Here is a 72,089-nt window from a genome sequence, read left to right on the forward strand (position 1 = left end):
GACCTTGCTGAAGGCTGGGGTAAGGCTGATGGGATGGTAGGAGGAGTTGGCGGATGGCGGTCTACAAGGTTTAAGGAACATCAGGATACGGAAGATTTTCCACAGGTCGGGGTAGTAACCGGTGGACAGGACTACATTGTAGAGTCTGGCCAGGGTGGAGAGGAAAGAGACAGGAGAAGGTGACGGTAGGTGACACAATCGTGACCAGGAGGGGTGTTGCATTTCGTGCAGAGTGTATCAATGAGATCCTGTGTAGTGATAGGGGCATTGAGTTCCATGTGTGCAATCTTGTCCAAGTGCTGGAAACCAGGTGTGAGTGGAGGGACAGAGGTGTCAGTTCGATCGCAGATATCCGGGAGGAGAGAGAAATCAAACTGGGGATCTTCGGGGATGGAAAAGACATTGGAGAGATAAGAGGTAAAGAGATTGGCCTTACTAAGGGTGTCAAGGAAGGGGTGATCATCATGGAGAAGAGGATAGTATGGGGAGGGATTACTTCTGGTAAGGCGACGGAGGGCAGACCAGAACTTGGACGAGTTGATAGGCAGGATAGCATTTAAACGAGTGCATGTCTGTTGCTAGTCCCGGCATTTCTTAGCATAGAGCAAATTTCGAATGAGTCGCTGGAGTTACCGGTGGAGTCATAGTGTGTCCGGGTCATGTGTGTGGAGGAAGGCATGGTAGAGACGGCGGGATTCATGGAGGAGCAGGACAGCCTGTGAGGGTAGGGTAAGATGGTGGGGGTGGACGGTGGCAGTAGGGATATGGGCCTCCACGGCCTCAGACTAGGTCTGATGGAGAAAGGCGGCATGGGCTACATCATCAGGGTGGTGATTGGTGAAGGGGTGGCTATCGACCTGGGTGGAGTGGGTATCCCGGTAGGCATTCCAGTTGGCAAGCGAATAGTCAGGACGTACTTTGGGGGAGGGTCATTACGAGGGTCGGGGCGACGACCATCTGAAACTGTGAGCAGGACAAAGAGATGGTCGCTGCCAATAGGTTCCAGGACATCCACCATTATGCGGCCAAGGAGGTTAGGGGAGGAAAGGATAACATCGGGAGTGGAGTTGGATTTGGGATGGGTGTGCTTGGGAATGGGGATGAGGTCGCCTTGAAGGAACCGATGCCACCGCCGTAACTGGGCGGCGGAACGACTATGGATGTTGAGGTCGGCGGTGATCACATAGGAGGAGAAGGTATGGTCAATGTGGGAGAGGAAGTCGGGTTGGAGAAGGAGCAGGGGTGAGTGAAGCGTTGGGGCAAAACGGGTGATGGGGAGGCGGGAGAGGATGTCAGTATGGAGGGTAAGGCTGGGGGAGAAGAAAACGGAATCCCATCTGGGAGTGAGGAGAGAGACAGGGGCACCAGGGAAGTGTTGGCGGAGGAAGAGGAGAGATTCCGGGCCTCGAGAAGGGAAGGATCAGGATGGGAGAGGAGGTATTTGTAGAAGAGGGGGGAGGAGGAGGAGGAGGAGGAGGAGGAGGAGGAGGCGGAGGGAGCAGGGCCTGGTGGGGAGACATCCATGGCGTCCTGGGAATGGGAGGGAGGATGGGGTGGGGCCTTCTTGGGAGTGGAGGAGGTGGTGGTGCCACTAGGGAGTTTAACGGCGGCAGAAGGGTGGGTGGTGATATCAGGGATGGGAGCTATAGGTAGGTGGCGGGAAGAGGCAGGTCCTGGCGTGGACGCAGCAGACAGCGCTGGTGATGGTGATGGCGATGGTGGTGGCGGTGATAGCGAAGGCGATGGGGAGAGTTGGGCATGGGCAGTGGCACGACGGGCCACCACCATAGCTGGAGCTGCAGTGACAGGCTGGGGAAGTGGGGCAAAAGGATCAGAGGTAGAGGAGCAGGAGGAAGAAAGTGAAGAGGGGGCGACAAAGAACGATGGCGAAGGGAGAGTAAGAAGGGGGAGTGTGACTGGGCACACCATGTAATGGTGGTGGTGGCGGCAGAGGTGGAATTATAAACTATGGCTGTGGTGGTAGTGGTCGTAGTGGTGGTGGGGGCTGACATGACGACAAGGATAAACAAAACTGCACATGACAAAAAAAAACTGGGGACAGACGAAGACGAAGACGGACGAAGACAGACGAGGACGGATGAAGACGAAGATGGAAGTGGACCAGAGTCCCACATTGCTGGCGCTGAAGCTGACGCCGACGACGGCTGGCAGGAACGCCGCAGCTGCTGCTGCTGCCGCGGACAGGGCCGAGGCCGCTTCTGCTGCTGCTGCTGCTGCTGCTGAAGGGCGGGCTGGCTGGACCGCTGCTGCTGGAGGGCTGGCTGGCTGCGGCCGGCTGGCCCGCTGCTGCTCGGCTGGCTGATTGGCTGGCTGGCTGTCTGGCTGGTACCTGAAAACCTAGCTCTTCGATTAGTGCTTGAATGGCACAATCGAAGGGCGGTAACCTTGCGGAGTACCGCCGGAGATGAGTGTGCGTTCTAGCTATACAGTGCCCGCTATATTTTGTTCTTACTGTTCCTTGCGTACGTCATTATTTCATAATTTTAAAAGACAGTTCGTTTCATTGGTCACTTGAAGAAGGAGAAGAAAGTTTATTTTAATAGGTTATTGCGGAGGAGGGAGACGTGGCCTCTGTTGTCTGCTGGCTCTTGCGTTACGTGCCATGATTGGTGGTCACCGTCGAATGAGAAGTTGGCTGGTGTTTACCAATTGATGGACGTCGGCAGCGCAGTCTGTTGGGCTCTGATTGCTGGCATCCAAGATGGGGCAAGCCTGAGTCCATCCTCTCTATTCATGTTATTGGGATGTTTAAGTATTTCGATGGCCTCTCTGATTTTGCGTTTCGTCATAACCGGCTGCTTGGCCAACACATAGGCTTCGCTGAATTTTATTTCTTTTCAGCAGTCTTGCTGATGTTCTACCACTGCAGATTTGTTGTGTTGCCCTAGACGAATATAGCGCTCGTGTTCCTGAATGCGCGTTGATAATTTCCTGCCACTCTTGCCGATGTATGTCTCTCCACATCCTCATTCCACCTTGTACACGCCTGTAGTGTATAATGCATCCACCTTGTCTGTAGTGGAACCTAGTACGTCCTGGATCCTGCAACCACTATGGAAGACAAGCTGCACCCCAGCCCGGCGAAGGTGTTTGCCTATTCGGTCAGTAACATTTTTCACATATTGTAAGCGCACTTTTGGTTGCAGTTTGTCTATTTTTTGCTTATCTTTCCTAATCGATTTCGCCGAAAAGACTTTTGGATCAACTTATGGCTGTAGCCATTGGCTAGAAACGCTGTGCGTAGCCTTTTAAGCTCAAGTGTTATGTTTGGGGCATCACTTGGGCGCTGCGCACGGATTTCCAAAGAAAGGGTGACCGAGTTCTTCTGCGATGGGTGGTGGTTGGATTGGGAGTGCAGATGCCTGTCTGTATGTGTAGGCGTGCAAATATTCTGTGCCCCAGTGTGCCCTCCATTGTCCTGCATACTTACGACTAGAAATGGAACTGCACCATTCGTCTCTATTTCGAGCGTGAACTGTATTTTAACGTGCATGTTGTTCAAATATTCATGAAACTTGCCTATCTCCATTTCACCATGAGGTCGTATAGCGAACGTATCGTCCACGTATCTGAATCAGCAACGTCGGCTTATAGGAGCTGAACCAAGAGCCGTTGCTTCCAAGACTTTCATGAATATGTCGGCTGCCAGCGGAGACAGGGGTGACCCCATCGCTACGCCGTCTGTCTGCTGCTTATCATTTGAAGAATTTTGAAGTCAGGCAAAACTCAACCAGGTCGCATATATCTAGCGGGACATGCTCCTGAAGGATGCGGATAGTTTCACCTACTGGCACGTTCGTAAATAGTGAGTTCACGTCAAAGGTGACCATGATGTCCGTATGCAAAATTGTTTCTCCCTTTAGGTGTCCTATAAAGTGCGCCGAGTTCTTCACGCAGGAGTCCATCTTACCAACTAGACGTCTTAATTTGCAGGCAACATACTTTGCCAGATTGTAAGTAGGCGAATAAATCCCACTCACTATTGGCCTCAAAGGATAACTTTCCTTATACGTCTTTGGAGCACCGTAACTTTTAGGAGAGACCAGTCCTCGAATCCTTAATCGAGGCATGCATCTTTCGAATTATCTTCGCCGTAGGTTCCGCCCTTCATTCTTTGTGAATGCGATCATTTAGTAATTATTTGATCTTGTCTTCGTACTGCTCGGTGTATAAGATGACAGCACCATTGCCTTTGTCTGCTGTTAATATCACAATTTCATTGTTGTTCTTCAGTTGCTTAATAGCTACCCTTTCCTCTCGGCTAAGGTTGCGTTTCGGTAGTAGCAGAACTCGAACGGTTTCCTGCCTTATTTTCTCAGCTTCTATAGCAGATGTGTGCCGGAGTGCTGCTTCCAAGAAATCGATAATTTCATCCTTGGGAATCCGCTCAAGTGGTGCGGCAAAGTTTAGCCCTTTTGCTAGTGCTTCTGTGGCTGCGCTGCTGATGGGATGAGATGAAAGGTTCACCACTCGTCGAGATGTATCCAGTCGAGGCGTAGAGTTCCGTGTCGTCTTTGTTAGCTACTCACACTTTTCCTCTGGCGAATAGCGGCGGTTTCACTAGTTGCATACGCTTGTTTGTGAGTGATTCTGTCTACGTTATTCCAGTCGGTAGGCGATAACCTAGATGATAGCAGAAGATGTATTTTCAGCAACTATTTGTTGTTGAAATCAAGTTATCTTCGCATCGGCTGAATACACTCCTTCAGAAGAAATTTACTGGGTCGCCCATAGGTGCTTCTTGCTTTATGAGTGTCGATGTTAAATTTAAACTTAAGAATTTGGGTACAATGTCATGATCCAGACACCTCTTCAAGTAGATAAGATCGTTGAGAAATTTCCCTTTCTTTCTCCTGGACGTTTCCAGTTTGCTGATGTTACTGTGTATCTCCTGCCCATACAGGTTCTAATATAATTGCGTAGGGTTCCGCGGCCGGAGCATGCCTACAAAAAAAGTAGTATGGGCATGGTATCGCGTTATAATGTATAAAACTATTTCTGCTCGAGAAATAACCCAACGTTTCGGCCACGGTTGCAGCGGCCTTCTTCTGGGTCTACTGGTGCGTTCTAGAAATGCAGTGTCCATAGTATTTTGTTGTTACTACCCACTGTGCATGCCATTACGTCATAATTTTAAAAGCTAGTTCGTTTCATAAATCACAAGAGGATGCCTCATGCATCATGCAAACGCATACCGTTTGGAATACTCGGAAAGTAAGAAAGAACTACGTCTACTAAACGTTGTAGATCTGAAGCGATTAAGAACAAACAATAACTGGATTCTATAGGAAGTCTGCCATTCTTTGGCAGATATAAAATTTGGCGTTTTGTGCGGTCCTAGCTGGTTGAAACCTTATTTCCTTTTCATGTTTCATTCTCTTCTTCTGTCCTATCACAGTGAGTAAGGATTACATGTCTTCATGTTTTATGCTATTAGGTTGTAATGTCTTCCTAGTAAATAAGAGTGATTCCCAAAAATTGCTGTGGCTGAATGAAGACTTACAGGGCAATATTGAGATAATTTGCAGTAGCAAATTGTAAATGTTAAAATAACAGAGGGTAATTCTGAGTAGCAATAATAGAAAAATCATGGCTAAATTAAATAAATAATAAGTAAGACCCATAAAAACGGTCAGTAACTAAGAAATACGGAACACTTTGCATTAAAAGAAGTAACTGAAACATGAAATTCCTAAAATCTGAAGCAATAAACTCTGCACAAATTAGTAAGTTTCAGTTGGGAGTAAGGTGGTCTGAAGGTATGAAAGGGTAACAAGATGTTGCCGCTACAGGCAAGCACAGCATTTTGATACTAAATGAAGGAGATGTGCGAAAGTGTTATGAGGACCACACCAAAACTATAGGTAGATAGTGAGGTCGGTTGCCTGAGAGGATAAAAGAGAAAAAGAAGCGTCGAAATAAAAGGATGATGGGAAAACAGGGAGAAATAGGAGGAATGAAGTCAGTAGGCTGACGTGTATGTTTTAATGGTGGAAAAATAATGAGTAATTCCCTCAAGTCTCGTACGCGATTTAGGAGTGAGACCAATCGCAATTTTGATAGTTCCCGAAACCAGCAACAGATGGCAACACATATTTCTAAGCTTTTGCATTTGAGGTTTAGCCTGTTTTTCTACCCATGCCTTCACTTGTTGCCTATCGAAATTATCAGATGGTTCCAGTAAATATATCGTTTTAAGAAAAAAATTTGTGGTTCTCAAAATTGTTCAGAATTTGCAAATGCGTGTCACAATTAACAGCTATAAGTCTCAACTGGATCGGAGTGATATTTTGGTCAAAATCGCTGTTTTTACGAAAAACTGAGGGCGCTCAATATTAGACTCTAAAATATGAAAATTAGAACGAAGTTTCTGTTTGATACAAAAACATTATATATGTGATCCCCTTAAGCTACCTCTAAGCGTTTTCAAGTAATTTACTAAAAACCAAATTTGGAACAAAATCGTCCATATTTGTAATAGAGTAGATTTCATTTATATTAATGGTAGAAGGTTATGATTACAGCACTTGATTACGTCTGTTAAATGACAAAGCTATAACAAGTTTCAGGACTTTAAAGTAAATAACAAGCAGTACAAGGTCTCCTGAAGATGTAGTTCATAGGTCATGTTCGACTGTCAGTTTCGTTCAAAAATTCTAGCCGGCAATATTTAAATTCTGTCGAGCTGAAACTTTTTCTGAAATTAAAGCCGACTTAATTGCAATCATATAAAATTACGAAGATTGTAAATTGATACACAACAGTGTTATACATCAGAAGTGCCGCAACACCACGTGGCATGGCCTCGACTTAAGCCTGAGTTAGTGCTGGAGGGAACTGACACCATGAATATAGCAGGCTGTCCATAAACTAGTAAGAGTACGAGGGGGTGGAGATGCCTTTCGAACAGCGCGTTGCAAGGCACCAAAGATATGCTCTTTAATGTTCATGTCTGGAGAGTGTGTGGCCAGCGGAAGTGTTGAAACTCAGAAGAGCTTTCCTGGAGCTGCTCTGTATCAATTCTGGACGTGTGGAGGGTCACACTGTCCTGCCGGAATTGTCCAATTCCGTCGGAATGCACAATGGACATGAATGGATGCTGGTAATCAGACAGGATGCTTACGTACATGTCACCTGTCAGAGTCATACTAGACGTATCAGGGGTCAGGCGAGGCGTAAACATTTGCATCGTGCCGTCGTGAAGGGTACGCGAGTGGTCGGTCCTTCGGCTCATAAAGCCCGTATCAATGACGTTTCTGTGAATGGTTCGCTTCCTGACACTTGTTGAGGGCCCAGCATTGAAATCTGCAGCAGTTTGTGGAACGATTGCACTTTTGTCATGTTGAACGATACTCTTGAGTCGTCATTGGTCACGTTCTTGCAGGATTTTTTTACGGTTGCAGCGACGTAGGAGGTTTGATGTTTTAAAGGATTCCTGATATTCACGGCGCAATCGTGAAACGGTCGAACGGGAAAATCAACACTTCACCTCTAGCTCTGAGAAGCGGTGTCTCGCCACTAATGCGCTGACCATAACACGACGTTCAAACTCACTTAAATCTTGATAACCTACCATTGTAGCAGCAGTAACCGATCTAACAACTGCGCCGACGCTTGTTGTCTTTCAAAGGCGTTGGAGACCGCAGTGCCCTGTTCTGCCTGTTTACATATCCCTGAATTTGATTATGATTGCCTATACCAGTTTCTTTGGCGCTTCAGTGTAAAATAATATGTGTCCGAGGATATGACCATTTGGATGCTGCTACCAGGGCATAGAGCAGACGAAGGCTGGTGTTCCGTTCGGCCGTCCGCTGCGCCTATATAATTATGAATACGGCTTGAAAGACAGTGACACACTTCGCACCCAGCTATCAATCGGTCCGTCTCAGTCAATCGCCGGCTTACGCGCTGCCTCGGATGGTCACGGTCATTCTGCTGTTAGACGCATGTTTTCGGTACAAATAGAAAGTGAACTAGTGAGGACTATAAGTCTTGGATCACTTAGATTTCACGGAAGTAACTCTTAGTGAGCCGCCAGTAATGTTGACAAAACCGCGTTGGAAGTGGTGAGATTATTTTCTACTTTTGTGGCGAGCAATTGCCAATGATGAATATAAGTCACGGCGAAACACCATTTAATTGGAACTTACTGTGGAGCTGGCCTCTGAACTGCTCATACTGCTTTTGGGATAGGGACATTATTATTACTATTATCATTATCAGGAATATTACTATGTTTGTGAGTGTGAACTTCTACTGAATATACAAATAAGATAGAATGCAAAAATTGATTTATAATCATAGTTCGTGATCTCGCTGAATAAAAGAAAGTAGAAACCTTTCTTTCAGTATGAACAAGAAGAATGTGGACTTGCAGACTGGAAACTATGGTCAGTATGTTCTCTGTCGCTTTCTGGCTGAGCGCAAAAGCAATTTCCAAGCTCTTGTAAAAGGCAGTGAATATTCTTATTCTTGCACTCAACCCGCCGCCCTGTAGCGAAACAAGCGCTGTATCGTTTGTGAGATACAGAGGCGAACGAGTGTGCCGGGTCTTGGCCTAGTTCACTGCCAGCAGCGCCACGTCACCATAAAGCATTGCATCATAATTACAAATAAAATTAAGAATGAAAACTGCTTTTTCTACTTTTGCCAACATATACTTCAGTGTAACAATGTTTTAAATGCGAAGTCTTAGAGTGATGAGTTCAACAGTTTTCATAAACACATAGTTTTAAGAAGAAAGTTATCGGTGCTAAATAATAAATCTAGAAGCCAGGAAATTGGTCATAATGTGCCAATGTATGTCAAATTTAACTGGTGCTAGTATCAACATGATAATGTAAGAATTGTGGTCAGAACCCACGTTTTTAAGAAAAATTATATGATGTGTCAGTTCAACCTAAAAATATTAACTAAGTGACCAGATTAAGCTACCTCTAATAGTTTTCGAGTAATTTAATGAAAAGTAAATTTGTAACTAAAACATCCCCATTTGTATTAGATCAAGGACCTGTAATTTTAATCCTAGAAAATTTTGGTTACAGCACATGATAAAACCTAGTAAATAATTAACCTATAACAGCTTTTACTGCCGTACTGTTAATAACAACCAATAGAAGGTCTCTTAATGTTATAGTTCAGAGGTAGCTATCTACTGCCAGTTCCACTCTAAAAATTCTAGAAGGCAAACTTTTTATGAAAGCAAGATGAAACTTTTTCTGTGATTTCAACCAACTTACCTACTTGCATGTAAAAATTAAGAACATCCTAAATTAATTCACAACTTTGTTTTTAAATATAGTGTGTACGAGAAAGCGGCCGTTTAAGGACTGCTGCCGTGTGAATAAGGCGGATGACAGCAGGTGTTCCCCTGGCCGTCGGCTGCGCCGCATATATAAATACAGCCCGAGAGGCCAAATGAGGCTTCACTTCACACCCAGCCACTGTTAAGATGCGCGTCTGTCAAACGCCAGAATACGCGCTGCCTCGGATGACGTGAGAGACAGTCTGTGACAAAACGCGCATTTTCATTAATAATAAATAGTGAACTCGCGAGGACTGTACACCGTACTGGATCGCTTATATCTTCGTTTAAGTAACTGTTAATATGCCGTCCGTGATATTTACAAGCCCGATTGGCAGGTGGCGACCATTATTTTCTACTTCTGTGGTCAGAATTTGAGTATCAGTAATCAGGGTGAAAGACAATTTGGTAGGAACTTACCATAGAGATTCCCTCCGAACTGATTGTTGTGATGTTTGGGATAGAGAGACGTAGTGTCAGTATGAACACAGTAAATGCTTCATGTTGTGCGTGAGAAACATTACAAAATATAAGTATGAATTAGAACTCTAAATCTTCATTTACAATCATAGTCTTGATCCCGCTAAGAAAATAGAGAGTAGAAACATTTCTTTAGGTGGGCTGGAGAAGAATGAGGACGTGCAGACTGGAAATTATGGTCACTATGTTCTCCATCGCTTTCTGGCTGGTCTCAAAAATAGTTGCCAGGCTGGCGTGAAAAAGCCATTGCATCATTTCTTATTATTACCAAAAAATTAACCCGCCGCTTTACATACTGCTGCCCGCTCTGGTATCCTTACCAGATAGATTCAAATGGCTCTGAGCGCTATGCGACTTAACTTCTGAGGTCAAGAGTCCCCTAGAACTTAGAACTAATTAAACCTAGCTAACCTAAGGACATCACACACATCCATGCCCGAGGCAGGATTCGAACCTGGGACCGTAGCGGTCCCTCGGGTCCAGACTGTAGCGCCTAGACCCGCACGGCCACTCTGGCCGGCTCCTTACCAGATAGATTTAATGGAGTACCTAGAGAACTTTCAGACAAGAGCAGCACGTTTTGTATTATCGAGAAGTAGGGGATAGAGTGTCACTGACATGATACAGGATTTGGGGTCGACATCGTTAAAACAAAGTCGTATCTCGTTGCAAAGCGAACTTCTCACGCAATATCAATCACCAACATTCTCCTCCAAATTAGAAAATATTTTGTTTACTCTCTCCTCCACAAGCAGAAACGATTATCATAATAAAATAAGGGAAATCAGAGTACGCACTGAAAGATATAAGTGTTCGTTTTTCCGCACGCTGTTCAAAACTGAATAACAGAGAATTATTGTGGTTTGATGAACCCTCTGCCAGGCTCCTACTTGAAATTTGCAGAGCACCCACGTAGATGTAGTTGTAGGTTAGGTATGGAGCAGGCTACTGAATATCTCTTCGAATAGTTGTACATAGTTTATCCAGTAAAATCGTTTATCGGAACAATATCTTCTAACAAAGTGAGACGGCTGCCGTTCTGGCACAGGAGATGTTATACGACAGCTGGCAGACCAACTTTTGTGATACGACGCTGACGTAGTATTGGTATTCCAATATTATACAGTACCTTTCTTGAAACACCTCGGAGAAAACTTAAAATAGTACTTTTTAAGTTTGCCCTTTAGTTATCACTTCATTATATGGACTCTGTTACCTTATTTGCTATTTACTCCTCGAGATTGGTGGCAGTAGCTCTCTCAGGTTTCTGTCAGATTAAATCATGAATCTTCTTGCCTGTAAATCACATTGTCAGTCCCTCACAGCATTTCCCATGAGCAACAGTTGTTTTTTCCAATCGTGTCTCAAACTCAACTCCGTGAGATATTAATTTACGTATTCCCGTGGAGAGGTCAATAATTTCCTTTCATGCACGCAGGAAAACAATTCACAGAATGTACTCTGCAACCAGAGAAATACTGATTAGGAACGAGCCTGAAGATGCTACACTCCCCACTTTAGTTGGCTTATGTGCCTGCCGCTTCATATAATGTACTCTGGTGCTAATTGCTCCCAGATTCCGGCAGTGACTTACGGTCAAGTTAGAAACATCAGTGCGTACACACACCCTGTTTATGTGTCAGTGGAAATCACAGTAACCACAAAACCTTTATATAATATAGTTGTGATGGAATATTCACTATTTAAACACTTATGGGCGACTTTGGCACGGTAATGTGTCGATGTACCGCTACCGCCCAGGTCTGGACACCATGTAAAGTATGCTAACGGCGTCCTCAAAGAATGTGACGAAAAGAGTAAGAAAATATTAACACCTAACTTTATTTATATTTACGCCCGGCTAGAACTTGGATAGAGCACTTATTTAGCGGAGCGGACACAAGAAAGAATGATGATAGTATAGGCGACTGGAATCTATACTCTCGAAACATTGTTCTCTGAGCTCTGATTATTTATCAATACGCGACTCACCGAGTTGTTAATATAGGATTGCATGAGGTGCTTTTAGAATCTGTTTGCAAAACTGATGTCTACGTGAAGCGTCCGTAGAGACAAGAACGTAGACGTAATCTCAAGGATTATATTTCGTGTTATCACATTAAAATATTGCTGCAGGATATCTTTACCCTAGTGAAATTAATTAAAGGAAGCCTTTGAATTAAAGAAAGTATTTTATTTAAACGAAGTAATCTTTGTTTTGCCGTGTAGCGGCCAATGACTATACTGAACTTAAAGTTTTTAGTTATTATGAAATAAATTAATTTATGCACTGTCTTCTATTTACTAATAATGATTGCGAGTCTTTTAAAGATCGTCGATGACGAAGGCAACGAAATTATAATTAAATTATTTCCACGCAATATGTCTGCCAAGAGTGGTCAATTGTCGGCCGTTCTTGTTGTTTATCCGCATACTGAAAAGCTTGAGAATTTAACCTTATTTTAACTTCTGCATGAAGGCGATTATATACATGAAAGAAAATTACTCAGTTTGTAGAAATTACGATATATTTTTTAAAATTCACAAATTATAATGTGTTATAATTTTCCGTTTCTTGCATCAGTGACTAAAATAACAATTACATTGCAACATTGATTATATACAATTATAGCGTCTTTTGATTCTTATTATTTCGTTTTATTACATATTACCGTTCTGACAGCTAATTACAAGCTCATTTTCTGAGTCCCCTCGTGATATTTTCAATAATTTAAAGTTTCACAAATTCCATTTTATTTCGTTTTGTGTCGTCGCACGATTTAATATTTTGTACTGGGTATCGGTACAAGGGCCCCGTGCTGTGAATGAGCCAAAAACATCTGTGGTTTGGGAACAGTGATACCATCTTTATAATAACACGTTACTTCCCACACGTATGTTTTTATAGACACATGACACTTTACGTCTCTTCGTTTTTTTACAAAGATATGAACAGCGGTACAACTTCTTTAAAGGGCACCCTGTGTTTCTTATTCGGTAATTCATTTCCTCTCCTGAACACCTATTAAAAATGTATTACAGTGTACCATTCACTGAAACACAATGTTATTAACTACATAACACAACACTGACGTTGTCGCTACCAGCGCTTAGTGCAGGTGCTCGGAGCAATGGAACACATCCACGTGGTAACGCTGACAGAGGACGAATGTAAACATAAGCAGACCGCACACCCGTCATTCCGTCAACCATCGTCAGTTGAAGAGTTGTGAAAGTAGAATGTACACCAACGAAGTGAAGGTAGGAATGCTACTCACTTATGGGGTATGTAAGTTAGCAGAACAGTAATTGCAATGCTGTTTTCTTTCGTACGTGTACATTTAGTACAGTAATTTAGTCCCTTTAAATACCGTTGTGTAGAGTATGCATACGGTTAAGACTGTCCTTCCTGCAAACTGCATCGACATAACGTTTCTTTTGTTGTTGTTACTGTTGTTGTTGTAGAAGGTCGGCCAAATGCCACACAGGCAACGGAACTGATCAGTGAGCGATATCCTGAAAAGAACCCACCTTCCCGACGGATGTTTTGTCGTCTTGTTGCGACGCTTCAGAAAATGGAAAGTTGAGACCCACGTCAGCGCAATCGTCGTTGCACTCGCACAGTGGAGCTGGCGAAGTTACTGTTCTCTCTTCCGTTGCTTAAACACGACATTGGCTTTCCTAAAACCAGTGTACATCGTATTCTTACACGTCATCGGTTCCATCCTTACCATGTACATTGATATACTTCACTTTACAATTGTTGGTGATTTACATTCATTTTGTTACAAATAACCTTTTCCTTTTTCACAAGGCTTCAACTATTTCTACTATGAGCATTGCTCTATCTTTCGCCCTTACACTACGCGACGAGTGAGAACAGCTTGCTACGATTCAATAATACCGGTAAACAATAGCTTTACTCCCCTATTTAGGTTACGAGCGTCGGGGAAAAACCGGGTTAAAAGAACCCCGCCCGGAGTCTTCAAACTGTTGACACTCCTGCTACTATCAAGTATTGATTGTGAATGATGTTATCATTGGATAACCTTGACCTGCAGACCACCATTTTTACAGTAAAAAGTTTTTAAAATATTTGCAAGTTACATATTTAAATCACTTTATCAGGAATGCAATATGAAAATATGCGATTGATGGTTAATTTTTAAGGTTCGTTCACTTTTCTGGTGCATCAACTTTCAAGGTACGTCCACTTTACATATGCAACATAGTTTTTAGGATATACGTACAGCACAAAAGCTTTTACATTCATGTCTCTCGCAGTCCTGCAGAATATGTATGTACAACTTTTGCTAAGGGATTTCCGCCCACCGTGCTCCGATCAGCTATTGGACAACAGGTCAGCTCCGTAGTTGCACCACCCCGCAGCATGCATGAAACAAATACAGCACGCATCTGCCTTCTTATCATGAAGATATGTACATATACCAGCTGAAAAGATGTTTTGGTTAGTTGACAATCACTCGTCAGCCATATGTGTCACATTATTGTTGTTTGTGCATGTACTTTTTTTCCGATGTCACTAGTCCAGCACTTTACGACATTTATGATTAGACTTCTACCATTTCACTGTTTATTAAAATGCACAACTCACAGCTTGTCAACACCTCCCGTCACACACGCTTCGCATTTTAACTTCCTAGACCGTTCACATAGTCGTCGTGTACCGTTAGGATTTTCTGTTGTATGTTGGTCCACCTGTCACTTTAAACGTTCAGATGTTCCGTGTTTTCATGTTACTCACTGCCGTACGTGGATTTCCCAATGCGACAGTACATCTAACACTTTTATGCATGTGATATTTCAATAGTTTTGCACACTGCACATAACTATTTTGTACATGAAACGTCTACACGCTATGGACTTTAGCCATACATTTATATACTATTTACATACTCACAGTCTTTTATCACATCTACTCCTTACTGTGGTTGTGCACACCGTTTTTTCCATCTACACAGGCCGTGGATTTGTCTTTTGTTTGTCAAAAGTTTTTGATCTTTTACTGTCGCTACTTTAGCGTCCAGATTGTTGACACTTGAACAAGCACTTTTCGCACACACTTAATACATTGTACGTTGAAGATCCCATTATAAGCACTTCTACTTTCACATTATGTTGCACACATGGTAGATACTCTACAATAAAGGGGTTTAGAGTCATGTAGCAAGTGACCCCTCGCGCAGAATGTTTGACCAGTTGGTCCCCCGGACTATTTAGTTCAGCATATTTTACAATTATAGTTGCTCTCAACACTGATTCATTCCCTAGTGTTTACTTTGCTTCCTGACAACAGAATCCGAGCACAGTACTTCCAAGTATCTAACGTGTGAATGATTTATACCTCCAACCGTGATAGAAGTTTAATATCAATGCTTTTGTTTGACAACTCTGTCATTATTGTTATTCTAGAATTCTTTGATATTGATGTATGATTTACAGGCGCACATTAGTCACCTAGGGACCAGGCAAATTGCCTACATTTCCTTACCCACATTGTGATTTTATGAAATATACACTAAGTGCACTGTCCTCATTAGTAACTCACTTTTTGTTGCCATTGTTCATATGCTCTCTCATGTATTCATGCAGACCTCTGCTTTCATACACAGACACATAAATGTACATATACAAAAACATTTAGGTAAATAATTACAATACACACACAAGATAAATACAAGATGAATCTAAGACTAATGAAATAACTTTACACTACTGTAACTACATTTGCTTCGTGATATACATTTTACGGTTAATAGTCTTATTCATTCCTCTGATATATAGGGTTTCAAGTCCTTGTGCGGGTAGAGACCAAGCACCTTTGGGTCTCAGAATTTGCCAAAATATAACATTCCGCATGTCAATAATCCGATGTGAACCTGTGTATAACAGTTGCCATTTCCTGTTACCCTTTCTTTTTTATACTTGATGTTTTTGGATGTGTCCTTAATAATACTAAATCTCCCTCGTGGTACTTGTGTACCTTGCTTAAGCGTTTGTGGTGTTTACACTGTCTTAGGTCATCTTGTTTTTTAGCGTCGCCAAGACTTGTTATAAACTTTTTAGATATGGCTTGATTTTTAGTCCATGGCACACAATACGTGGCGCGGCAAACGTATCATGCGGTTTAAATTGCATGTCATAAGTGTATCCACTTATTACAGCAGGTCCTTCGGAGAATACCTGACTATACTTGTTTAGAACCTGAGTCAGTTCATCCTTTCGGCTACGGTCAGGACAACTGTATTCCGTCACGTTTATTTCTGTAGTTCGTCTTATTTTTTTTGTTTCAGATTCGGTATCATGGACTACCGTATTGTAAGTCTCCCTGCAGAAGTCATTTTCTACATGCAGTACCTTTTGGCCAGAGATGTCAACCTTAACCTACCTACAGTCATTGTTATATGTGGCAGCCAGCAGTCTTTATCAGTGCCAGTTCACTAACCTTATTGTGGTTTTTCAATGGGCATGTCGCACGAGATACTTCTATCTTTGCGTTCCTCTCACGCCACGTATCCGAACCCAGGATACAGGATACCTCTATGTTCCTAACGACCAAGAACGAGCATTTCATCGCTTCTTATTCTTTCTCTATGGCGGCCTGTACCTGCCTTTTAGCGATCTACACCCGGTCACTATGACCTGCACAGTTTTACAGTTTTTCACTGGTCTACGCATTTATGAAGTTCATGATCCATAACTGAAGCAGTTGCTCCTGTATCACTAATGACAGTTACGAATATTCCAGTTGTCTGAGCCTTAAAAGTAGCTTGTACAAACTCAAACTATTGTTGGCTGGCTCCGAGCACTATGGGGCTTAACATTTGAGGTCCTCAGTCCCCTAGAACTGAGAACTACTTAAACCTAACTAAGCTAAGGACATCACAAATATCTTTGCCCGAGGCAGGATTCGAATCTGAGACCGTAGGGTCGCGCAGTTCCAGACTGAAGCGCCTAGAACCGCTCGGCCACACTGGCCGGCTTCAAACATTTGTTGCAGTGTCTGTCTCGGTTCAGCAATTAATTACTCCATGAGCTTTTCCCTTTCATTATATCTCGATATCAATGCTTCCACGCTTCGTCTGCCTTCTCCTTGTGCCATACTGACCGTAAGTTGATGCCGTGCTTACGTCGGTTGGAGTTTACCACCCTCGAACATCCGGCTTGCAGCTCTTTAACCACTTCCACAATGTGTACTGTATCAGTTTGTTACTGTTGTGGCACATATTGCGGTTGTGGTGTCCAATAATGCTGCGTAGGTGGCGGCGGCATCCGTATTACATTTATGTTTTTCACTGCCATGTTCCGGTAGGCGGAAGAGTGCCGTACCTCCCTATTTGCAGGGCCAGATTAGTGCCACTGCTCATTTGCAGTTCTTATATTGTTACCAAAGGAGGCGTTAAAAATTCCTTCGTTCCTTCGTTTCCTATGAAAATGTCCGTTTCCGTTTTTATTCGGGGAGCGGTTAATACTTCCATTGTATTGGTAGCCAGCCTAACCAGTGTAACTGTTTTGTTTGCTTCCTCTGCGGTCGGCGTGGTAATCATTTTCCCTATTCTGTCCACCTTTCTGGGACTGTTTCCATTCGGATTTCTTTGCTTATTGCTACTACTGTTCGATCCTGGCCCACCACTGCCAAATTCGTTTTGACTGGCGGCTTCTTGTATTAAATCCAATGAATCAATGGTGGCCATAAATTATTCGAGGTCCGTATCGAGCACATGAACAAGAATTTCCCTGATTGAAATTGGTAACTGGCCCTTTACTATACGCAGTATATCTCTCGGAAGCATGGGTTCATTCCAGTATCTGTGTTGTTTATATATGTTTCGAAGTAGTTTCGAAGTTTGCCCTGCCGCCGATTAAAAGGTTTGAGTCTAAACACTTGCTTTCTGAGTCGTTCCTGTACACATGACCACCAGAAGCGAGCTAAAAGCATCTTATCAAAGTCTGAGTATACATGACAATTCCCTGCAGCCTCCATTCCCCAGAGAGCTGCATGTCCGTTCATGAAGAGATCACAAATTGTATTTTCTGTTTCTCGGTCCTCGAAGGAGATAAAGCATTTGTAAAACTATTGTTAAATATCACTGGGTGGATTGACTTTCGTTCCTCAGTGAAAATGTGGAACTGCATTTGCTTAATAAGCAAATCCTCATGATTTACCAGTGCGAGAGTTAGCACTGCACACACACCTGTCGCACAACAATATTCTCATAACTGCAAGGGCTATTTTGCTTGGCATTATCGCAAGCCAACCGCTCACCTTTTGATATATTCACAGGCACGATTCCGTACCGGGTACTAATGTGTGGTCGGCTACCTTGTTCCTTACCACCACTACCCCTTTCTAAAGCGGATCAAAATCCAGATATGGTTGGAAGGCTCTGCCGTAATGCTCTAAACTTCCCCAACTGGACGACCTTGATGTACATGATAGGGTTTGCCAACCACGAAGACAAGCAGTAGATACTCTTGCCGTGTGTGGACAGGCATCGTCTTGCTAAAATGTAAGCCTAGAATGGTTTGCCATGAAGAGGTACTGCTATGAAAAATAGCAGAAAAGACCATCGCTCCAGGTTGTCAAGCTGTGTGATGGTTGGTATCATACCTTTGCCCAGAGCGTCTTCAGACAGGTTTTCGATGGTCACTGAGGTTCAGTTCGAAGCGGAACTCATAACTGAAGACAATTCAACTCCAATCAATGAGATTTCAGGTCGAAGACGTGTCTGGAGACCCCTTCTACAGAGGTGAGATAGCAACATGACTGTAGCTCGACATACGGCTCAACAACCAGGATTGCTGGTACAGAGTGTGGTTTATTTTCATATCATGACCCCTTTGATGTCATCCACAGCATCCATATAGCAAAGCGGTACGTCTACGATAGTGTGTGCCCCTTTTTGACCTTCGTTGCAGGCAATCAAGGGTTTACAGTTGAGCAAGATAATGTCCATCTGCAAACGGGGAGAGTTTCTACTGTTAGTCTTCATACATGCCATACTCTGCGTTTGCCCTAAAGGTTACCAGATCGCTCCCTAATTGAGAAGTTTTGTAGCATTTTCCTCAGTTCCTTCCCAGCAGTTCAGGTTTTGACAGTCTCACTCGCCAATTGAACAAAATATCCCAAGATTTTGCTCAGGAGACATCGAACAACTATGTTAATAAATAACAAGTAAAGTAACTTCTTGCACAGGAGCCAGAGTCGAACTATTAAGTTACTGACTTTCTCAATCTGTGAAGCTGTTTCTCTTGAATAGTTGTTCAATTTCTTCTTAAATTGTAGTCATTTGTTTGTTTGTACATGTACGTCGCATCTACCGTTGAAAACATCCAGTCATGAGTTGCTGAAATAATTGCACGCGATCACTTGTCAGCCACTACTACTGCACTGAGATAAAGCAGCATTAAATTATGCACCCGCATTTATCATCAATGCTCTCTTCTGCTAGATGCCAAGACAGCTTAGTCCCACTGGTGATTCTAGATATTTCAGCTCTGCTTCCCACATTTCGTACTCTTTGTAACCCTAAAACACATGTAGATTTAAACGTACTGTACTGTACATGCTGAAAAATCTTTTTTTTTTTTTACTTGCTGGACTTCCTGGTGTTGTAACTTTAGTGCCCTGCAGTGCATGCACATGCACATTAATGACAGCAGACCTTGTTAATAGAACTAACAAAGCACTAATATGTTGCAATCACATTCCTACTCCATTCAACATTTGACCCTAATCATGTATTTGTACTTTGTCGCTGATGTCACATCCACACACCTTTCAATAAATCCCTAAAACAAAATAGAACTGTTCGTTTATCACCATATATCCGTGCAACTAAGTGATTCATACTCAACTAAAAGTTACGTTTGTTTAGGTGGCCATCTTCCGCAGCAGCTGTTAACATCTGTTACTATAGGTTATCTGTCTTGAGCTGAGTACAATCTGATTAAAAAGAGTTAGACCAGACGGGTTTCGTCGTTTCGCTTTTATTTACAACCATCTACTGTGGTTATTCTGTATATTTGATATACACGTTTGTACATCTCTTTTGTTTGTTTTAGGTTAAATACAGCGATTTCTTTTTAAAGTTGATCTGAAAGCTACTTACGGAATGAAAACAGTTAATAAAGTCAGCTTTAAATAGTGCAGCACAAGAAATGACGCAGAAAGCCAAAAACTGCCGAGTGGAGCTGTGAAATGAAGCCTGCCGACACCAATAACTGCTAGAAAGAGGAGAAGCAGCAGATTATGTAAAGAAGCACCGTACGTAGTTTGCAGACCAACTTTATAAAGGAAACGCTGTTTTTCACCAAAAAGGATCAATAAATGTACAAACATCTGCATCCAATTTAAAGACAATGTTTGTAAATGACAGCAAACTCGTCTGGTCTAATTATTTTAAATCAGATTACAGTAAGCTGAACACAGATGACCTATAGTAACCGATATACTACCATTTGTTTCAAACACGAAACTAAGAAAATATGTGGGATGTCCCAGGACGAATGGTCGGTAAGGCGGCCGTTGTGACCGAGTGGTTCTAGGCGCTTCAGTCAGGGACCGCGCTGCTGATACGGTCGCAGGTTCGAGTCCTGCCTCGGGCAAGGATGTGTGTGATGTCCTTAGGTTAGTTGGCTTTAAGTAGTTCTAAGTCTAGGGAATTGATGACGTCAGGTGTTAAATCTCATAGGGCTTAGAGCCATTTGAATGGTCAGTATTCAGGGACATGACAGGAACGGTCATTTGAAACAAAAATGTCTAGTGAGAGTTCAGGGGAATGTTCGTAAAATTAACTGAAAATGTAAATTTTCAATTTATTTTTTATTTATTAGTAGAACTAATGGACAATACGTTCTCAAAGTTTCAACGGAGAAATAGCATCCGAAGTGCTTGAAAATACTTAAATGTGTGACGCGACGTTACAGACCCGGAGGGATAACAACCCATACATTCACAAAGAGAGGTTTCCAGATGATACCCAGGATGTTGTCAAACCAAACTGGAGGTTTATGGCCGATCATAACTTAAAAAAGTGTGCTCATGGTGAGATTCGGAATCCAAATGAGTCTCTAAATTCATTCATGTGGAAACAATATCCTAAAGCCACATTTTCATCTGCTATAACTGTCATATATGAAACTTATGAAGCGGTTCTTGTATTTAATGTTGGTAACGTAGGGATTATAAAGGTATTAGAGAGAATGGGCTTCAAGATATGAACTTTCACTCAAGACATCTTGAGAAAAACACATTTACAACGGCTCTACACAACTGGAGAGTCAGTTGAAGACCTGTTGAAGAGGAGAAGGCAGAAAACATGAAACCAGATGAGAGACCTGAAGGGAAGAGGGCACTGAGTACAAATCTGGGGCCTTCTGAAGAGATGACATAAGAAGAAAACGATAGGTTGAAGTATTGCATTTCCTGAAATTTATGGGTTTTAAAGTTTATGTACCTCTATCTCAGAGTCTATGAAGGGTAAATATGTGAAATTTTTTACACTTATATTCAATAAACCAAACAAATCTTATCTCGAGAGTAAATTTTTAAATTCTGTAGTTTGGGGCAAGTACTTGCAATTTTGCTCAAAGTATATATTACAATTACAGAATTATTAAAATTGTCGTATTCGATAGGTTCAAAAAAGCTCACGAGTGGAGCTTATTATACGCAAAAAACTGAACAGAGATATTCTTGTAGAAATTTCTTGAAAACTTTCTGAAAAATGGATACATATATTATGTTTTAAAAAAATATTAAATTCCATTAATAGTTAATTACAGGGTGTTTCAGGAGGAATGGTCAATATTCATTGATATGTCACGAATGATCATTCGAAACAAAATAATCAGCTAAACATGGGCTCTAAAACACATAATTTAAGAGCTAAGAGCAATCCTGAGCTTCGATACAGTGAAGCAAATCTCTTCTACTGCTAGATCTTTGCTTTCCATATTCTGGGAAGTTGTAGTATGAACGAAAGTAAGAAAAGAATGTCCAGAAAACATGTACTCTAAAATACATAGCTTAAAAGCTATCAGCTACTTTGAAACACAACTCTTCTAATGCGCAAGTGCACATAACTTTTAAGATATCAGTTTTAGAGCACATGTTTACTAGACATTTTTTCTTGTTTTGCTTCATACTACCGCTTCCCGAAATATGGAAAGGAAAGAGCTTGCAGGAGAAAAGATTTGTTTCACTGAATAGTAGATCAAGAATTGCTCATAGCTCTTCAGACTTGTGTTTTAGTGCCCATGTTTACTTGTCATTTTCACAGGAACAGTCAAAAGCTTGATTTTACATTAGACGCAGACAGAATATCGGATGAAAGTAATGTTACATTCATATAGAGGTTCCGAAACATACATTTTCGGAATTATCAACATTAAGAGGAGGTTCTGATAGAGACCGATAAAAAAACTGACATTTTTTACATAATTTGCTCCTCGAAGTGTACAGACTATGTCTGCATACACTGTTTGACTGTCAAAGTATTTTAGTAGTTACAGTGCGCTGAAAGGAAACGTGAGCCGATGTCGATGAATTAGTTCAAGATTAGAGCAGTATACGAAATTCTGTCCAAAGAAGATTTGCTTAAAGGATGCCAAAATGATTACAACAGTGTCATCGCGTGCATTGGGAAACTGGTACCGAAACACCAACATTATGTGGAAAAAAACTGTTAAAATAGCTGCATATGTAGCTCCATGTCTATTAAGCGATGCTTGTTCATCATTATGAAGAACCATCATAGAGGCGAACGGGACAAAGTTGTGGGAGTTTTCTAACGGGAAACGCGTGGCTGTCGTGGAGCAAGGAATGTCTCTGTTTGTTAAAAGAGCCCAGATTAAAAATATATAGCTCCGCAGGATTAGCCGAGCGGTCTAAGGCGCTGCAGTCACAGACTGTACGGCTGGTACCGGTAGAGGTTCGAGTCCTTCCTCGGGCATGGGTGTCTGGCCTTAGGATAATTTAGGTAAAGTAGTGTGTAAGCTTAGGGACTGATGAACTTAGCAGTTCCACAAGATTTCACACACATTTGAATATTTTGTTGAAAATATATAGCACAATGTTGAGACCCAGAGAATGTCTGAGGAGGAAGAAATCTCTCTCCATGGTCCTGGTATAGCAGATTAAGTCTCAATTTTGAAATAACTCTTTTTCGTCTACTCCAGAGTTTAAACGCATTTTCCTCGAAACAGCATTTTTCAATGCGCGGAGCCATCTAGAATCTCGGGAGATTGACTGATCCTTTTGATATGTTTTGAATAATGACAATTTCCCCCCCCACCCCCATGAACCATGGACCTTGCCGTTGATGGGGAGGTTGGTGGGGAGGCTTGCGTGCCTCAGCGATACAGATAGCCGTACCGTAGGTAAAACCACAACGGAGGGGTATCTGTTGAGAGGCCAGACTAACGTGTGGTTCCTGAAGAGGGGCAGCAGCCTTTTCAGAAGTTTCAAGGGCAACAGTCTGAATGATTGACTTATCTGGCCTTGTAACAATAATCAAAACGGCCTTGCTGTGCTGGTACTGCGAACGGTTGAAAGCAAGGGGAAACTACTGCCGTAATTTTTCCCGAGGGCATGCAGCTTTACTGTATGATTAAATGATGATGGCGTCCTTGGGTAAAATATTCCGGAGGTAAAATAGTCCCCCATTCGGATCTCCCGGCGGGGACTATCAAGAGGATGTCGTTATCAGGAGAAATAAAACTGGCGTTCTACGGATCGGAGCGTGGAATGTCAGATCCCTTAATCGGGCAGGTAGATTAGAAAATTTAAAAAGTGAAATGGATAGGTTAAAGATAGATATAGTGGGAATTAGTGAAGTTAGGTGGCAAGAGGAACAATATTTTTGGTCAGGTGGATACAAGGTTGTAAATACAAAATCAAATAGGGGTAATTCAGGAGTAGGTTTAATAATGAATAAAACAATAGGAGTACAGGTAAGATACTACAAACATCATAGTGAACGCATTATTGTGGCCAAGATAGATACGAAGCCCACACCTACTACAGTAGTCCAAGTTTATATGCCAACTAGCTCTGCACATGACGAAGAAATTGAAGAAATGTATGATGAAACAAAAGAAATTATTCAGATAGTGAAGGGAGATGAAAATTTAATAGTCATGGGTGACTGGAATTTGACAGCAGGAAAAGGGAGAGAAGAAAACGTAGTAGGTGGATATAGATTGGGGCTAAGAAATGAAAGAGGAAGCCGCCTGGTAGAATTTTGCACAGAGCACAACTTAGTCATAGCTAACACTTGGTTTAAGAACCATGAAAGAAGGTTGTATACATGGATGAACCCTGGAGATACTAAAAGGTATCAGGTAGTTTATATAACGGTAAGACAGAGATTTAGGAACCAGGTTTTAAATTGTAAGACATTTCCAGGGGCAGATGTGGACTCTGACCACAATCTATTGGTTATGACCTGTAGATTAAAACTGAAGAAAATGCAGAAAGGTGGGAATTTAAGGAGATGAGACCTGGATAAACTGAAAGAACCAGAGGTTGTACAGAGTTTCAGGGAGAGCATAAGGGAACAATTGTCAGGAACGGGGGAAGAAATACAGTACATGAAAAATGGGTAGCTTTGAGGGATGAAGTAGTGAAGGCAGCAGAGGATCAAGTAGGTAAAAAGACGAGGGCTAGAAGAAATCCTTGGGTAACAGAATAAATATTGAATTTAATTGATGAAAGGAGCAAATATAAAAATGCAATAAATGAAGCAGGTAAAAAGGAATACAAAGGTCTCAAAAATTAGATCGACAGGAAGTGCAATATGGCTAAGCAGGGATGTCTAGAGGACAAATGTAAGGATTTAGAGGTTTATCCCACTAGGGGCAAGATAGATATTGCATACAGGAAAATTAAACAGACGTTTGGAGATAAGAGAACCACTTGTATGAACATCAAGAGCTCAGATGGAAACCCAGTTCTAAGCAAAGAAGGGAAAGCAGAAAGTTCGAAGGGGTTTATACAGGGTCTATACAAGGGCGATATTATGGAAATGGTAGAGGATGTAGATGATGATGAAATGGGAGATACGATACTGCGTGAAGAGTTTGACAGAGCACTGAAAGACCTGAGTCGAAATAAGGGCCCCGGAGTAGACAACACGGCGAGTAAATACACACTCGCTGCTCTGTCCCAACCGACCGACTGCCTACTCCAGTACGCAGACAGCATTGATAACTGATAAGTGCAAATCACAGATGCCACACATAGTTCCACGTAAACACTTGCACCAAGAACTGCGACATTCGTAAAACCAATCACTGTAGAACAACAAGGAGAAAACCCGAAGACGACACACACAGAGTTTCCATAAGCGTCGGCGACCAAATACACGTCTTCTGATCAGACGACCGACCGAGCGAACCACCAACGTTCGTTTCCGCTCCAGTCTCCTTCCGTCGGACAGTGCGTGTGTGTCGCCAGCTGTCGGCGATTATTGGCTGTCCGAATCTCACTGACACTACGTCCCAACTCCCTTCGGACGGACGACGTCCCGGAGACACTGGCTCAGATTCAACACCGGCCACCCGACATGTCTGCACGAGGAGGAACCGACCGAAGTCCCGCAAGGTGATCCATTGAAGGGGACCAGAAGTGATCGGAAGACCAAATGCACATATACACGTCGCCCGATTAGACGACTGACCTAACGACCAACCAACGGTCGTCTCCGCTCAAATCTCCTACCGTCGGACGCTGCATGTCTGTGTCCTTAGAAGTCAGGCGAATACTAGCTGTTCCGACCTCACTGGAGTTCCATCCCGACTGACTTACCGCACACCACGACCCGGAAATACCAGCGGTCGCTCCAAAGATAATACGACAGTGTTCTTATCGATAGCGTCGCTGCTGCCACTCACAGGCAGGCAGGCCAGCAACATAGTGACGCCAGTAAATCGAATAAGAAACGGGACGGCGGTACCGCAAATACAGTATGTCAAGTAATAAACGGCACGAACACGAGTTGCGCACAGACACTCGCACTCAACGGTGCACCCGCTTGGTTTCTCGCCAAGTAACAGCAGACCATTAATAGCCACGAAGGACCATTCGTACAGAGTTATTTGCGCTCTACGAAGTTGATGGTCTAACATCGGCAGGATGAAACAGGGATTCATCGCCACGAACCGAAGCGAAACGGTAATCCGTGGAGTGGCAACACATTCCTCGGAAGGAAACGTTCAGAGCCGCTTCCTCAGCAGGTTAAGTTATTGCGACTGTCTTCTAGGACTTTGAAAGGGTTATTCTGTTTGATGTCCTACGTCCTGATGTAATGATAATCTCTAAACTGCATTTTGCTACCCTCAGGCTACTGAAGAAACGATCTGAGCGTGTTCGTCGCCATAAAAATGCACACGGATTTCTCCTTCTCGATGAATACGCAAGGTCTCAGGCTGCGCACCGGAGAGGACCTAACAATACGGTATTGGGCTGTTCTTCCCCGTCCATCTTACAGACCGTAACTTACTCCTACCGACTTTCATCTGTCTGGCCGAACGGAGGATATATTTCACGGCCAGCAGTAATAGGATGTTGGGGAGGCTACTGATGTAGCAAGGCGTTGGCTCCGACATCAACCAGTAGGGTAGTGCGATGCGGGCGTATAGCCCCTCCCCTTGAGGAGGCGAAGGGCGGTCGCATTGAATGAAGAATATGCTCAAAAATAGGGTTTCGCAGCCACAAGAATGGAGCATAATGTGGTGTAATCTTGAACAAAGCGAACCTGTTGTCAGAAAAAAATATGTGCTGCATCAGTTATTGAAGACGCTCCGTACATTACAGGCCTCCAGTAGCGCACATACTCGATAACTTTGGGAGTTGAGTTCTACTGTTGTGTAATCAAGGAGTGTACCATTAGAAACAAGACACTCGAAAAAGTTCTTCCGATCGTCTGACTGGCTCACGTAAGCAGTGGGTTACGTACTTATCTACTTTTGTTGGACGATAGAAGGAGAACGTATTGGAGGACAGTGCTGTAGATGCGACTGAATCACCGTGTATACTCCGCAAGCAACCTGACGATGTTTTGCGGACACTATATTTACCACCACAATCATTTTCTCCGTGTCCTGTTCCATTCATTAATGAATTCTGCGATGGAAGAGCCACTGCAGTGACATTTCTCTACGAATAATTACTGTGATATCGTGTCGTAGAACCAGCGCTCTAGCTTTTAAATTGTGAGCCTCTGCGCAATGCGTCAGACTTCCGTTGTAAACTCTGCTGCTCAAGTTTGAAGGGCAAATCCGTAACACTTTCCCTCCTGCTAAACAAATCCAGGAAGATAAATGTCAGTCCTGCTTCATTCTTTGGTACATTACCTTTTTTAAGGTTCCGGACTGTCTGAAGGTTCGTTCGACTCATTATATCGTGTCGCACGCTCTTTCCTGTATGAATTAATTTCACATAGGGATTTTTGAATGAAATACCACGTCATTTGTTTTCAATACTTACTTCTGTGCCGCTCATCAAATATTGTTAACTCTGGATGGATACCTCTTGATACGTTATGCCACTTACAAATTCCTGTAATTGATTACTAAATGTGCTGTTTGAATGTAATGTGTCCTGTGGTCAACTTACATGCAGTATGTTACATGTACATGGACTGCCTTCCCTTGCACAATATGTTAATTTCACTGGCAATCCGAACTTACTGAAGGGAAATCTCTTCATTATACAGCATTCATTAACTGGTGATGGGTGGTGTGTAAAAGGTACCATGCGAAATTAGAATTTTTGGGTGCAGATTAAATATTCTAGGAGATCTCGTGATTGCTGCCGCTCGTCGTAAACTTCACTCCACGATATTTCGTCTTGACTCCTGCCAGTCATCTTCAGTTGAGCCACCAAAGACTGATGAAGACGTTCTCCGCTCCGCCTCATATAGCGCGCTGACAGCAGAGCATTGTCTCACAGGTGTGAGAGTAGCTGTGAGATAAGGACTACACCATGGGGCGGCAGCACCGTCGCTGATGCAAGTCTTCGGCGTTGTCGCTTGCCGTAGTCGTAGGAGTATTCTGGCGCCTTTGTCTGGATCAAATCTCGGAGATGACGTGATTCCATTACTTATCTAGCTGGTAGCCAATGTCACGATTCATCAGATTTTGCGTGATGCGTATTTCAACGGATTGTTTTGTAATGAAATCCCAAAAAGGTGTTGCTATGGCCAAAGTTAATGTTTTACTTTTATGTCCGTTGAATGTTCCACAGCTGCAGACTTGTTAGCTCGCAGAAGGCGAGTGCTACGTTTATGTTCTGTGCAGGACTGTTCCACTGTGCTTGTTGTTTGTCCTATATAGGCCATACCACGCTGGCCAGGTAATTTGCAAATTCCCGTCTTCTGCAATAACAAACTGTTCTTCACTGAACCCAAAAGGTCCTAAATCTATTATGCTGGGCGGAGAGTGTTACTTTGAAGTAAATGTTTCCAACGAAGGGAAGAAAAGCTCGGGACTTAGCTAGTGCGTTCTCCTCGTTACCCACTTTCCGCTTCTTCGTTCTATATGAGAAAGCCCTTTTAATATTCCGGGCAGAGCACTCACCGGCTTTGAACACTATCTTTAAATTTGCAATCACCTTGGGAGTTTATCTGCATCCGACACTGTATGGGATCTGTGTAAAAGGGTTTTAAGGGCACTAATGGTCTGGCTGATGGCAACCTGGGAGAGTGTAAGTACAAATCAGTGTGAGTGAGCTTAAGATAAAAAGGATGTCCCAGAAAACCGCCACTCTTCCGTCTAACCAAAACGTCCAAGAATGAGAGACAACCCTCTTTCTCTAATTCTATAGTAAAAAGATTGTTGTCATGCATGGAGCTGCGATGATGCAAAAACTCCGTTGAGTTATTTTCTTCATAGGGCCACACTGTGACTGTATTAACCACGAACATCCAAAACACAGTCGGTTTAAGAACCGGCGATTCAAGCGGTCTTTCCTCAAAAACCTCCATAAAAAAGTTAGCCACTATGGGAGACAAAGAGCTGCTCATCGTGATGTCATCGACTAGTTCGAGGAGACAGTGTGCCAAAACAAAGCAGTGATGCCCGTATGAAACTGTTTACTAATTAGTGACAAAGAATCAGCGAAAGGTACCTTTGTAGAAAGAGATACTACATCAAAACTCAATAAAAGGTCCGCACCTCTTAGGTGGAGAGCCTCCAGTCTGTTGGTAAAATAGGCTGAGTTCCGTATACGATGTGGACATTTACCAACCTCTGGCCTCAGTGAAGAAGCAAGATGTTTGTCTAAATTATATGTGGATGCTTCAGTATTACTCACTATAGGTCGAAAAGGAAGAAGAGATTTTTTCACCTAGGGAAGACCATGCAGTCTAAGTGGTAAGTTGCCATGTTGTCTTCACCCCTTGATGATTAAGGAGAGTACACGTCTCGATGTAGGGTCGTGATCAATCTTTCTGTACACAGTGTCGCCTAGTAGGCCATACGTCTACTACAAATATAAACTAAGAGGTAAAAAAAAAAGTTGAATTACCTATATCAGCATTCAGCACCACCATGTCCTTATATATCCATTCAATCTTGGCCGAAATCACTCCATTAATTCAGTCCCATGATACGGGAGAGGGAAGTGCTGCAACCGTCAGAAGTAGGAGGAGCAGTTCTTTTGAAATGGCATCCAACCTTCGTCTCGTATAACATGTTCTCCCCTTAAGAACAATTTGAATGACAGTTCCGTTATTTTTCGTGCGGTGGCAGTCTTTATAAAGTGTACCACTCAGACGAATTTTGGTATCATTTCATGATCCCAACACCTCATTACAAAACTTAAAGGACTAGTAAAAACTTTTGCTCTCTTATCTAAATTTCTTACATGAGAGACCATCTCCTCCCCATGAGGGCGTTTAATGTGAAATTTAAAATTCAACGGAGTATGACAAGAAAAATAATTTTTGCCACAGCAACAACTTTCTGGGACTCCATTACAAAAGAATCCGTTAAAATAGGCATGCGGAAAAACTAATGAACCATGACAGCTGCTGTCAGCTTGATGATACGTTGGATCCTGTCATCTCCGACATTTGCTCCAGACGAAGACGCCAGAATACTCTGATGACTATGGCGAACGAAAACGCCGAAGATAGCTGATCTTAGCAGCTTCACCAGCGACGGCGCTGCCGCCGGCCTGTGTGGTCCTTCTGTTACCGTGACTCTCACGCATGCGCGGCAACGTTGGGCTACATAGCGTGGAGGGGAGAACGTCTTCGTCATTCTTCGATGGCTCTTCTGAACATGACTGGCAGGTGTACTGTCGATACATCGTGGAAGGAACTTCACGACTACCTTCAATATTACCGAAAATTTTTCGAACGAATGCTACCTTGTTTGTCCCTCCGTTAATTTGTATATCCATCCAGATTAAAACTTCGTTTTACCACAGCAGATAATTTCGCATTCCTTTGCGTCATAAAAAAGGCCCAATAATTAGTGTCTAAGATGCCCAAGCTTTACGTATTCCTACTTGAATTCGAGATTATGTAATGGTTCCATTAGTTTCACCTCTTGGTTCATCATCGCACATTGGCATCCCTTATGATTTAACCGTGAGATGGATTTTTCTAAATTTTTACTGTACATCCGGAAGTAGTCATTCTACAGGTTATATTAGTTACTGAGACATGAAAGTTTTCCTGTTAAATATGTACAGACAGCAACGGCAACTGAAAAAAGCATGACATCAGTGATTTAATTAAATTTTAACGCCCCTTCTCCCCTACCCTCCCCCTGAACGGAAGAACGATTACACAGTTCGATTCCTATCACTAAAATTCCAGTCGTCCTTGCCAGTTTTTCGGTCTTGCCTGCTCCCAGACATGCTCAGTGAAACTAGTACCATTATTGAAACTTCCTGGCAGATTAAAACTGTGTGCCCGACCGAGACTCGAACTCGGGACCTTTGCCTTTCGCGGGCAAGCGCTCTACCATCTGAGCTACCGAAGCACGACTCACGCCCGGTACTCACAGCTTTACTTCTGCCAGTATCCGTCTCCTACCTTCCAAACTTTACAGAAGCTCTCCTGCGAAACTTGCAGAACTAGCACTCCTGAAAGAAAGGATATTGTGGAGACATGGCTTAGCCACAGCGCACACTCCGCTGCAGAGTGAAAATCTCATTCTAGTACCATTATTGTTTTCCCTTTCCTCGCCTAGTCAAAGGAGAACCAGCTTATTTCTCATCCTGTCAGTCCATTTTTCTGGGGTTATTAGTCACAGGTTTCATGCCTAACCTTCGAAACTTCTTCCCATGTGAGAAACTATTCATCTCACAGCTGTACTAAAATTCGACGTATTCAGTTGTATGCACCGTATGTATTTCAACCTCTGCCTTCCTCTTCAGTTTTTACCAATTGCAGCTGCTTCAGGTGTCATGAAACTATTTCTTTGGTGACTCAACACGTGTCGCATTATTCTGTCTCTTCTTTTCCACAATGTCTTTACAGGACAGAGTAAAAGATTATATTGTTCTCCTAAAAGATATCTGCGCGCGATAAGGCAGCTTTAATCGTTAAAATTAAATCGGTTCTGTTACAGAATTTCGTCCATATTCCTGTATAACATACGAGGGGACCATCAGACCTGTTAATCACGGATTTTAATATGTCTTCACTATTTGCAGAGGCTTTTCATGCGTTGATCCCTAGTTCCCGAGAAAAACGATTTTGAAAATTAATGGTTACCTCCTATACTCTTAGTGATAATCCTGTTCTGACCAATCGAGTGTAGCGCAGCGGCTAGTATACACGGCTATCACTCTGGCAGCAAGTATTCCAGTCCGGCTTGTGTACTTTCTATTCTACTTTTCTTTTTTATCAGTTTGATTCTACACAATAGCATTAAATAGTATATACAGTTCTAGAAAGATCTAGATACAGGCGTAATTACTTACCACTAATTTTGACCTCGATTTCGTCATTAACACCTATCAAACTGGCTGCCAGTACCAATCAGCGTACTACAGAACCCTTGCTGAATAAGAAGCGGAAACTGCCATTCTACAGAAAAAAGTTATAAAGAAGCTTAGCCAGACCCCAAATATTGTCAGTTCCTATATATGGAAGAACTAACAGGAAAAGTGGGTCGAAAACGAGTAGACGGGTTCACTCATCAGTTTGAACATCTAACTGTGAGCTGCACAAAATCAGGACAATTCTGGAAAGTTCTGTACGAAGAGTTTTCAAAAAGCTGTCATTCTTCTGTTCGTTGCTGATGAAAAATTTCTGTCCCTTATTAATTCGTAGGGAGGGACTGACCAATCTGGAACTTTACGATAAAATCTGGACCGTACGTAAATTTTTTTTAACCAGTCTTCTGATTAGTTTGATGCAGCCTGCCACGAATTCCTCTCCTGTGCTAACCTCTTCATCTTAGAGTACCACTTGCAACCTAAGTCCTCAATTATTTGCTAGATGTAATCCAATCTCTGTGTTTCTCTACAGTTTTTGTCCTCTGCAGCTCCCTCTAGTACCATGCGAGTCATTCCCTCATGTCTTAACAGATGTCCTATCATCCTCTCAATTCTCCTATGCAGTAGTTTCCACATATTCCTCTCCGATTCTGCGCGGAGCCTCCTCATTCCTTACCTTATCAGTCCACCTAATTTTCATCATTCGTCTGTAGTACCATATCTCAAATGCTTCGATTCTCTTCTATTCTGGTTTTCCCACAGTCCATGTTTCACTACCATAAAATGCTGCCCTCGAAAGGTATATTCTCAGAAACTTCTTCCTCAATTTAAGGCCTATACTTGATACTAGTAGATTTCTCTCTGCCAGGAAAGCCCTTTTTGGTACTGATAGTCTGCTTTTGATGTCCTCCTTGCTCCGCCCGTCATTGGTTAATTTACTACCTAGGTAGAAGAATTGATTAACTTCTACTTCGTGACAGTCAATTCTGATGTTAAGTTTCTCGCTGCTCTCATTTTTACTACTTCTTCTTGGAATACATCTTCGTATTTCTTCTATTTACTCTCAGTCTATATTGTGTACTCAATGGATTGTCTATTCCGTTCAACATATCACGTAATACTTCTTCACTTGTGCTCAGGATCGCAATGTCATCAGCAAATCGTATCATTAATATCCTTTCACCTGAATACTAATGCCATTCCTGAATCTTTCTTTTTATTTCCATCGCTGCTACCTCGATGTACAGATTAAACAGAAGGGGTGAAAGACTATATCCTTGCCCTACACCCTTTTTAGTGCGAGCCCTTAGATCTTGGCCGTTCACTCTTACTATTCCATCTTGGCTGTTGTACTTATTGTATATGATCCTACCCTCCCTACAGCTTACACCTACTTTCCTCAAAGTTTCGAACATCTTCCGCCATTTTACATTGTGCAACGCTTTTTCAAGTTAACAAAATTCTAAGTGCAAACGACTAACAGAGAAATTCCTTAGAAGGAACAGTAGAGAATAATACGTCCTTTACTTCTGCATCCATTTGCTGTACCTCCTTTCACAGGTATGATCAGATACGGTTGTTCGTATCGATGTTCATCGAAGAGAAAATAGTCATTTTCAATTTCATTTTTTATTGTTTTTGAATACTCCTTCTGTCTACAAGGCAGAAGCTTTTTTTAAATGTTTATGATGCTCTGAGAGTTTGTGTTTCGATTGCTTCTACGACAAATACCCTCAGGCAGTTTGTTGTAGCACATGAAGCTGTGCAAGCGACAGCAGTTAAGACGATTCTGTAATCCATTTTGTAACAAACGGAATACATATATGAAGAAAGTTTTCTGTAAATATTGATTTATTAATGAGCAGTTAAGACTATTATGTAATCTATTCTATAATGTACGGAATACATCGATGAAGAAATTTTTCTACATATCTCGGTTTCTTAATGAGATTATCATGCCGAAAACGATTTTCTTTAATAATGCCGAAAGTGCTGTACAATGGTATTCTATTTTACAAAATTGAAAGAGAAATATAACATACAGAGAATCGGACCTTGTACGGCCAGCAGGGTAGCCACGTACTGTAACCGCTGCCCTACTCTCACGTAGCCTAAATATAATCAGTTTTATAGGTATAGCGGGTACAAAACGTGAAGCCGATTTTCTGGAAAACTAGGCACCGTCACATGAAAAGCCGGGGACTCAGGAAATGTTCATCTACAACATACATGAAACTTATTAAAATCCCTGATTAACGGGTCACCTGGGCCCTTCGTCAGTGAAAACCACACCTCCATACACTTCTCATTGTAAATTTTTTTTCACAACCTTTCTTAGCTGCCTTTACCTTTAAATGAATAGGCACCTGCCATGTGGTATACATGTTTCCGTTTTAATACACTGCCTGTAAAACACTTAACGAATTACAGATTAATACATCGGATTCAAAATTCACTGACAGCATTGCGTAGCAAAATATCCATAAAAAGAGCTACGACAATTATTAACTTAAAACAAAACTTAAACATTTAATACATGGTGTAATCCAGTGTGGCTCTTACAATACAATTGTGCACAATTTTTATTCATTCCATTTCATTTTTGATCGTTCTTCGTCTCTATAGATTCTTAGTCTCTATAGACACTACTTTCTTTGAATATGTTAAGCAGTCACGTTCTTGCTTCCGTCTATGAAGTAAACACTTATTAGTGCTAATAACCAAATAAAAATAGATGATCTTTCGACACATGACATGTATCTGAACTGAAACGTACACTACTAGCCATTAAAAATACTCCACCAAGAAGAAATGCAGATGATAAACGGATATCCACTGGACAAATATATTATACTAGAACTGACATGTGATTACAGTTTCACGCAAGTTGGGTGCATAGATCCTGAGAAATCCGTACCCAGAACAACCACCTCTGGCCGTAATAACGGCCTTGATACGCCTCGGCATTGAGTCAAACAGAGCTTGGATGGCGTGTAAAGGTACAGCTGACCATGCAGCTTCAACACGATTCCACTATTCATCAAGACTAGTTACTGGCGTATTGTGGAGAGCTAGTTGCCCGGATACTATTGGCCAGACGTTTTCAATTGGTGAGAGGTCTGGAGATGTGCTGGCCAGGGCAGCAGTCCAACATTTTCTGTATCCAGAAAAGCTCGTACAGGACCTGCAACATGCGGTCGTGCATTAACCTGCTGAAATGTAGGGTTTCGCAGGGATCGAATGAAGGGTAGAGCTACGGGTCGTAACACATCTGAAATGTAACGTCCAATGTTCAAAGTGCCGTCAATGCGAACAAGAGGTGACCGAGTCGTGTAACCAATGGCACCCCATACCATCACGCAGGGTGATACGCCAGTATCCCGATGACGAGTACACGCTTCCAATGTGCGTTCACCACAGTGTCGCCAAACATGGATGCGACCATCATGATGTCGTAAGGAGAACCTGGATTTCTCCGAAAAAATGACGTTTTGCACTTCGTGCACCCAGGTTCGTCGTTGAGTACAGCATCGCAGGCGCTCCTCTCTGTGATGCGGCGTCAAGGGTAACTGCAGCCATGGTCTCCGAGCTGATAGTCCATGCTTTTGCAAACGTCGTCGAACTGTTCGTGCAGTTGGTTGCTGTCTTGCAGACGTCCCCGTCTGTTGACTCGGGGATCGACACGTGGCTGCCCAAGCCGTTACAGCCATGAGGATAAGATGCCTGTCATCTCGACTGCTAGTGATACGAGGCTGTTGGGATCCAGCACGGCGTTCTGTATTTCCCTTCTGAACCCACCGATTCGATAATCTGCTAACAGCCATTGGATCTCGAACAACGCGACGAGCAATGTCGCGATACGATAAACCGCAATCAGGATAGACTACAATCCGATCTTTATCAAAGTCGGAAACGTGGTGGTACGCATTTCTCCTCCTTACACGAGGCATCACAACAACGTTTCACCAGGCAATGCCGATCAACTGCTGTTTAGTGTATCGGTCGAAACTTTCCTTGTGTCGAAAGCTAATCATTTGCTTATCACAGCATCTTCTTGCTGTCGATTAAATTTCGCGTCTGTAGCATGTCATCTTCGTGGTATAGCAATTTTAATGGCCAGTAGTGTATTTAGTCTATGGTTGCCGAGCTGGAAATATCTAGCGCAGACAGCACTGCGCCTCAGCCGACCTTTAACATTACGGCAACTGTGAATCTTCCGCTGTCAGCTGGATGCCTGCACCGCGGAAATTGCGTACAACCCATCAAGTCCTTATTCCCACAAAGGGATCCCATCCGCCTAACTTACCTTACGACCTAATCGTTATAATGAAAATGTAAACTTAGTGGTTTACATTTCCTTCACGGTACTATGAGTATGACCGGAAAATAAAACTGCTTGAAAGGGATTATTTACACGATCTATATATGTATGTTGGTTCAGTTTATCTTCTTAGAAGTACCAGTGAAAGTAATACTCACCATCTGTGGTATATGTGCTGGTGACATTATGGCGAGGTACAGTGACTGAGCCTTACAGTTCAGTAAATAACACTGTTCTGATTACGAAATAGAGTACTGCAATATTATGAAACTCCACACAATACAAAAATGATTAATGTGGCAACAAAAATCATCAAAACTTTTTCATAAAAACAGTATTACATACATAAATTATCCGAAGATTTAGTGTAAATTCTAAATCAACAACACTAATTCGTGAAACACAGATACAGTAGCTAAAGTGAATTATAAGGCTCTCGAAATAAACACGGGTGTACAGTAAGATGATGACCAACCCTAAATTCTTTTTATTTTTATGCTAGGAAAAACAGGAAGACTTCGGAAAGAACAGCTGATCAAATTTAAGATATGAACCAATATTTTAGAAAGAGGAAACAAAGGTGTTAGAGGTAACTGTCTCGCATTTACAGATGACATCTCTATGCTTTCAGCATACGTTACATTTGATAATACAAAAATTAAACATTTATTAAAAATATGCATTTGGCCGCTTACTCTTTCTGTAGAAAAATATCAACAAACTTTAAAAATTCATCAAAATTTCTGAAAACAGATACTGACCAAACAGAAAAGGTTAAATAATCAAATGTCTGGAGGAGATAATCCAAGAAAACTGTTTGGAAAAACCAGCTACAGAGGAAAGAGTACGTAGTATGTGAAGGCCTTTACAACGAAAACAATCTGTCTAAAAATGCAAAAATGCGGCACTTCACTACATTAGTGAACGCAGAATATCCATACGCAAGCGAATATCTAGCACTGAACTACGGTTTCGATAAATTAGAAATGCCTAAGAAGGCGAATCATTAGGGAAATGTTATTCACACGACAGACTAAGATAAGTTGGAAACAGTGTAGTAACGATGAAATTTACCGAAACATAGAAAATATTTCAGACGTTAAAAGGGAAAAAACAGAATTCTTCTACATATTTATATCGAATGTAAGATAGTAGTTTAAGCAGAAATATCTTTAAATATTTGTGGGAGAACAAGTGAACAACGCCAGATGAAAGTTGATGTCGTCAACAATTGAATGAAAATTGCGCAACGGATAACTGGGGAGGGGAGCATGAGAGCGCTACCTAGAGAGCGTGCCCTTTCTGTACGATACTAGGCAAGGGGCTGGAGGGCTCACACGCTGATATGTGGATCCCTGCATTCTATATCTTTTATTTTAAATGTATTCCTTTAACTTGACTTCTTTGTGATTTTTAAGGTGTGTTAAAGATTGATGACAATTGATTACCTATTTATTTTAAATATTATCACTCGACTATACAGCGATTGCAGCAATTGTTCCGGTTTACAGATATTACAATTTTACAACTTATAGCTCGGGTGTATTATATACCAATCCGCACGCACGCAGATTTCTACGGGCAATACGGAATTGCGTTGGCCAAATGTATACCACCAAAGTCTCCCGATACTTTACATAGGACATCCACCACTTGAGGAGGATAATGAGCAAAGTGGGGACCAGATACATTAAAACAGGGTGTCAAATTTCCGAAATTAAACGAGAACTTTCATTTCCTTACACAATCCGAAGCTGGAAATAAAAGAATTAGTACAAATATTCAAATACCTCTCTTCCACTCTTGAACATTGAGACAGACGCACTGAGGGCACGTCTGCTCACTTACCATTCTTCTGTAACACTCCCAGAATATGACGGGCACCCGGAGGTCTTCCTGGGCCCCGGTGGAGGGGATGGTCGAACCACTCGGCCGTGACCAACCTCCCCACCCCAAATCTTGTAACAATGAAAAGTCTTTGACTTTTACCTGCCTGTGCTGCCTTTCTGATCCCCTACCTAGGAGTAAGGTTTACTATACTAGAGAACTACTTCCCAACTAAGATTTGGACATGCTTTACGGAAAGATGTGAGGAGTATTAGGAAAGTTCATGTGCGGATTCTTACTCACGAACAAGAAATGCATAATACACGACCCATACAAAATACGCATTATGAAGCCTGGCACATTTCTTTCCACATGGGATCTGTTGCAACCGCGGTCGGCCGCGTCGTGAAATAAAATTAGCGGTGGAGCTGACTCTTTAGTTCCCGGTGTGAGCGAGCACCGAAACCTGCTGCTTATAGAGTGGAAACTACTATACCGTTTCAAGTTGACCGTGAAAGAAGCACGAGGATGATGCCGCAATATTTTAAAGTTTGTCCTTGCACTTTGTTAATTGTAGGACTATAGGCTAATTTGACTTGAAATTGCAGTCTTTTAAATTCGAATGGTAGTACAGTAGAGACCACTGGTATTCTGGGAATAAAAAGTGTGCGTCCTTTGTACTTTCCAGTCATAAGGTTGACTTCGAAGATGATATTCGATCGCTGTTCGACGACCACACTTGTTTCTTTATATTGAGTTCTGGTGATTTGAGATTTTTAAGTAGTATGATTGGAGATCCAATTTTAAGTCTAATGTAATGGCATTACTGCTACTTGCAAAGAGTTTATGATATCTGTAGGAAGTTCACATTTTCTTCAACGTTTAGCATCGTGACGATCGATTTGTATTTTCTCTCCTCACTGAGAATATTAAAGTTGATATCGTTGACAATGTTATTTTCAGTTGTCCTAATAGCCTTCTCAAATAGCCGTTACGGATTAGTAGAGTTGGAATAATGTTTGGATAAATTTGGTCTATGAGTTTGTTTTCTGTAGCGACTATGTTGCAGAAATGTTTGTTGATTTTAATGAGGCCGGTCGTCTGGCCAATAGGGTATGTGCCTGCACTTATTTGTAAAGTTGTTGAGGAAAATGTGCAGCTGTTTCATTTTTTGTTAGTTGCAGAAATTGTATGTGTGTCCAGAGACGTAATTTTTTTAAGCATTTATTTATCTCGTCTGCTGGCGTTGACTTGGAGGTAAGTGTTTGTTGAAAATCTCCTGAGACTATCAGTAGAACTTCACCACTTCAGTTTCCTCGTAAGTATTGTAACGTTCTTTCAATAGCTTTGAGTGACTTTACGTGCCATTGTGCGTTCGTCTCAGAAGACAATTTTAGCTTGCATTAGAAGTTTACCCCGCCCAGACTCTTTTAAAGTTCTACTTACCGTCAACTGTTCTTCGACTATCGTATTCACCGGTAGTGGTATGGCAAATGGCAATATGAGCAGCTTGTCCTCCTTCCATAAGTCCTGACGGTTGATGGTTGAAATACTGACATCACAGTACAAATAGTCTGTATAAACAAGTTGTGCTAACCACTGATGCAGCGCATATATGGTTCGTGATAAGCCCTTCAGCATCGACTAATGCCTGAAGACGGCTCACTGAAGAGCTTAAACTGGTAGCTACACAATAAACGAGATCATAAGGACGTCTGAAAGGGGCTTCATTTTGTTACAATCCCGCATGTGTGGGTGCAATGCAGGATGATGCGATAGCACGTATTTCTGCCATCAGTAGATCTGTTAGAAACGTTTTTCAGGTGCCACCAGGTTCGTCCAAGTAAATAATTCCGCCGGTGTGGGTGCAATGCAGGATGATGCGATAGTACGTATTTCCGCCATCAATAGATCTATTCCAGGTGCCCCCAGGTTCGTCCAAGTAAATAATTCCGTCGGTGTTGTTGTCGATCTGACCTATGGTAATGTTGTAAGTTTCCATTTAATTGTCACTGAGGAGCGGGTTGTTGCGAGAAATTTACTGAGGCAATTTCTTCATATTGTAGCATTTTTCCTTAGCAGTTTGAAGGTTTAGCAAACTGATAGCATCTTTTCGAGGTGCTTGCATACCAAATTGTACTAAGGCCTTGTTGTTTATCAATAAATGTTTATTTTCTAGGCGAATTAGTGTTTCATTAAAGATGTAATCGTTGAATTTGATGGTCACTTCAGGATGAACATATCGTATTTGGTGCAGTATGTCATCACTCATACTCTCTATGAAGGAGCCCAATAGCTGTTGTGGATTCGATGGGTTACGTCTCGCTAGAATTATGATGAAGAAGTGTTTCATTTGTTCAGCTGAGGCAGAAAGTGACCCTTCTTGTAGTATTAATTCTCTGTGTTTGTCGTTTTCCAGCAGTACTAAGCGTTGGCATGATTCTCTGTACGACATTCTACTGGAATTCCTTGTTTTCGCCGCTGAAAGATTTATCTTGTTGTGTTCCACGTATAATAATATATATCAATGTTTTCGCGAATGGGTTGCTTTGGCACAGCTGGCTAAAAGTCGTTAATATTGTATTCTGAGGTGGTTTCTTTGGATGTTTTTCTGTGGTGTATTTTGTGAAGTAAACTCTCTGTCCATTATCCAAACGTACTGCTTAACGTTGCACAGTTGGCTCCCGTTCGTGTGTAGCAAAACAGAAAAACCACCACAGTGCTTCTTCACTGTTGACGTTTCTTCCCATTTGGTAAATGAAGATCTAGCGTTTCTGTTTTGTTGTTCGCTGCCTTTGACTATTTGAAATACTACCATGTCACAGGATTTGTTCATAAACTTACAGACATGTTTGATGGATTCCACTGAATTGCAGTAGTTTATGATTTTGTGTTCTTGGAACAGTTTAGAAAGTAGTGTGTTATATGGCACTAACCACTGATTGTCTGTCCTCAGTTCATCGCTGTCTGTTATTCATATCTTTGCTGCGAAGCAACGGTTTTTGTGTGATCGTCTTCTGTATTAGGAATAGCCATCAACTCCGGTCTATGCGTCTTCCAAGTATGGTTTTGGTATTTTTTTTTTGTAAATGTTCCATCACTCATTGGGGCCTAATGGCCCGCATGGCCCGTGAATTATGTTTTTCATTACTATGTCGTACAGTTCCGGATCTTCTTATGGATTGAAAAATTCTGCTTCCATGATTTTATCGATATCCGTGGCGATAAATTCTGTCTTTTAGCCATGTGAGTGAGGCAGTCCTCCTTTTTACCATTCTATTGTGTACATCCATCATCTAATGGTTCCAAAGATGTTGTGTTTTGTGGTGACTCTAATAAATCTCGTTTGTTTTTGTCGGAAAACTCGGGGTATTATGTCGTGTAGATGCACGGGAATTGTCCATATCTTCGTTGTTCTTCGATTTCTGGCTAGAATGAGTTGCATGTGAATGTTTTTGAAGAGGTCAGGTCGTCCATATTTCTTTATGTGGGTCATTGCACCTTAAGTATTTGTGCATGTTTCTCGCTCTTTCTATGTTTGATGAGGGTAAGATTACCACTGTTCCAGTGTCTTCAATGGTTCCGTCATTTAGGATTGCATCTCGAAGTCGGGTGTATTCTTCAGTGTGTAGTTTCTTCTGATTCACTTTTATATAAAGCATCCATTCAGCTTTTAATTTATACAGCAGGAGTTTACATTTGAGGGTATCATATGAGCGGTGTGTCTCTGCAATGTGTTGTAGTCCATCACTACTTCGTTATATAATGATGTGCGGTAATAGTTTGTGATTTCACTGTCCCCAATTACGATGGCGACTTCGTGTATCTGTAGTGCATTAAATCGACGTTCAGGTTCTCCAGGTAATCTTTTGTCGGCCCGAATTATAACATCATAGTCATCATAAATCTTTAGGTTTTGTACTGTTTGGAATGGGTTAAGCATTTTATTGTCTTTGTGTAAGATCCTCTGTACATCTTGGACTACTTCTTGCCCCAATCCACTGATCTTTGTGCATCACTGATCAATTCCTGTTTCTTTATTTGCAGTGGAATATACTTGCAGAAATTTGTGGTCTTCGTTGGGTAGTGATAATAATGACCTCTTTTTGTGATACATTTGTCCTTGAACGTAATAAACATAATCAATTTCATATCTCTAAGTGTTGGTCTCAGTAACACCCCAATCATTCGTTTACAAGGAGGAGTTGTAGCTTTGATATTTTGAAAAAATTGTTTTGATTTTGGACTTTTCCCAGTCATCTAAAGTAAAAATTCCGACGGAGATTCTGTTGTTTCTTTGCTGAGTTTTTTCGCGTTGCAAAATTGGGAGATGTTATCCATTTTCCGACTGCGACATGTTTGTTTTTATTATATTCTTCTGCCGGGTAGTATTGGAATGCTCCATTTGTTAGGTTGTACTGTTTACTTGTCCTTGTTCGCTGTTCTCGTACGATGATATTTTCATAGCTTACTTGAGTTCAGAGTCTTTTGTTGTAAGATTGGGTCGCAATTCTTGATCCTTCAGTCCATTCATTTCGTTGTTTGCGGTTTTCTCTGCTTCCCATGGTTCTCATTGTCTCTCGCTGGAAACATAAATGTACTTCGCCCTCTTCGTCTATTTCGTTTTTTTACTGTTCTATTTCCTTTCGTCGTTTTATTTCAGGACTGCCAAGAACTCCTCCTCCTTTACGTTCGCCATGGTCTAAAATATAAATAAAATCAACTTTTTATTAAAAAACACAGTAAGTAGGCCTTATACACTTTTCACGTTTTATTTTCGATGTATGCACAGTAATTATAGCAGCCTGATTGTTTTTATTCACTCACTGCACAACTTTTTCGGTTCCTCCCTTCGTCACTGATAAAAAATAACATTCAAACGCAGGACGAGTCTTGCTTTATGTACCACTACCAATTGGTAGCCCCATTAGTGGCGAATTCCCAAAGATACCAAAATGTCTTCGAATAGTCCGCAATTTTTCATAACGTTTCACAGTCATTCGAGAGTGTTCTGGAATATTCCACAATGATCTGGGATGTTCAGTGATGTTCTCGAACATTTGGAATCTTTGCGAATGTTCCAGATTATTCTCGTACATTTCAGAACATCCCGAATCATTGTCGAACATTCTGGAATGTTCTAGAATGTTGTGGAATGCTCTGATATGTCCTCAAATATAGTGGAATATTCTAGAAATTTCTGGAATGCGAAACGTCCTAGCTCTTGTACAGTGTGGTCCATTGATAGTGACCGGGCCAAATATCTCACGAAATAAGCGTCAAACGAAACCGTACACACAACGAAAGTGCCACTAAATCACAGTGGAGTTATAGGGTGTGGTAGCCCTTTATCTCTTATCGATGAAGATGGTTCCCTTTTACACCTGAATGGAGTGTTTTTGAATATACAGGGTGGTTCATTGATAGTGACCGGGCCAAATACCTCAGGAAATAAGCATCAAACGAAAAAAACTACAAAGAATGAACCTCGTCTAGCTTGAAGGGGGAAACCAGATGGTCCTATGGTTGGCCCGCTAGATCTCACTGCCATAGGTAAAACGGAGATCATCAGCTGTTTTTTTTTTTTTTTAAAATAGGAATCCCCATTTTGTATTACATATTCGTGTAGTACGTAAAGAAATGCGAATGTTTTAGTTTGACCACTTTTTTCGCATTGTGATAGATGGCGCTGTAACAGTCACACACGTATAAGTACGTGGTATCACGTAACATTCCGCCAGTGCGAACGGTATTTGCTTCGTGATACATTACCCGTGTTAAAATGGACCGTTTATCAGTTCCGGAAAATGTAGATATCGTGTCGATGAATGGCTACTGTGATCAAAATGCACAACGGGTGTGACAATTTAAATTGGAAAGAACACATAGAAAATGTTGTGGTGAAGGCAAACCAAAGACTTTATTTTATTGGCAGAACACTTGGAAAATGTAACAGATCCACTAAAGAGACTGCCTACACTATGCTTGTCCGTCCTCTTTCTGAGTACTGCTGCTCGATCTTGGGTCTTTACCTGATAGGATTAACAGAGTACCTAGAGAAAGTTCCACTAGAGGAGCACGTTTTGTATCATCGCGAAACTGACAGAAAGAGTGTCACAGACGTGACACCGGATTTACGGTGGACACCATTAAAAAAAAGGCGTTTTTCGTGACTTCGGAATATTCTCGCAAAATTCCAATCGCCAACTTTCACCTCGGAATGCGAAAATATTTTAATACCGCCGGCCTGGATAAGGAAAATCATCGAATGGAAAGATACAGGTGTTAATTTCTTCTGCGCGCTGTTCGAGAGTGGAATAATAGAGAATTACTGTAAAAGTGGTTCACTGGACCCTCTGCCAAGCACTTAAGTGTGATTTGCAAAGTATCCATGTAGATGTAGATGATGTAGATAATAGATACTGATTACGCCAAGCAAGAGAGTGTGCAGTTGGTGGTAAACACCATCCTAGCTTAGATTGGGATTAATTAGCGCAACATATTTAAATACACTCCTGGAAATGGAAAAAAGAACACATTGACACCGGTGTGTCAGACCCACCATACTTGCTCCGGACACTGCGAGAGGGCTGTACAAGCAATGATTACACGCACGGCACAGCGGACACACCAGGAACCGCGGTGTTGGCCGTCGAATGGCGCTAGCTGCGCAGCATTTGTGCACCACTGCCGTCAGTGTCAGCCAGTTTGCCGTGGCATACGGAGCTCCATCGCAGTCTTTAACACTGGTAGCATGCCGCGACAGCGTGGACGTGAACCGTATGTGCAGTTGACGGACTTTGAGCGAGGGCGTATAGTGGGCATGCGGGAGGCCGGGTGGACGTACCGCCGAATTGCTCAACACGTGGGGCGTGAGGTCTCCACAGTACATCGATGTTGTCGCCAGTGGTCGGTGGAAGGTGCACGTGCCCGTCGACCTGGGACCGGGCGACGCATGGATGCACGCCAAGACCGTAGGATCCTATGCAGTGACGTAGGGGACCGCACCGCCACTTCCCAGCAAATTAGGGACACTGTTGCTCCTGGGGTATCGGCGAGGACCATTCCCAACCGTCTCCATGAAGCTGGGCTACGGTCCCACACACTGTTAGGCCGTCTTCCGCTCACGCCCCAACATCGTGCAGCACGCCTCCAGTGGTGTCGCGACAGGCGTGAATGGAGGGACGAATGGAGACGTGTCGTCTTCAGCGATGGGAGTTGCTTCTGCCTTGGTGCCAATGATGGTCGTATGCGTGTTTGGCGCCGTGCAGTTGAGCGCCACAATCAGGACTGCATACGACCGAGGCACACAGGGCCAACACCCGGCATCATGGTGTGGTGAACGATCTCCTACACTGGCCGTACACCTCTGGTGATCGTCGAGGGGACACTGAATAGTGCACGGTACATCCAAACCGTCATCGAACCCATCGTTCTACCATTCCTAGACCGGCAAGGGAACTTGCTGTTCCAACAGGACAATGCACGTCCCCATGTATCCCGTGCCACCCAACGTGCTCTAGAAGGTGTAAGTCAACTACCCTGGCCAGCAAGATCTCCGGGTCTGTCCCCCATTGAGCATGTTTGGGACTGGATGAAGCGTCGTCTCACGCGGTCTGCACGTCCAGCACGAACGCTGATCCAACTGAGGCACCAGGTGGAAATGGCATGGCAAGCCGTTCCACAGGACTACATCCAGCATCTCTACGATCGTCACCATGGGAGAATAGCAGCCTGCTTTGCTGCGAAAGGTGGATATACACTGTACTAGTGCCGACATTGCGCATGCTCTGTTGCCTGTGTCTATGTGCCTGTGGTTCTGTCAGTGTGATCGTGTGATGTATCTGACCCCAGGAATGTGTCAATAAAGTTTCCCCTTCCTGGGACAATGAATTCACGGTGTTCTTATTTCAATTTCCAGGAGTTTATTTTAGATGTGACAATACTGAAAGTTAAACGAGCATGGTCAATAACTCTCAGCTGGTGCAAAGAATTAAGATTGTACAGGTTAATTTCAACATGAGGCCAATTTACGCAGTTCACTTGAAGCATATATATTTTTTGACATTGATATACTCTTCTAATGTATATATCTCAATGTACTTTTTCAAATAACACAGGTCTGAGATGCAAAAATTGTTTCACATTTTTATAGTGATTCTCATCACATTTGTTGTAATGAATACAGAAAAAAATAGTTAAAACACTCCATCATCCTATGTTTACCAACAAATCGCACCTTTAACTTTTACTTTTAAGGTATTTTTAACACACATAACCTATAAACTGTAACCTTTTGGTAAAATCTAAACAATAACTGTAAAATATAATATTTTAGCTTAATAAGTTAACCTAAGAATGGAATCAGTCTAAATTTAGTTCGCCATCAAGAGACAGCCCTTCTTTTGTTAAAAAACCTTACCATAAAAACTCATATAATCTGGTTCACACTACATTCATTGCCAATACGGTGTCTGCGTGAGTACCCCTTCCGCTCTTCCTCCTCCCCCCTCCACTCACAGTCTGCTCAGTGTGGACGTAACCACTCTGCTGAGGACATTTCCATTGTTTCTTCGTTGAAGTGAAATTAAGTTTTGTGTTTCAAAAAGGCTTCTAGAGGTAGTGCGAACCATCCACATTGTGTCTGCTTTATTTGTGGGCGTATGCTGTTAAGGAATAACGGAGAAACATTTCTGATTTGGTTAAAAAGATATACTTTGCCTACTTTGATATGAACCTTGTCCTCCAGCTACACTTGAAAACATGTTAGATGATGATGATCACTTGTCTCAAGGCAGTGATGAAGATGACAATGATTGGGGTTATGAGCCTTCCAACAATGAACCAAAACTATTCACTCAGCAGGAACTAAATAATTAGGTCACAGACTTAGTCCTTCCCCGGGACTCAGCCAAGATTTTAGGGTCGAGGCTGAAAAATAAAGGGTTGTTACCTCCTGGAACATCATTTACTTGGTAGAGGAGTAGAAAAAAGAGTCTGTGCCTTCCTTCCTCCGAGTGGATGACCTTGTTTTTTTGTGCTAATACTTCTAGTTTGATATTAAAAGTAAAAAAAAATGTTCAAATGTGTACGAATTCCCAAGGGACCAAACTGCTTAGACCAAACTAACTTTTGCTCAGAACAACACATACATCCATGCCCAAGGGAGGACGCGAACTTCTGGTGGGAGGTGCCATTCAATATCAAATATGAACCCAATGGATGTAGACTTTTTATTGATTCCTCCAAAAGAAGACGGAAATTGGTTCTTCTGCACAATGGCAACCAATATATATTGTACCAGTAGGACATTCAGTTCATTTGAAAGAATATTACGGGAACCTTGAAATGATGCTTAACAAGTTTAAGTAATCTGATCATAAGTGGAATATTTGTGGAGATGTGAAAGTGATCTCTAAGCTACTAGGTCAACACAGTGGCTACACCAAGTTCCCCTGCTTCCTCTATGAACAGGATAGATGTGACTGTAAACAACATTATGTTAAACTAGAATAACCTGTACGAAAAATTATGGTTCCTGGAGTTAAGAACGTTGTGAAGGAGAGGTCAGTGGATTCTAAACAGATTTTGCTTCTGCCACTTCACATCAAGTTGGGACTGATGATATAATTCATCAAAGCATGGCATAAATAATTAGATTCTTTCTGATACCTTTGTGAGCAATTTCCTGGACTCTCTGAGGCAAAACTTAAAGAAGGAGTATTTGTTGAGTCTGATACAAGAAAACCTATTATGGCTGAAAACTTCGAGTTAAAAGTGCTAAAACAAGCTAAGGATAGCTTGGAAGTCGTTTAAACAACTACAAGAATTTTTTTCTGGTCTGTTAACTAACTACTACCTCTTGGGCTTCAAGATGAGTATTAAGGTTCATTTACCTCATTCTCATCTGGACTAGCCCCCGGAAAATCTTGGAGCTGTTAGCAAAGAACAAGGAGAATGATTCCAACAAGACAGGATATGAAACGAAGGTATCATGGATGCTGGGGGGTGAACATGATGACTAACTACCGTTGGATGTTAAAAAGAAAGAAATCATCAAATCCACAACAGGAAAAGTACAAAGAGAAGTTTTGAAGGAAAAAGGAAACATTAATACATACCCTAGTAATAGTGTAGTAATAAAGCCTTAATAACGTTTTTTACTCTACATTTAAGACGAACCTATGTTTAATGTGCTTTAATAACACTGTACATAAATAATACTTATATAAAAATGGCCTCAATACGACTTGTCCTAAGAGTTGTACCTCTTTTTGTAGACAAATCTTATGTGACAAAGAAACAGCACCGTTTCTGAAATCAGAACCAAAAATTACATAAAAATTAGTTGTCAAAACTTAAACAATTCTAAAATAAATTTTGTTTGCAGAAATGTGTAATTAGACATTTTTAATATTACATAATACTGCATGGTTATTTAGACTGAGTTGCCAGCATAATAGTGTGTTATGATCTGCTGTTCAATTTGATAGGTAATAAAACAATGGGCTGTGTGTGGGAGAGAAAAATGTGCATAAACGCGCGCGGGAGTGTGCGCGCGCGCCCGTGGGAGTGTGTGTGTGTGTGTGTGTGTGTGTGTGTGTGTGTGTGTGTTTGTTACTGATGACGGGAAGCCCCATTGGTCTAGCAGTAGGTCTTCGATTCATAATCAAAACGTCTTCGGACTTGGGTTAGAATCCTGACACTGCTCAAATTTTGATTAATAATAAGCATTGGCGGCCGAAAATTTTCAGCATAAGAAGTTACCCTCATTCTGCCAACAGCCTTGTCAAAGAGCGCGGAGGATCCGACGGAGGTTCAGGGCACTCTCTTGTCCTAGGGGTGGGAAACTGGCCCTAAAGGCGGAAGAATCAGAACTGATCAACGCTATGAGGATGCAGAAGGCAGAGGAAACCACTGCGTTAATGTTACGTAACGTGTATCCACAGGACATATAGCCTGTAATTAAAGGAGTGTCATGATGATCTCTCCATTGGCAAAAGATTCCAGAGCAATCCCCCATTCGGATCTTCGGAAGGGGAATGCCATGGGAGGTTACCATAAGAAAAAGAGTCAATAATCAACGGAAGGATAACGTTCTACGAGTTGGGGCGTGGAATGTCCGAAGCTTGAACGTGGTGGGGAGACTAGAAAGTCTCAGAATGCAAATGCAAAGGCTCAATGCAAAGGGTCAAGTGAAGTGTAGTGAAGTGGAAAAAAGACAAGGATTTATAGTGAGATAAGTACAGGGTAATATCAACAGCAGCAGAAAATCTTATAACAAGAGTAGGATTCGTTCTTAATAGGAAGGTAGGGCAAAGAGTGTGTTGCTGCGAGCGGTTCAGCGACAGGATTGTTCTTGTGAGAATCAACAGCAAACCAACACCGACAACGATAGTTCAGGTATACATGCCAACGTCCCAAGCTGAAGAAGAAGTATCAGGATACTGAAAGAGTAATACTGTATGTAAAGGCGGATGAGAATCTAATGGTCATAGGGGACTGGAATGCAGTTTTGGGGGAAAGAGTAGAAGAAAATGTTGCAGGAGAATACGGGCTTCGGCCTAGGAAAGAGAGGAGAATGACTAATTGAATTCTGTAACAAGATTCAGCTAGTAACAGCGAATATTCTGTTGAAGAATCGCAAGAGGGTAAGGTATACTTATAAAAGACCAGGTGATGCTGGAAGATTTCAGTCAGACTACATCGTGGTCAGGCAGTGATTTCCAAATCAGGTTCTGGATTTTAAGGCGTACCCAGGAGCAGATACAGACTCAGATCACAATATAGTAGTGATGAGTACGATGAAGTTTAAGACATTAGTCAGTAGAAATCAATACGCAAAGAAGTAGGATACGGAAATACTAAGGAATGACGAGATATGGTTGAAGTTCTCTAAGGCTCTAGATATAGCAATAAGGAATAGCTCAGAAGGCAGTACAGTTGAAGAGGAATGGAAATCTCTAGAAAGGGCCATCACAGAAGTTGAGAAGAAAAACATAGGTAACTGCGAAGAAACAGTAGGTAATAGAAGAAAAACTTCAATTGATTGATGAAATGAAGAAGTTCAAAAATGTTTCGGTAATCTCAGGACTACAGAAATACAAGTCACAGAGGAATGAAATAAAAAGATAATGCAGGGAGACTAAGACGAAATGCTTGCAGGAAAAAGCTGAAGACACTGAGAAAAAATTATTGCTGGAAGGACAGACTCAGCATACAGAAAAGTCAAAACAACCTTTGGTGACCTTTAAATCAAGGCTGATAACTTTAAGAGTGCAATTGGAATACCACTCTCAAATGCAGAGTTGCAAAGGAGAAAGCGGGTAGGGGGAAGGAATACATTGAAAGCTCCTATCCTGGGAGGGGTGGGGGGGAGGGTGGAAGATTTGTCTGATGTAATACCGGAAGAAATAGTAAAATTGTTGTCGATTTAGAAGAGATAGGGGATCCAGTATTAGAGTCAGAAGGGATAGATAACACTCCATCAGAATTACTAAAATATTGGGGGAATTGGCAACGAAACAACATTTCACGCTGGTGTGTAGAATGTATGAATCTGGTGACACACCTTCTGACTTTCGAAAAAAACATCATCCACACATTTCCGAAGACGCCAAGACCTGATAAGTGCAAGAATTATAGCATAATCAGCTTAACAGATCCTGAATCCAAGTTGCTTACATGACTAATACACAGAAGAAAATTGAGGATGAGCCACATGACGATCAGTTTGGCTTTAGGAAAGTGAAGGCCCGAGAGAGGCAATTGTGACGTTGAGGTTAATAATGAAAGCAAGTCTAAAGAAAAATCAGGACACGTTCATAGGATTTGTCGACCTGGAAAAAGAATTCGACAATGTAAAATGGTGCAAAATGTTCGAAATCCTGAAGAAAAATTATATGTAAGCTATAGGGACAGACGGGCCATATACAATATTAACAACACCCAAGAGAGAATAACAAGAGTGGACGACCAAGGACGAAGTGCTCGTATTAAACAGGGTGTAATACACTGATGCAGACTTTCGTCCCTGCTGTTCAATCAGTGCATCGAGGTAGCAATGATAGAAATAAAAGAAAATTTCAGGAGTGGAATTAAAATTCAAGGTAAAATGATATCAATGATACGATTCGGTGATGAAGTTGCTACCTTGAGTGAAAGTGAAGAAAAATTACATGAGCTGCTAAACGGAACGAACAGTCTAATGAGTACGGAGTATCTATTGAGAGTAAATCAGAGAAAGACGAAGGTAATGAGAAGTAGTAGAAATGAGAACAGCGAGAAACTTGACATCAGGATTGATGGTCACGAAGTAGATATAGTTTAGGAATCTGCTACCTAGTTAGTAAAATAACTAATGACGGACGGAGCAAGGAGGACATCAAAAGCAGACTAGCAATGTGAAAAATGGGTATTCCTGGCAAAGAGAGGTCTACTAATATCAAATCTTAGCCTCAATTTGAAGAAGAAATTTCTGAGAATGTATGTCTCGAGTACAGCATTATATGGTAGTGGAACATGGACTATAGGAAAACCGGTGCTGAAGAGAATTCTAGCATTTGAGATATGGTGCTACAGACGAATGTTGAAAATTAGGTGGACTTCAAATGGCTCTGAGCACTATGGTACTCAACTGCTGTGGTCATTAGTCCCCTAGAACTTAGAACTACTTAAACCTAACTAACTCAAGGACATCACACACATCCATGCCCGAGGCAGGATTCGAACCTGCGACCGTAGCAGTCGCACGGTTCCCGAATGCGTGCCTAGAACCGCGAGACCACCGCGGCCGGCTTAGGTGGAATGTTAAGGTAAGGAATGAGGAGGTTCCGCGCAGAATGGGAGAGGAAAGGAATAAGTGGAGAACACTGATAAGGAGAATTGACAGGATGATAGGACATCTGTTAAGACATGAGGGAATAACTTCCACGATTATATAAGGAATTGTAGAGGGCAAAAACTGTAGAGGTAGACAGAAATATGAATACATCTAGCAAATATTTGTGGACGTAGCATGCAAGTGCTATTCTGGAGTGGTTAGCACAGGAGAGATATTCGTGGCGGGCCTCATCAAACCATTCAGTACGCTGATGATAAAGAAATAGGTATGAGGGGGGGGGGGGGGGGCGGACCTTTCTGAGCGAGAGATGTAGTCAGCTTCACTGGCAACAGTATAGCCACATTCCAAGTGTATCGGACTCGGATTTGGGTGGAGTGGGGGCTGGGGTTGACAAGTTAAGTGGGAAGACTTATTCTTTTACTGATACACTGTGAAACTTCTTTTCCACCGCCTCACTTTACAAACAGCACCATCCCATTTTACAAGCAATATGTTCGCTCAAATACACTGTAGTATGACAACATTCACAGAGGACCAGTTTTTGTCAGAAACATGAAGATGACATCCAATTGTGTTCTGGCTTTGCTTAAGCCACAGATCTCGTGCTACCCATGAGTAATGTTTTAACAGATTAGGATGCTGTGTTCTTCAGAACTCCAGTTATCGTGAGAAATGAAAACAGATGTATTATAATTAAATGCTAAGTCATACATTAAAACTTCAATGAAAGGAAAACCGCCAGGTGTGACGGTTTCGGTATGACAGGAGGAATACCTCAGGCTGGATGGCATCTGTTATGTGGGGCCGTTTTCGCGGTGTATGATGACTTTATACGGAGATGTTCCATTAAACGTAGAACTGTAGAAACAACTAAGTATCGCTGTTAAACGTTTTTAAGAATATACGAATACTTAACTATGTGATTCTACTCAAGTGAGATAACGGTGAGTGTAGGTTGTAATATGTCATAAATGAAAAATTTCTGTTATGCCATTTACATCTTACGAGGGCTTTCTTTTATCTTTTCTTAGAACAGATAATGCACCGTGTTTGTTGGGGGGGGGGGGGGGGAGGGGATTCCCCAAACTAAATTCATAGGCCTGATGTTATTACTTCCGGCACTGTGTAGCTTCCGCTAGAAAAATTAAGAAAAAGTGTTTTGGAAATTTGTAGTAATGTCTTCTGGGTCGAAACCACTGAGGCCATCGCTCCCTAACCCTATACACTAGTTAATCTAACTTAGACTAGGTTGCGCTATGGACAACAGACTCACCATGTTCGAGGGAGGACTCGAACCTCCGACGGGGGCAGCTGCACGGACCGTGACAAGACGCCTGAGACCACGCGGCTACCGCAAGTGAAACAAAAGAGAGAAGAAAGAAAGAAAGAAAGACAAAGTTCAAATGGTTCAAATGGCTCTGAGCACTATGGGACTTAATTTCTAAGGTCATCAGTCACCTAGAACTTAGAAATACTTAAACCTAACTTAACGTAAGAACATCACACACATCCATGCCCGATGCAGGATTCGGACCTGCGACCGTAGCGGTCGCGCGGTTCCAGACTGTAGCGCCTAGAACCGCTCGGTCACCCCGGCCTGCAAAGACAGAGTGTAATAAATGTAACGTAGATTGAAATATTATTAAAAGCTCTGATTCAGATCCAGGATAAAATTAAAGGTTCATCATCGTTGCATATACATAAGCCATATCTTTAGCAAGCTAAAGCAGCAATACGTTAGGTGTATCGTAAACTGCATTAAGGAGGACTTTCTAGATGTTATATGGAAACCATACTTATCATACAACTTAGATTCAACGCTTTATTGTATGACTGTCCGTCCCCGGTAGCGTAGTGGTCAGCGCGACAGAATGTCAGCCCTAAGGGCTCGGGTTCGGTTCCCGGCTGGGCCATGCCGGGATGGTTCCTCTGAAAGGGCACGGCCGACTTCCTCCCCCATCCTTCCCTAATCCGATGAGACCGATGGCCACGCTGTCTGGTCTCCTTCCCCAAACCAAACAACCAACCAAGCCAGCTGGGTCGGAGATTTCCTCCGCTCAGGGACTGGGTGTTGTGTTGTCCTAATCATCATCATTTCATTCTCACTGACGCGCAAGTCGCCGAAGTGGCGTCAAATCGAAAGAATAGCACCCGGCTAACGGTGGAGCCGACGGGAGGCCCTAGTCACATGACACTTATATTTGTTATATAACGTTAAATTTATAACTTCAAACCATTTGCGGCACCTATTAAAAAGCACTTTTACCCGTTCTCAGTTGGCGTTGTTGTATTTCAGTTACAATCGTTGCTACTGTCGTAAACTACGTTTAGTTTCCAGTATGTTTTCACAGTTTTGCCAATGTGACGTTAATCAGAATTAAGCAGGAAATAAGCTACTGAAAAGAGGAAAGCGGTTAGAAAACGTTAAGTGTTACGACAAATTCAAGATTGTTTGTACCTTTCGCTAACGTGCATTAGCAGCATTTAATGTGGTTCTATTTCTGCAGCAGACCGGTAGGAATATAGTCTGTGCACTTTATAATCTCGCGACTCGAATTTTACTCATTACTTAGAAGTAAGTTGAAGCAAACGTAACTTAAAATGTCATTAAATAATAACGATTGCCGTGTTTCCTCTGATACACTATGAGTCTATCTAACCGTGGAATGACGGCTACTTTCTGCACAAATATTGTTTTCCTGCCCATACACAATCACTAAAGCCTGTTTGCTGAAACGACCCTGTTAGAAAAGAAGCAAAACCTTTTATGTACGGTAATTTAATAAGAGCCCGGAGGTCCAGACTAAGGACGACGCGTGCATACCCAGTAGGAGCTCTCTGCAAGAGAGGCAGCAGTGTCGCGTAATTACTTGTGGCTCTTACCGTGTTCCTCTCTCTGCGCGTTCGTAATTTCCGTAAAAGCCTGTGGGGCGTAACACCTCCCATGTTTATTTGGTCAAATGGAGTCTTTTATGCATTCCAAATAGTCCTCTAGTTTGAATAAAATGTAGCGCTTCCTTAATACCTCCTGCAGTCACTTCTACGGAGACAAAAGAGAGTATTCCGAGTATATTTAACCTGGCACACATCTGTGACGGAAGTTTAGAATTTCCCTGGGTTTGAAAACCAGAGTACTTCGCAGTACCTCTTTTTCGCTCTTTCGTCATGCCAAACTGTGTTTATTAGTTCACACGTCGTAATTATATACCCTGTCGGGAAAAAATCGCAACACCAAGAAGCAATTGTTGGAGATAAACGAAAGTTGTCAGGAGTTTTTCTACATCTGAGAGATGTCTATTTACATTTCGCAAGTAGCCCCACTATGAGGACGGAAATCAGGTTTGCTTCAAATGCACGTTGTAATGGTCGTGTGCACTAGTCACCTCTGAGATTCGACGTGGTGGGTTGATGTTAGTCAAGAATGCCCTTAAGTCGGAAAAGGCGCCATTGTCGACATCTTTCTGAGTTAGAATGTAACAGGGCCACGGGATGCTAGCTGTTCCTTCTGTAATATACCTGAAAGACTTGGCAGTAGTGTCGGCACTGAACGTGACTGCCGGCAGCGGTGATCACGGGAATATGCGGTCTAAAATAACGGGATCTCGACTTCCACGTGCTCGGCATACGCCTCTGGCGCATCATACTACGTCTGCAGCAGCAATATGACCAGCAGTTCACACCATAGCGACTCGACTGATTGTTACGATTTGGTTACTTCAAGGATAGCTTGGAGCCGGAGGCTCTGCAGCGTGCTTTCCATTGACCAAAAAAGCACCGCCACCTTATAACTCAGTGGTGTAGAACGAGAGCTCGTTGGAGGGTAGAGTGGCGGTTTCTTGTGCTTTCTGATGAAAGCTGGTTCTGCCCCCGTGCCATTGATGTCCGTGTGTTGGTGAGAAGAAGGTCAGTCGAGCGACTGCTACGAACTTGTCTGCGTGGTAGAAGCTCTAGCTTTGCACTTGGAGTCTCTGGAGTGTGAATTCGTACGACAGCAGGAGTACTCCTGTGGCCATCGTATGTCCAATCACTGAAAATCTGAACTTAAATCTGGTGATTCCGCGTATTGTGCTGTTATTCATGTATACCATAAAATGCTGTGTTTTCCAACTGGATAACGCTTGCCCACATACCACTGTTGTAACCCAACATGCTCTATACACGTTGCAGTGACCTGCTCGACCAGTAAATCTGTCTCTAAAAGAGTACATTTGGAATGTCATCGGACGATAACACCAGTGTCATCCACAACCAGCATAAAACGTCCCTATACTTATGGAATGGGTGCAAGAAAAATGGGAAAAAATCAAAAAAGGAATTATTTTTACTCGGACTGACTCACCATACTGCAAAGTCAAAACAACCTTCGGTGACATTAAAAACAAGGGTGACAGCATAAAGTGTGGAAAGCAAATTCCACTGTTAAATGCAGACGATAGAGTGGAGGTTACCATGACCAAAAGAATCGTTTATATCTAAATTAAAAGTAAGTCTACAACTGACGAAAACAGCAGGACCATCCAGAAGTGCTTGTGCGGCGACAGACTTAACTGGAATACGATTCTTCTTGTCTCCAGCTGTTGTAGCAAATTCGATGTTCTCGATGGTCTTGTAGACTGTTTGTTTAGAACGGCGGCATCCGTTACCATGACCAAAAGAATCGTTTATATCTAAACTAAAATTAAGTCTACAACTGACGAAAACAGCAGGACCATCCAGAACTGCTTGTGCGGCGACAGACTTAACTGGAATACGATTCTTCTTGTCTCCAGCTGTTGTAGCAAATTCGATGTTCTCGATGGTCTTGTAGACTGTTTGTTTAGAACGGCGGCGATATCTTCTGTACGACATCTTGGCAGCGTTCAATGCAGTTGCCTGTGCAGCAGCAGCAGCGCAAATGATCCGCTGCGCGGAGCTCACTCGCTTATATACATGTCCGAACACGCGTGACCTTGTTTCGGACTTTGAATATTTCTGTCTGCTGGCGGAGCGTTATCCCGTACCCGGGCACTAGTCACTTTAGGTGCCCGCGTATGCTGTGCGCCAGCCAGGCGCGCTGCCAAGATTACGTAAGCTGGTCGACGAGTTGCGTCAGCCACCTTTATGGCGTGACATGCTGTTACCTCCTTGAGCCCACCGGTTCTAGATGTTCCCATGTCCAATTCTCAGCTACGCTACAGAAGGAGAAGGAGAAACATATGCTAATTTACCAAAATCCTTATTAGCCAATTCGGAAATATGGTAGGTGCGAAAAGCAATAACATCTCTGTCACCAAAACCTTCAAGTCCAGCAACACTTGGTACTCCTGTACCACCACGAAGAATGGCAACGGTGAACCATCCGTTACCATGACCAAAAGAATCGTTTATATCTAAACTAAAATTAAGTCTACAACTGAAGAAAACAGCAGGACCATCCAGAAGGGCTAGTGCGGCGACAGACTTAACTGGAATTCGATTCTTCTTGTCTCCAGCTGTTGTAGCAAATTCGATGTTCTCGATGGTCTTGTAGACTGTTTGTTTAGAACGGCGGCGATATCTTCTGTACGGCATCTTGGCAGCGTTGGTAGGTGCGAAAAGCAATAATACCTCTGTCAACAAAACTTTCAAGTCCAGCAACACTTGGCACTCTTGTACCACCACGAACGACGGCAACGGTGAACCATCCGTTACCATGACCAAAAGAATCGTTTATATCTAAACTAAAATTAAGTCTACAACTGAAGAAAACAGCAGGACCATCCAGAAGGGCTTGTGCGGCGACAGACTTAACTGGAATACGATTCTTCTTGTCTCCAGCTGTTGTAGCAAATTCAATGTTCTCGATGGTCTTGTAGACTGTTTGTTTAGAAGGGCAGCGATATCTTCTGTACGACATCTTGGCAGCGTTGGTAGGTGCGAAAAGCAATAATACCTCTGTCAACAAAACTTTCAAGTCCAGCAACACTTGGCACTCTTGTACCACCACGAACAATGGCAACGGTGAACCATCCGTTACCATGACCAAAAGAATCGTTTATATCTAAACTAAAATTAAGTCTACAACTGAAGAAAACAGCAGGACCATCCAGAAGGGCTTGTGCGGCGACAGACTTAACTGGAATACGATTCTTCTTGTCTCCAGCTGTTGTAGCAAATTCGATGTTCTCGATGGTCTTGTAGACTGTTTGTAGACATCGAGAACATCGAATTTGCTACAACAGCTGGAGACAAGAAGAATCGTATTCCAGTTAAGTCTGTCGCCGCACGAGCACTTCTGGTTGGTCCTGCTGTTTTCGTCAGTTGTAGACTTAATTTTAGTATAGATACAAACGATTCTTTTGGTCATGGTAACGGATGGTTCACCGTTGCCATTGTTCGTGGTGGTACAGGAGTACCAAGTGTTGCTGGACTTGAAAGTTTTGTTGACAGAGATATTATTGCTTTTCGCACCTACCATATTTCCGAATATACATTGAAAGCCTCTGTGAGGGGAAGATTTGCCTGATGTGATAGTAGAAGAATCACGAGTCGATTTAAAAGAGATATGGGATCCAATATTAGAATCAGAATTTAAAACTGCAGGACTTAAGATCAAATAAGGCAGAAGCGATAGAAAACATTCCATCAGAATCTCTAAAATCGTTTGGGGATGACTATTCTTGTTGATGTGTAGAATGTGTGAGACTGCCAACATACCATCTGATTTTCGGAAAAGCCTCATCCACACAATTCCGAAGATGGGAAGAGCTGACAAGTGAAAGAATTACTGCACAGTCAGCTTAACAGCTCATTCGTCCAAGTTCCTGACAAGAATAATATACAGAAGAATGGAAAAGAAAATTAAAGTTGCGCTATATGACGATCGGTTTGGCTTTAGGAAAGGTCAAGGTACGAGAGAGACAATTCTGACACAGTAGTCAATAATAGAAGCAGGGCTAAGGGAAAACCAAGATGCACTTTAAGATGGGAGCTTGATGAATGTTAATTTCACACCTTACATGAGATTTTATACGGCGTAACAAGTAAAATGGTATGTAACCTGACATACTTGAGAGATACTGAGCAGATTTTCCTATCAAAATGTCCAATATCGGTGTTGATGGTCGCAGGCGAGGCGTAAGGCTTCTTACGGCACAGTCATCAAGGATACACGAGTGGGACTTCGTCCTCGAAAGCCCATAGCGATGATATTTTGTTGAACGTTTTGCTCACTGATACTTGTTGATGGCCCAGCATTGAAATATGCAGTAATTTGCGAAAAAGTTACACTTTTGTCACGTTGAACGATTCTCTTCAGTCGTCATTGGTCCCGTACTTGCAGGATCTTTTTCCAACCCAGCGATGTCGGAGATTTTATGTTTTACTGGATTCCTGATATCCACGCCATACTCGTGAAATGGTCGTACGAGAAAATCCCCACTTCGTCGCTACCTCGGAGATGCTGTATCCTATCGCTCATGCGCCGACTGTAACACTAAACTCACTTTAATCTTGATAAACTGCCATTTTAGTAGCAGTAACCGATCTAACAACTGCGCCAGACTCTTGTTGTCTTACACAGGTACACAAAGGGTTCAAATGGCTCTGAGCACTATGGGACATAACGTCTGAGGTCATCAGTTCCCTAGAGCTTAGAACTATTTAAACCTAACTAACCTACGGACATCACACACATCCATGCCCGAGGCAGGATTCTTACCTGCTACCGTAGCGGCCGCGCGGTTCGAGACTACAGCGCCTAGAACCGCTCAGCTACTTTGGCCAGCATTTATGTCGTACAATGATATAATTTTGTATATGCGATTGCTGGCATATATGGGTGTTGTCTGCTAAATTGTTTGTCATTGGAGATCGTATCGAAGAAGTAATACATTTAAACGAAATGCATGATTTGACAGATTTCTGCCGCACGGATTAGCCGAGCGGTCTGGGTGCGGCAGTCATGGATTATGCGGCTGGTCCCAGCGGATGTTCCCTCGGGCATGGGTGTGTGTGTTTGTCCTTGGGATGATTTAGGTTAAGTAGTGTGTAACCTTGGGGACTGATGACCTTAGCACTTAAGTCCCATAAGATTTCATACACTATTTTTTTGACAGATTTTGCCCGCATCTCGGTTTTTATAATGTCATACCTCCTGAACTACGTGTTAAATAATTTTGTAAATTGTTTTACCGGGATGTATGAATATTGCTTGCGAATTTTTTTGAGAACAAAGTTCTTAACATAGAAGTAATAAAAACGAATGTTATGGGTGAGGCGACAGTTCTACACGCATCTTTGTGTTTATGACATCGTATTTCCAGATCTATATGTTTTTAAGTGATAAAACTTTGCAGGTATATCAGTAGTATATGTGAATACTGTTTGCAAAGTATATCGTGAATACAGATAGTGATAGGGTAGTCATAATTTAAAATGTTATGCTTGAAATGGTATTTTTTATTGCATCAGTATCGCGGATGTTGTAAGAAAGAAACTTTTTCGCTTTCTTAACTTTGAGGCAACTGTCAGGGAAAAAAATTTCCAACGCGTTTGAAATCATGTCTAACGTTTGTTGAGAGTCTCTACGTGCTGTCATTCTCAAATATTGGATGAATGAAGTTGGGTATTCGGGTGTAAGGAAGAACATTTCTTTCTCACCTTACCTAATCCCCTTTGATACAAAGGTGGGTTTTACTTTCACAGCTATTCCTTCCAGATAGTAAGTGATTTGCCTATTAAGTTTGGTTTAAATCTGTGTAGGATTTAGGAGGAGATGTTAAACACGCACGCACGAGGCGTTTAACTACACTCCTGGAAATGGAAAAAAGAACACATTGACACCTGTGTGTCAGACCCACCATACTTGCTCCGGACACTGCGAGAGGGCTGTACAAGCAAGGATCAATCGCACGGCACAGCGGACACACCAGGAACCGCGGTGTTGGCCGTCGAATGGCGCTAGCTGCGCAGCATTTGTGCACCGCCGCCGTCAGTGTCAGCCAGTTTGCAGTGGCATACGGAGCTCCATCGCAGTCTTTAACACTGGTAGCATGCCGCGACAGCGTGGACGTGAACCGTATGTGCAGTTGACGGACTTTGAGCGAGGGCGTATAGTGGACATGTGGGAGGCCGGGTAGACGTACCGCCGAATTGCTCAACACGTGGGGCGTGAGGTCTCCACAGTACATCGATGTTGTCGCCAGTGGTCGGCGTAAGGTGCACGTGCCCGTCGACCTGGGACCGGACCGCAGCGACTCACGGATGCACGCCAAGACCGTAGAATCCTACGCAGTGCCATAGGGGACCGCACCGCCACTTCCCACCAAATTAGGGACACTGTTGCTCCTGGGGTATCGGCGAGGACCATTCGCAACCGTCTCCATGAAGCTGGGCTACGGTCGCACACACCGTTAGGCCGTCTTCCGCTCACGCCCCAACAACGTGCAGCCCGCCTCCAGTGGTGTCGCGACAAGCGTGAATGGAGGGACGAATGGAGACGTGTTGTCTTCAGCGATGAGAGTCTCTTCTGCCTTGGTGCCAATGATGGTCGTATGCGTGTTTGGCGCCGTGCTGGTGAGCGCCACAATCAGGACTGCATACGACCGAGGCACACAGGGCCAACACCCGGCATCATGGTATGGGGAGCGATCTCCTACACTGGCCGTACACCTCTGGTGATCGTCGAGGGGACACTGAATAGTGCACGGTACATCCAAACCGTCATCGAACCCATCGTTCTACCATTCCTAGACCGGCAAGGGAACTTGCTGTTCCAACAGGACAATGCACGTCCGCATGTATCCGTGCCACCCAACGTGTTCTAGAAGGTGTAAGTCAACTACCCTGGCCATCAAAATCTCCGGATCTGTCCCCCACTGAGCTTGTTTGGCACTGCATGAAGCGTCGTCTCACGTGGTCTGCACGTCCAGCACGAACGCTGGTCCAACTGAGGCGCCAGGTGGAAATGGAATGGCAAGCCGTTCCACAGGACTACATGCAGCATCTCTACGATCGTCTCCATGGGAGAATAGCAGCCTGCATTGCTGCGAAAGGTGGATATACACTGTACTAGTGCCGACATTGTGCATGCTCTGTTGCCTGTGTCTATGTGCCTGTGGTTCTGTCAGTGTGATCATGTGATGTATCTGACCCTAGGAATGTGTCAATAAAGTTTCCCCTTCCTGGGACAATGAATTCACGGTGTTCTTATTTCAATTTCCAGGAGTGTACTACCAGTGTCTTACAAGACCTTCTCTTCATGCCTATTGCAGAGAACACAGAAACAAATTGAACACAAGGCTGGGGAGTATCATGCGAGTTTCCGACCCGGACGTTCTTGTCCTCAACAAAACTTTAATCTAAAAACAACATTAAAATAGAGAGATATTAGACATAAGCCCACCATATGTACATTCGTCGACTTCAAGGAGAAGTATAACTCAGTCGACCGTAAACCCCTTGTCAGCACACTAATAGAACTCGGTCTTGACCAGAAAGCACTTAAGCTCATTGAACAGACACTCTACAAAACAACCTCTAAAGTAAAATTCATGAGGGAAATGTCGGAAATTTTTGAGATCAGAACTGGAGTGAGACGGACTATCTCCAGTTATGTTCGATATCATTTTGGAGAGAGTAGTTAGGGAATGGGAGAGTGAGGTTAGAAACCGCGAAATATGGAAACCAGCCAAGATTGGAAGGAAAACTGAAGTCACCTACCTAATATTTGCCGATGATCTTGTAATTGTGACAGACAATGAACACAATGCAGTACATCAAATAAAAATACTCAAGGTATGTACCGAGAAGGTTGGCTTGCAAATTTCTTTTGAGAAAATGGAATTAATATGTACACTCTTAAATATATAGAATCTCAACACAAAATGTGGATGGATAAACAAGGTTCCACATTTTAATTACCTGCTGGAAATTCTGGATCCCAATGATCTACAAAAAGCCTCAAAAAATCGAGCATAGAAAATAAACAGAGCCTACGGTCGAACACAGCAACTTTACAACAAAAAATGCATGTCCGTGCTTGCAAAAATCAGGCACTTCAGCACTGTCGTTAAAGGCGAAGTGCTATATGCATCACAAGCCTTGTCACTCCATAACAAGATGCTACTACAAAATCTACAAAAAGAAGAACGAAAGATCATTACGAAAATCCTAGGACCACGAAAAACTGATGCTGGATGTAGCCTGCAAATCAAGAAAACTACAGAGGAAATTTCAAATATTGCTGTTGACATTAGAAAAAGCTGCCTTAAATTCTATGGCCACATACACAGACCCCCTGAGTACAGACTTGCAAGCCTGATACTCACAGCCACTGAAAACCTTAAAGGTATGACAAGAGCCGAACAATTACGAAGAGACCTTACTGACGCTCAGCTCACAATTCAGACACTTCAGACCGTAACATCTACAGACGCAAACTAGACAAGTGGGAAGAGCAGGCAGAGACAGACCGGTACAAAGTGGACGAATTAAAGAAAGAAAGCCATGAGCGATAAAATGAAGGTGTAATAGAAAAATCGCAGGCATAACTATAGAAACTTCAGATGATATATTGTATTTTTACATTTTTTTTGTTATTGAAAATGGGTGTGGCTTAGTTCTTCCACACATGAGCAACTGTCCTTAAAATATTCTAATAATAATAAAATCAATATAGATAATGGTTCCACACCTACTGCACTCAATAAAGAATCGTAGACATTGGACATTGAGGAAACTAATGTTTGATTAACATTTAGTCGATTCGCCAATAATCTAAATAAAATCGTGGTGGTATGTGAAACGAGCGGGAGACACAGACCAAAACGCTGGTGAACGCTCAAAGGATGGTCCTTCAATGAGGGACACAGAATGGGGAAGCCACCAAGTGAGGCAGCTGGCTGTCGTATTACGGCCCACACATCTCTCTGGCACTTCACGGTCCCGTTTGAATATCGACAGCTGCAACTGGCAGCGGTTGCAAGAAGTGGCTGACCACTGACGGTGGCCCACCGCACGTGAAATCCGATAAACGGTCCACCGCAGTTTCGAGCGAGTGGCGTGCGTTCGCTTTCCATTGGGGATCCTTTGCTCAAAGTGCAGTGGTGGAAAACGCCACTATTAAAATTCCTTTTTGTGCAGAGTTTAGTAGTTTACTGGAGTCACTATACGTTTGTCAAACATAGAATGATAATAATTTGCGAGGAAAGCATTTAACGCGTTTACAAACTCCATATACAGTTCGTATCTCGAGACAACAAACATCATCTGGCTACACAGCTAGCTAATGCTGTAATAGGCAGAGGCCTCATCTATTCTAAATGAACGCTAGCCTACAATCCAGAAGAATATTGCGATTCAATGTGCCTAAACGATATCTCCTAAATTCGTGATCAAGAATCAAGGTATTTAAACTTCACAGTGCTGTTACGTGATTTAAAAGACAATCTGCCTTTAAAGTACAACCAGTGGAAGACGTTTTGGACAAAGTGTATTACAAAAACGTAACCCTCTTTGACTTTTACGAGGTAAGGTTGCTAATGAGCTTAAACTCTGTTTCTAATTCGTCCGCTGCAAAATATTTGACATTTTCAGTGGTATTAGATTGGTCGGGGCACAGAAGACGTGAACCATTCTCTCATGCATCAACCGCATACAGTAAACAACATCTAAATTTACAAGCTCCTATTTGTAAATGGAGATACGCGAAGGCTTAAAAGCAGGATTTAAATTACTGACATGTTATTAATAACTGTAAGTGCTGTAAGATATATATCATATGGAAAATATGACACAGGTTTGGTTTTCACGTCAAATCAAGGACGAGGTCCTTAGAGAGCGAACACAAGCACTGACAGGGCGTAGCTAAGAAAGGAAATCGAAAGCGTCAATTTTAACGGAACCATTCTGGTATTCGCCGAAATAGTTTTACGAAATCGATGGGGAAACATAAATATTTGAAAAAGGATTTGAGCTCCCTAAACGCGATTACAACGTCTTATCAACAGAGAGATATCGTTAGGGTCACTGCATACGTGCACAGAAAAGCTTCCTTGCTGCCTCATATTCATAGAGTTACAGTTTTGCATGATTCTCGTCGAAACATTTCCTTATTACGGTTCATAACTTTCATTACTGAGCTACGTAATTACGATTAGAACTGAGCTAAGTTTCGAATATTGTACGCAAGCATGTAATTCCTTTGGATTGTCTTTATGACCAAGTACACTGAAACGACTGCAGTTGTGAAGCTGAAAATACCTAGTACCTATTTATTATGCACAGCGGATCTTTTTATTTCATTTTATATCACATTTTATTATTATTTTGGTTTACTAGATGCATTTATTCTTATTAGCTGTTTCGGTTGGTGCCTAGTTTTTGAATTTGATTAACTACAGGATTGCACTGATGGTGTAAAGATCAACCACAAAGGGTGATATGATAATGGGGAAAATAGCTATATGGGTACTTAGATTTGTGTTGGCCACTGCAGATACTGGATGAATGTGTGGGCACAAACAGAAAAGCTGTACAGAAGTTAGATACCTTTGTCTTAATACAGTAAAGAAGAAGTGGTTCTTGTGAGGTAAAAATTTATTTTGGGAAAATAAAAGATCGAAAAACATTCATGTCCAGCCTGATATTTATGGAGATAATTTATTTATACAGTGTGTCACATACATTTTGAGTTAAAACTATGGATGTGGTAAATGATCCCTCACTGCGTAATTGCCGGAAAGGAATGTTTAGCTATTGACATGATACACTGGAGTCAATAATTAAGCTCATGGTAACTGTACAAAGGGATGACCGCTTCTCTCACTCTATGCATTACAACATATTCTGCTGGGATAACTTTACCCTGTGTTAAAAATCATTTTTCCCCATTGCTTGAACACGTTACTTTTGACAGACGTAAATGCTGGACCACCATTTTTTTAAAAATCCTTCAAATGTTTTGTGAAATGATATGTCTAAAAATAAGAAATAATACATATTTTGAGAAACATTTGGTACATCTCGTTTGCTGTACATGATTTAGAGTCTCTTTCAAAGGTGCGTCAAACATTTCTATAATTTATGCTATTTCTTTCCCTTAGGAAAAACATTTCCGTACTATATGATTGATTTTTCAAACATTTTTCTTCCTTTTCAAGTTTTGTTCAGAAATCATGACCTGATTGAAGTCTCGTTTGCTTTCCTAGCTATTCCTGTTCACAAAATGTCCTGAATTTAGAACTTGATTTGGCCGAAACCATTTTCACAGTTAAATATCACACAGATATGTGAATTTTTTTGCCTCTGTGTTTGCACAGTTACGAACAGATGATCTCGAAATGCTTCGGTTTTGTCTCGTATCATTGTCTAAGCTTTCATTAGTTACCGTGTTCAATATTCTTTTGCAAAACTAGATCTTACACTGGTCATTTTGTCCATTTCCCACTCTTCCTTTGGCTACGAAAATTAGTACTATGTAATTTGTAAGGCGTCTAGTTTCTACGCCACTCGAATTTTTAACCAAAAATATTATCCAGGAGTATTCTCCGAAGCGTGTATTTCGTGGAACGTTGGTGATGCTTTTGTGTAAAAGTCCCTACCACTATTCTAGACGATTTCAGAAAAAAAACCTTGCTCCATGAAGAACGAAAGAACGAATAACTACCTATTGTACGCATACTATTGCAAAGATAATTGCATCTTCATAATTACATCGAAACTGCTCCACGTTTAAACCTCTATAGTCTAGTTCACGCTTTGTCACTCACTGTCAGATGACACTCCCGTCGACAGTCCGCGTTCTCTCTACCCTGTTCACTTTATTCTATACAGAGGGCAACATATTCTTCTGTCACAGAGTGTTGCTGTCACTCTCTCACCCTTCCGCCACCCCACATCTTCTGTATATCTGTCTACCTATCTATCTTTCTCTCTCTATATTTCTCTCCCTGTCCTCAGCGTGTATTATCTATAAACTTTTGGTGCGAAAAACAAAAAGTTAACTGATACTCTCCGATTTTCCTACATAGCTTTAAAATAATGTTACTTATAGAATGAGATTTTCACTCTGCAGTGGAGTGTGCGGTGATATGAAATTTCCTGGCAGATTAAAACTGTGTGCCCGACCGAGACGCGAACACGGGACCTTTGCCTTTCGCGGGCAAGTACTCTATCAACTGAGCTACCGAAGCACGACTCACGGCCGGTACTCGCAGCTTTACTTCTACCAGTATCCGTCTCCTACCTTCCAAACTTTACAGAAGCTCTTCTGCGAACCTTGCAGAACTAGCACTCCTGAAAGAAAGGATACTGCGGAGACATGGCTTAGCCACAGCCAGGGGGATGTTTCCAGAATGAGATTTTCACTCTGCAGCGGAGTGTGCGCTGATATGAAACTTCCAAGTGAGAATATTAGCATCTGCAAAAGCTTCAAGGCCACCATAATCTGCTTGATTGCCCCACACAACAGCAAGTGTGAGCCAAGTACTACCTCCAAACAGTGCCTGTACATCACAAGTAAAGTTCAGATGCAGTCCACGAAACACATTCGGGCCTCCAATTAACTGCTGGTTATTAAATTGACCAGCAAGGTCAATATCAATAGCCTTCAAGCTGCGATACACAGGTACACTGCGCCGCCAGCGACGACGCCATGCACGTCGCAGAGGCATTGCTGTGGCACGTTAACACAAGGCCGGGGGGCGCTACACGGGCCCTAGTATTACTAGGCCCGTGTTGCAGAAAAATTCACTTCCGGTCTCCTGATAAGGCCGCTCGCTCGCTGCGCGGCGGCCGGAAGTTGTTTGATAAGGCGAGCTGGCTTACACTGCGCTCAGCACCTCTGCGAACGTCGAGGAGTGCGGACGCTTAGCTCTGGGTGTTGCTGGGCGTTGGCTTGCTACGTTCACTTGTGTTAACGAGCACACAGTTTTAATCTGCCAGGAAGTTTCATGTTACTTATATTTCATTCGTGTGCTGGGAAAATTTATTTGCATAATGTTGGAGACGGAAAGTACATAGCCTACTAACGAAACTCATGTGACAGAATAGACACGGACGATAGACTTACCGCAAGGGCGGCTCTCAAATTGCATCGTTGATCCCAAAGGTCGCCCAACGTGTAGTTTCTTTGTACCAGTTACGGAAGACAACATGTATGATTCTTCCCAACCAGCATCTTTGGATGAACTACCACGTCACATTGCAGCACCCGGGAATGTAGTGCCAGAAACCTTCGGAAAAACATGAAGTAATAGTAGTGCGGCAGGAGGTTACTATATTGAACATTCGTGAAACGTGAACGCAATAGAATCGCTCAGTTGGAGAAGTTCTCATGTCTCAGAAAGTTAAGTTTTCAGAAGATACAAAAAGCGGTTTTACCACACAACGGGTTTAAGTATGCAGCAAATGGCCCAGGGTGAAACAACTCACACCATTACAACACATGTTAGCCATCGTCTATGGCTAATCAAATATGAATGTACTAGAGGTGACCCTTTTTTCAAATCTGATGCTGTTGATGGGGCATCTAGCGTTTTCTTTGCAGCGGAAGGATTGTGTCATGAAAAGGTATGTCATTCATGTTCTTCACGGCTACAGAAGAGTGTGATTTGGGCATATTGGATTAAATACAACCACAAGCAAAATTCGGAAAAGCAGATAGGGGTGGGTATGCATCATCTTTATCTTGTTCATCCTACGCTGGTAACTAACAGGCACTTTGATAAAATGCTTTCTGCTCTTCATGCACATGTTCTAAGAGTTTCTTTGCATCATCTAGTTTCCTCACTTTATTAGAACAGGTCCAATATAAGCTTGTTATTTGGATATCACTTCTTCCCTAAATCAATTATATTCTAATGGGCATCACACGACATGATCCGCTCTAGTATCAAATGATGTGTACAGATATAAAGGTCAGTTATCTCCAGTAAAAGTAATTAAAAAAGGAACATGATCACTTTTTAGAACATTCAACAGTAAAAAGTACCCCAAAGTTGTATGTGCACACATGCATGTTGATGTATAGCCTTGTAATATCCCAGGTGTTAAAAATATATAATAACCTCGCAACATTAAAAAATAATTATATCAATCACATTCAGCATAACCTCCCAATACATAAATTCCGTAACCTACCAATAATACAATGTGACTAAACTTCTAATAAAAAATCTGACCCATATACAACCTTTCAATAATTGACTGAGTGTTAATCTAAACTGGTAAATTAGGACATCATGGCCCTGAAAGATCATACTGAATAAATTGAAAATTCTTATTTCAATTAAGTCGGCGTATATATCTGGTCCTATAAGATATTTTTCTGGCACAGCCTAGTGCAATGCTGGCCTAAATATTTGTCATGTATAAAAAGAACAATTGATTGTTTTGCAATAATCGGGATGACCATGGAATGGAGACATACGTAAATTCTTTAAATTGAGATGAATAATTGTCAGAAGTTAATTTTTGTATCAAAGATCATTCCTAAGAGACTTTTTCAAAAAGATTTACATGGATGGGACTTGATATAACAATAGTACATATACGCGAGACTGCTTTTACCTGATACTACATCGCTCATGCTCAGATTCCTTAGTCAAGGACCCCTTACATAACAATCCACTGGGGGGGGGGGGGGGCGGGGGGAGGCTAAAATTTGGCAGTGATGGTGAGTCAATTGGACTTCACATGAGCAACAAATTTGTCTATAATCTATTTAGTTTACTAAGTCTACTGTCACAGAGTATATACATATGAATAACGTTATTGATAAATGAGATAAACACAGAACATATTAAGAAATGAAATACAGTGCATAAGAACTGAGTACAAAATATATTAACAAATGACATAAAGTGCACACACAATGTAAAACTCTTTGGCATTTTTATATGAATAAAACATATCAAGGAGTGAAATAAAGTGCATACATACTGTACAAGTCTATAGCATATTTATCTGAACTGAATACATTAAGAAAAGAAATAAAGTGCACAAGCACTGTAGAAGTCCTTAGCATTTTTACATGAATTAAACATACCAAGGAGTGAAATAAAGTTCACATGCACTGCAGAAGTCTTTAGCATTTTTACATGAATTTAACATATCAAGGAGTGAAATAAAGTGCACACACACACTGTAAAAGTCTTTAGCATTTTTACATGAATTAAACATACCAAGGAGTGATATAAAGTGCACACACACTGTAAAAGACTTTAGCATTTTTACATTGATTAAACATACCAAGAATTGAAATAAAGAGCATATGCACTGTAGAAGTCTATAGCATTTTTACATGTTTTATACATATCAAGGAGTGAAATGAAGTGCACACACACTATAAAAGTCCTTAGCTTTCTTACATGAATTAAACATATCAAGGATTGAAATAAAGTAAACATGCACTGTGTACAAAATATTTTAACAAATAAGAGAAAGTACACATGCAATGTGAAACTCTTTACCATTTTTACATGATCTGGGAAAGGAATGGGAAGGATAGCATCATGGTTGTAGCACAGTTGGTTGCACATAGCTGCACTGAAAGCCCATATCTTTCCATAGAAGCACAACACCAACTGAGACAATCTGAAGTTCTCTTCCCTGAAGTATTTATCAGAGTAGCCAAGACACTGAATTGTGGTATTAATATTCTATGTTATCATTTTGGTAGTACATCAGGTACACCAAACAGTAGGACCATGATAACATGTCCATCGTTCAAGCTGGTGGGCAGCTTGATATGTCAATACCGTATTCTTGTAGAATCCATCCTCTTACATCAATGTAGAATTTGTGCAAAAACCAAATATATGATCACGAGGATGGACAGGACATACGGATATTGCTGTAATTGCTGGTAATTAGGTCAGAAGGTGAAGGATACAATAAGTCTTATGCTAGTCATCATAGAATTACATTAGTGTATCAACCAATCTGAATAATGATTGGCATACATTGGCTATTTACACAGCATTTAAGTAGTATGTATGGAGTATTACAGAACATTAATCATAGGTCATCGCTTTGCAGTAATTATTGGCATAGCATTTATGTATAAGTCATCTCCTTACAGTAATTATTGGCAATCATTTGTGCAGTGTTACAAAACATCATTCATAAGTCATCTCATTAAAGTAATCATTGGCATAGCATTTATGCATTATTATGAAACATCATTCAGTATTACTCAGAAGTCATCATTCAAAACAAGAGTTATTGCATGAATCATCAAGCTGTTAGTGTTTATATATATCATGCAAGTGACATATGACATAGTTAAAAGGTACCACATTGTAACTGTTACTCAAGGTCTGTAGTCCAATAATACATAAATATAATGGATTCAATAGATCAGAGAAATTTGCGTTAAATTTAGGACTAGAAATATATTTTAAGCTGGTAGCATTTTTTAGTTATATACTGGTAATAACTTTTTTTGCTAGCACTCCATTGCGTTGGGATCGATAGTCAATTGCTGGGGAATGAAAATATTTGCCTTTGACTTATTGCTGGAAATAAGGATTAATAACTTAATCATGAGTCAGCTGTAGCAAGGTCATGAAAGCGGTAGAGTATATGTTATCACATTCATAAATGATAGACAGAACTGGGTAAAAAAATACAAGTACTAGAACAGGTTTAATAACTAACTGCTTATAGCGTATTAATATCATGAAAAGGTTCTCCTGAAAAAATACAAAAAGGCTTACTGAGCTGAATGAAAAAATGTATATTATGCTGAGAAGTAGTAAACTTCGAATTAACAGGTACCGTAATGTGTACTTAATATGTATGTACTCTAGCTGTTTTTCCCAAAACATTCAGTCATTATACCTTGTCTCATAAGACATACTGTCAGAAGGAACTGCTACAAATACTTAAATAACTACATAGCATTTCTTAACTAACAGGAAATATATAAATTTCATTATTATCATAATCTGCAAAGAAAAACTTCATTATTCATATTACCATATTCTTCATAGAACTATTCATCATAATTTATCATAATCAGCAAAAATAGACACTTGATTATTCATAATTCATATTCATATTACCATTGTCCTCATACAACTATTCATTATCATTCATTACTCCATATATTAATGAATTTGTTACTTCTAGCATATTTCATCACTAAAATAACATGTGTAGTTCTGTCTGACAGCCTGCAATAATCGCCTCATATTCTGAAAGGAAAATAATTAATCAAGACTGCTATCATACGATGTGTATGGTATATCCTTGTTAATGCTTGTTAATTTGGATCCATTTACTCTTCATGGAAAGGTATTATATTTTGTTTCATTCATTCCGATGGTGAAATTTCCATTTCATAGGA

The sequence above is a fragment of the Schistocerca gregaria genome, chromosome 3, assembly GCF_023897955.1.
Source record: "Schistocerca gregaria isolate iqSchGreg1 chromosome 3, iqSchGreg1.2, whole genome shotgun sequence".
Taxonomy (NCBI): Eukaryota; Metazoa; Arthropoda; class Insecta; order Orthoptera; family Acrididae; genus Schistocerca; species Schistocerca gregaria.